This window comes from Gossypium raimondii, chromosome 8 (genome assembly GCF_025698545.1).
Source record: "Gossypium raimondii isolate GPD5lz chromosome 8, ASM2569854v1, whole genome shotgun sequence".
Lineage (NCBI taxonomy): Eukaryota > Viridiplantae > Streptophyta > Magnoliopsida > Malvales > Malvaceae > Gossypium > Gossypium raimondii.
Window position 1 is genome coordinate 62020510 of NC_068572.1, and position 68323 is coordinate 62088832.

The 68323-nt window shown below is 31.4% G+C and overlaps 10 protein-coding genes, 2 long non-coding RNA genes and 1 other non-coding gene across 24 annotated transcripts; 7 read left to right on the forward strand and 6 right to left on the reverse strand.

The window, feature by feature from the left end:
• Positions 1-3673: 3673 nt before the first annotated feature.
• Positions 3674-5866, reverse strand: LOC105792941 (protein ELF4-LIKE 3). Its single transcript, XM_012621810.2, has 2 exons — positions 5727-5866; positions 3674-4217 (listed from the first exon to the last, which is right to left on the reverse strand). Exon 2 carries the CDS (start codon positions 4168-4170, stop codon positions 3787-3789), a length of 384 nt encoding a protein of 127 aa, XP_012477264.1. The 5' UTR covers positions 4171-4217; positions 5727-5866; the 3' UTR covers positions 3674-3786.
• Positions 5867-9524: 3658 nt separating this feature from the next.
• Positions 9525-11658, forward strand: LOC105792942 (RING-box protein 1a). The gene is made up of 5 exons (XM_012621813.2): positions 9525-9744; positions 9842-9892; positions 9997-10056; positions 11245-11316; positions 11406-11658. The coding sequence occupies exons 1-5, from the start codon at positions 9609-9611 to the stop codon at positions 11441-11443; spliced, it is 357 nt and encodes a 118-aa protein (XP_012477267.1). The 5' UTR covers positions 9525-9608; the 3' UTR covers positions 11444-11658.
• Positions 11659-14719: 3061 nt separating this feature from the next.
• On the forward strand, positions 14720-17164 carry LOC105792943 (subtilisin-like protease SBT1.8). Its single transcript, XM_012621814.2, has 2 exons — positions 14720-16369; positions 16440-17164. Exons 1-2 carry the CDS (start codon positions 14749-14751, stop codon positions 17105-17107), a joined length of 2289 nt encoding a protein of 762 aa, XP_012477268.1. The 5' UTR covers positions 14720-14748; the 3' UTR covers positions 17108-17164.
• A 183-nt stretch (positions 17165-17347) lies between these two features.
• On the reverse strand, positions 17348-18014 carry LOC105792945 (uncharacterized). The gene is made up of 2 exons (XR_001133381.2): positions 17867-18014; positions 17348-17586 (listed from the first exon to the last, which is right to left on the reverse strand). It is a non-coding gene; the product is annotated as an uncharacterized LOC105792945 (long non-coding RNA).
• Positions 18015-19104: 1090 nt separating this feature from the next.
• LOC105792944 (uncharacterized) lies at positions 19105-21315 on the reverse strand. Of its 2 annotated transcripts, none has more exons than XM_052634336.1 (3): positions 19939-21315; positions 19784-19821; positions 19105-19696 (listed from the first exon to the last, which is right to left on the reverse strand). In XM_052634336.1, exons 1-3 carry the CDS (start codon positions 20076-20078, stop codon positions 19632-19634), a joined length of 243 nt encoding a protein of 80 aa, XP_052490296.1. In that variant the 5' UTR covers positions 20079-21315; the 3' UTR covers positions 19105-19631. The 2 variants fall into 2 exon arrangements, with proteins under 2 accessions (XP_052490296.1, XP_052490295.1); XM_052634335.1 differs by having other exon boundaries at positions 19105-19712.
• A 1390-nt stretch (positions 21316-22705) lies between these two features.
• LOC105792946 (pollen receptor-like kinase 3) lies at positions 22706-26968 on the reverse strand. The gene is made up of 2 exons (XM_012621822.2): positions 25642-26968; positions 22706-23348 (listed from the first exon to the last, which is right to left on the reverse strand). The coding sequence occupies exons 1-2, from the start codon at positions 26966-26968 to the stop codon at positions 22780-22782; spliced, it is 1896 nt and encodes a 631-aa protein (XP_012477276.1). The 3' UTR covers positions 22706-22779.
• Positions 26969-32316: 5348 nt separating this feature from the next.
• LOC105792947 (protein TIFY 10A) lies at positions 32317-34148 on the forward strand. The gene is made up of 4 exons (XM_012621823.2): positions 32317-32651; positions 33080-33511; positions 33617-33674; positions 33787-34148. Exons 1-4 carry the CDS (start codon positions 32525-32527, stop codon positions 33893-33895), a joined length of 726 nt encoding a protein of 241 aa, XP_012477277.1. The 5' UTR covers positions 32317-32524; the 3' UTR covers positions 33896-34148.
• A 10749-nt stretch (positions 34149-44897) lies between these two features.
• Positions 44898-45703, forward strand: LOC105793490 (ethylene-responsive transcription factor ERF017; the record flags this gene model as incomplete). Its single annotated transcript, XM_012622396.2, has 1 exon — positions 44898-45703. A coding segment is annotated over one exon (642 nt), but the record flags the coding sequence as incomplete, so codon positions are not given.
• Positions 45704-48800: 3097 nt separating this feature from the next.
• On the forward strand, positions 48801-53328 carry LOC105792949 (3-oxoacyl-[acyl-carrier-protein] synthase II, chloroplastic). Its single transcript, XM_012621826.2, has 13 exons — positions 48801-49296; positions 50339-50544; positions 50629-50832; positions 50925-51035; positions 51113-51208; positions 51297-51342; positions 51441-51520; positions 51777-51845; positions 51970-52054; positions 52289-52443; positions 52546-52626; positions 52704-52763; positions 52850-53328. The coding sequence occupies exons 1-13, from the start codon at positions 49029-49031 to the stop codon at positions 52964-52966; spliced, it is 1578 nt and encodes a 525-aa protein (XP_012477280.1). The 5' UTR covers positions 48801-49028; the 3' UTR covers positions 52967-53328.
• Positions 53329-54088: 760 nt separating this feature from the next.
• LOC105792950 (peroxiredoxin Q, chloroplastic) lies at positions 54089-58593 on the reverse strand. 7 transcript variants are annotated; one of them, XM_052634958.1, is made up of 5 exons: positions 58220-58593; positions 58009-58161; positions 57821-57910; positions 56989-57239; positions 54089-54292 (listed from the first exon to the last, which is right to left on the reverse strand). In XM_052634958.1, the coding sequence occupies exons 1-4, from the start codon at positions 58562-58564 to the stop codon at positions 57021-57023; spliced, it is 807 nt and encodes a 268-aa protein (XP_052490918.1). In that variant the 5' UTR covers positions 58565-58593; the 3' UTR covers positions 54089-54292; positions 56989-57020. The 7 variants fall into 7 exon arrangements, with proteins under 7 accessions (XP_052490918.1, XP_052490916.1, XP_052490919.1 ...); XM_052634956.1 differs by lacking the exons at positions 56989-57239; positions 57821-57910; positions 58009-58161 and adding exons at positions 55129-55218; positions 55317-55469 and having other exon boundaries at positions 54089-54541; positions 58220-58587; XM_052634959.1 differs by lacking the exons at positions 56989-57239; positions 57821-57910; positions 58009-58161 and adding exons at positions 55129-55218; positions 55317-55454 and having other exon boundaries at positions 54089-54541; positions 58220-58565.
• A 1147-nt stretch (positions 58594-59740) lies between these two features.
• Positions 59741-60338, forward strand: LOC105792953 (uncharacterized). Its single transcript, XM_012621831.2, has 2 exons — positions 59741-59991; positions 60081-60338. Exons 1-2 carry the CDS (start codon positions 59822-59824, stop codon positions 60214-60216), a joined length of 306 nt encoding a protein of 101 aa, XP_012477285.1. The 5' UTR covers positions 59741-59821; the 3' UTR covers positions 60217-60338.
• A 1307-nt stretch (positions 60339-61645) lies between these two features.
• Positions 61646-61718, reverse strand: TRNAA-UGC (transfer RNA alanine (anticodon UGC)). The gene has a single exon. It is a non-coding gene; the product is annotated as a tRNA-Ala (tRNA).
• A 1650-nt stretch (positions 61719-63368) lies between these two features.
• On the forward strand, positions 63369-65875 carry LOC105792954 (uncharacterized). 5 transcript variants are annotated; one of them, XR_008198861.1, is made up of 5 exons: positions 63369-63471; positions 63641-63671; positions 63787-64266; positions 64706-64890; positions 65631-65875. It is a non-coding gene; the product is annotated as an uncharacterized LOC105792954 (long non-coding RNA). The 5 variants fall into 5 exon arrangements; XR_008198862.1 differs by having other exon boundaries at positions 63457-63471; positions 63771-64266; XR_008198860.1 differs by having other exon boundaries at positions 63376-63671; positions 63771-64266.
• The last annotated feature ends 2448 nt before the right edge of the window (positions 65876-68323 follow it).

The window sequence follows — 68323 nt, forward strand, 5'->3', positions numbered from 1 at the left end:
ACTTTGATTAGAAAAGCCTTTTAGATCACTTTGGCCAATGAAAAAATGCCACGAGCGTTGACCTACCGCATGATGCCGTTAGAATACGTCACATGTTCTTTTTTATTATTTTAATATTATATATATTTTATTTATTAAAAATATAAAAAAAATATACATAATGTACAAAAAGGTTTAAAATAATTTTTTTATAAAATTTTAAAATCTGTAACTATAAAGTTTAAGAATTAAAATAATATATAAAATGACAATTGTTATAAAAATAAAATAAAAGTTTAAATTTCGAGTAATTGCAAAAATACATTGAAATTTAAATACCTTTTCAGAATTTTATATAAAAATATTCTTAATTTTTTAATAATATCATCAATTTAAACAAAATTTATTTTAAATTATTGTAGTTTTTAATTAATTTATTTTTTCTAGATTTTATGTATAATTTTATTATTTTCATTTTATATTTTTAATATGTATATATATTTAATAAAACAAAATATTTATTTTTACATAAAATCACCATGTGGTATTTTGTGATCGATTATCAATTTTTTAACGTCTGTAAAAATAAACTAAAAATATAATAGAAACATACTTTAAAAACCAAAATAGGATAAAAAAATTTAAATATCAATATAAAATGATAGATACACTTCAACGGCCAAATCTTGAATTACATAGAGCAAAGTGGACGGTCCATTTAAAATATTATTTTATTTTAAGATATTTACTATTTTATGTCTCGTAAATATCGATATGTGGAGTGTCTGTTATTGATGCATGTTCACATTGTAGGGACATTTTTCTTTTAATTTATTATTTAATATTGTTTTGGGTTTTATCAAAAAAAAAAAAGAAGGCATTGTCGTAAGTATTTTATATTTGATTATTTAAACCAACAGTTTACAAATATTAATATTAGATCATGATGTAATCACAAAATAGTGTAATAGAATAATGTTGTTTTACAAGTGAAACCAATTGTACCTTTCCTTTTCAAAATTATTGTTTAAGATTGGTGATAAAATAAAATAAAATTCTCATAACAGTATTTGAAAATTCGGTTTAATCGATATGTACTGTTTATGATTCAACCAGTACGATGTCCTTTTATGTATTAATAGGCTATCACATGGTGTCATTGGATTGGTTAACAGTCCCACCAGTGCGAAGATATTAACTTAATTGATGGAATATAATTTAAGGACCAACTAGATACAAATAAACAAGTTTAAGTGCAAAATATAAATTAACCCATTGTATAACATACACACAATTATTTGGTGCAATTATTTATAAATTGGTTAATTGTTGCACTAACATTGGGTGGAAGGTGCATTATTTAATCTATTATTTTATTTTTAGGATCTTGACTGGTTTGCTAATTAAAATAAATTTTCTCTAGAATATTGATGGTAGAGTGTTTTTTGTTAATAAATGCTCACGTGGTGCATGGCGGTGCTAACTTTTTTAAGTTGTTTATCTAATCTTCATGGGGATTTGATTATATTTAAATTAATGCTAGCCGTTAATATTTAGGATGTGACTGTTAACGATGCTAATTTAAATTTATTTTTAACTTAATAAAAATTATGGGATATTTTTCTAATTACCCTTTATTTCTCACACGTTTTGATGTTAATACAAAATAAAACTTTTAATTAACTTATAAATTAAGACAAAAAAAATGGAAAGAGATGCTAGAAACAAAAGTTGGTTCTTTGGTCATTTCCGCCACCTAAAAGAAGAAGAAAAGTCATATATGTTAAAGCATGTGATTTAATTTTTCAATGATTGTTAATTAACGTTACTTAATTATTGTATTAAAAGTGAATAACCTTTTAGAAATCAGAGTCTTGATAAAATCATTATTTTATTGGGTGTCTTTATTTACATAATACAATTTCAACACACATTCATAAATCTTGATGTTCTATTTCGACTAATGACCCTACTATTTGACTTCATCTTTTTTAGTTCTTATACAATGTTTAGAATTATCCATAACCTCTCCTCAACCCATAAATAGGAGAATAATATGTTTCAGTACACTTGAACCCACATCCTCCTGCATTGACAACAATACCCATGTCAATTAAGTTCATGATTTGTACATATAAAGATGGCTCAATTATGAAATGAGCTCACCAGTTAATCAGCACAGAATTAAAAGTCAAAATAAAACAAACAAATAGGGCTACAAGCTAATTAGCCCAAAATCAGTACATATGTATTTAACGATTTATTATCGATGCGTCAATCGTACAAGATGATCAATCGAGATTATTCGTATTAATTATAAATTTTGAAAATAATGAATAACTTCTTCTAGTATTATAGAGTTCTTTGTACTAATAGTCGTATTACATTTTGTTCTCTCTACTAAAAGAGAGAGGATAAATCTGTCTCTATATGTTAGTTCAAAGAGCAAATCAGTTCTTATGTTAAAAATTCCATCCGTTTTTACTATTAAAAGATGATCACTGTATGTCAGCATGAGGTACACGTGGTACATCACATGTAACTGATTTGTTATTTCATTAGTCACACTAGTTTTAACAGTAGAAATAGATGAAATTTTTAACAGAAAATGCTAATTTTCTATTTGATCTAATGTACAAAGGTTAATCTGCTATTTTTTGAGTAAATAAATAAAATACGATCCGACACTTAATACAAAAGTCTCGATACTACGAGAGATGTTTGGCGTATTATCAAAACCAAACAAACTTTAAACTACTCAAAATTAAACTGGCTTTGATAGGAGAAAAAAGTTGTTTGAACAAAAAACAAATTCACATTAAAATACTAATTATACAAATTGTTACAAGAATATATAATTACATGTAATAATCAAATATATAATCAAAAGCTCATAGTCTCTTATCTGAGATTCGATTCCTATGTCGGCTCATGATTGTGTTCCAAATTTGAGAAGATTTGGTAATCATGGGAGAGTCTAGATGAAATAAATATATGCACACATATTTTTGTATATGCGCTGGGTTGAGGTTGGGAAGGGAAATAAAGAGTATTAAATGGAGAGTTAATTTAGTCTAGATGAATTCAAGTTCTGGGGTTTTGTTGTTTTAGATTTGGGTAAAATTTAAGTGCGTTTACGTTATTAAGGTAAGAGAATCAAGTTTTTTAAATAGGGTCATTATAAGTTATGATGAGTGATCGCTTTAAGTTCAGGTCATTTCGAGTTACTTATTCAAATTATCTAATATTTGAATCATTTCGAGTTCATTCATTTCAGGTTTGAGCAAATTTTTAGTTCAAATTGTTTTGAATTTGGGTCATTTTGAGTTTATGTCAATAGGGTTCAAGGATCGAGTTTTCTAACTAGGATCATTACAGGTTCTGATAAGTAATTATTTCAAGTTCAGGTCATTTCGGATTACTTATTTGAATCATTCAAATTTTGAATCATTTCGGAATCATTCGTTTCAAAATTGCTTTCAAGTTGTTTCAAATTTGAATAATTTTAAATTAATATCATTTTGAATTTATAATTTAGATTTTAGGCTTGAATTTATTATGAGTAAGTGAACATAAGTTTGAATTAATGATCGCTTTAAATTAAGGTCATATTAAATTACTAATTTGAATTATTTAAAATCTAAATCATTTCGATTTCATCATTACAATAAATGTCAACAACAAAAAAGGCCCATATGGTAGCTTTAAGAAAAATTAGAAATGAGCATAACATATGTTACAATTGCCACCATTGTCGAAAAAATTACCAACCAAACAAAATTGGGTTTTCTTTTTTTCAACAAAAGATCAAGCAACCCGGTTTCTTTTATGACAACCTTTGCCATTTGATTTCAAAGCTCCACCACATGAAGAAGAACCATGATCATCACCATCATCATCATCCCCATTAGACGATACATCAATGGATGATTTGATGAATGAACTTGAAATATCATTGTAAAGACCAACCACTCTTTTAATGTTGTTGTTGAGCTCCCTAATTAGCCCAACATTCCTGGTCAAGTTATGAGGGACCTTGGACTCATGGTTCATGTTTATCTCATTCATGAGCAGCCTGTTCTGGTCCAATATGGTCTGGACCTGAACCAAACCCTTTTGTAATGTTTGCACCACTTTGGGGTCCATTTGGTCACTACCATCGCCAAGCCTTGAGAATGCCTCACCCTCCATTGCGTGTGAATTTGATGAACTAGGAGCTCTCTATCTCAAAACTAGACCTGAATGAACAAGAAGAATCATATGAGTGAAAAGCTTAGGAACCAAAATTAAATTATATAAAAAAAAGTCTAAAGTACAATTTTATCTTTATATATATAATTATCGTTTTAGAATTTTAAAAATAAAATAAAATAATTTTTTTTTATCTTTAAGGTCAAAATGTATTTTTACCATTAAACTAATTTATAAATTTAAAAACTTCAAAAAACTAAAATAATAATTTGTCATTTTAAGAGCCCAAGGCCCTTCCTTGCTCCATTAGTGCCGTCTTCGGCCATCCATTAGGGGTGAGAAAAAGTATTTAGTTAATCGATTACGATGATTAATGGTCAGTTTAGCATTACTTTTAAAAAATATTTTTATTGCTAAACAAGATGCTTTTGAGCCTTTCAAAATTATTTTTGGGACAAAAAATATTTTACAAAATTACTTTTTTTAACCCATAAGAGTTTTGCTTAAAATTACTTTTTAATCCAGTTTTGAGGAGTAATACTAAATTAAGTCTAACTCAATTCTATAAGAGGTAAAGTAAGATAAGTTGATTGGTTTAATAACCAAAACTCAAATAAACTTCTAGATCATCACGATACGGGTAAAAAATTATGTAAGTCAATTTGGCTAGTTAGGATGTATAATTTGAGTTTGTAAGCAGTAAAATAGGGTAAGTTAGTCTATTTAATACATATTATATATTATAGGAGAGATCCACTTAACTTTATACTCGTATAAAATTACACATTATTTTATATATTTTATACGATTATTAATTTAACGATTCAATTGAATCATATTTATTGATATATAAAAATAAATAATTATAAATATTTAACTTACATCAAATTTATCGTGCATATCACCATTAAATTTTAATTGACACAAAAGACTAAATAAGCAAATATATATAATATATTTATATGAAATTGATATAAAATTTAAATAAGGGTTTACTTAAAACGATAAATTTTATCATGTTTTTTTAAAATTTCATATAAAAACACACGAAGTTATTTAATGTCATTGTTGCTATAATTATAAATTATTTATGAAGGGATATGAAAAAGCAGATCCCATTTCCATAAAAAGGAACCTTTTCTTTAATGTACTCATAAAATACCCACCTAATAGCACTGAGTTTCAAACAAGAATCTAAAAATTAAAATTTAGAAATTTAAATAGAAAATATACAAACAATAAAAATGTGCAAGGCTTTTTATGAAATTAAACATGTAAAAGCTTCAAATTCATGGGAAAATGAACATCAATGGAAAAAAAAAAGAATAAAAAAGAGGACCCTGAATTGGGAATTAAAATAAAATCCAAAAGGGGGGGGGGATTAGGTCAAATTAGAAAAAAAAAAAAGATGAACAAAGACTGTGTTAAAACAAGAACAAGAAGCTGAAAACATTGATTTTAACAAAGAAAAGAAAGCGAGATTCTTAATCTTTGCAAAATATATATAAACGAAAATAATTATATATATTATATAATAAATCTATTTATATACGAACCTTGAAAAATCTGGATTGAAAGACGGAAGACGAGGGATTGATTCCCGAGGAACAGGACCGCCGATTAAATCGTATCTCAAAAAAAAAAAATCTAAATTATGAGAGAGAGTTCTTAGAGCGAGAGAATATTGTAGATTTGATTGTCACGGTGTGTGTATACTGTGGATATCCCTGATTTTGTTTTTAAATTATTTAAATTTTTCTTTATTTAGTGCGGGAAATGTGATTGCTTTTTGGTTAAATTCTTTTATTAGTCCCTTTAACTTGCAGAAGCTCTAGATTTTGTCTATATTTTTATTTGATCAATTTCAATCCATCTACTTTCCAAATTAGTCCATTTTAGTCCCTATACTTTTTGAATTTTTGAATTTTTTCTTTGACTCAAATAATAGCAGTTAAATTTGTTCCATTAGTCTTATACATTATAGATTTAATTCATATCCTCCAATCATATCATTCCAAAGATCTGTTCTTCGTTGCGGTGGAAAAGTACTTTTAAGCTAAAAAAGTATTTTTTCAACACAAAAGCAATGAAGAACACTTGGTTTTCGGAGTTAAAAGTGCAGTAAAAAATTACTTTTTCACCCAAACGCAAAAATTGAGATTTAGGTACTTTTAATTTTTGCGTTTGAAAGTGAAAATAATCAAAATACCCTTATTCATATTAACTATTTAAAATAAATATTTTGAAACCAATTATTATATAAAGGGTAAACTACAGCTATAGTCACTTTAAAATAGAGTCTATCCTATTTTGGTCACTTTAAAATCGTGATAATAAATCTTCACCTTTAAAACGAATAATACCTCATTATAAATATAGCCGAACTAAAAAGAAGGAGAAATGTATAATTAAAATTTAAATTAAGATTTTAAATTTTTGGATTGACTTATTCAATTACGTCCTTAATAACGTACCCAAAATCCAAGCCAGAAGACTTGAGTATACCCAGACCAGACCAAAGACAAGACCGAGTAATAAAAAGAAAGAAGAAGACATTTATTAGAATGAAGACATATTCAAGTCCAACAACAACACTTTAAAAACGTTAAATTAAGTCAATTAAACCAATTTCCTATTTATTAAAATGGTTTAATTCAACGTTGAACCATTCAAAAATAGCAATTAAAAAAAAGACAATATAGCACATAATTAAATTAAAAATAGCAATTAAAATGTGAAATTCAACAAATATGGGTTTTTTTTTGTGGGGGGGGTGTTTTAAGGTTATATGAAATAGCTTTGGTACTTGCTATGAAACTACAAAAGTTTGGTCCAACTCTAAGCCCCCCAAAAAATGGAAAATAATAATAACAATAAAGAAAAGGTCTAATTATGAATTGTACCTCTACTTTACAAAAAATTAAAATTTAGTCCATTTATTTTAATTTGTTATATTTTATTCTTCATTGAAAATTGAAAAATTAGTCTGATTGAGTAACAATTTTTCATTTTTTGAAAATGAGCAGCGCTGTTAAACCTTGATATTATATCTATGATTTAAAAATCAACAGTTCAGCAATTATATGCAGAAAAATAGGAAAAGAAAATAGCAGTTTTGCAATTTATATATGACAAATTAGCAAAAGCTAGCAATTTAAATTCATGTGTTTAGCAATAAAATAGATTAATTTCTCTAAAGTATGAGATAAAAAACAAAGTAAAGTGAAAGGACTTGTAACAAAAAAAAAAAGACCGAAAAGATTACCTTCTTGATTTTCGTAAAGTACAAGGACTAAATTCATAATTAGACCTAAAATTTTTATCGTAAAAGTTGTCTAGACCGTCTTCAATGTGCCGAAGCTTACAAGACTCATTCCAATGTATATATATATATAGAGAGAGAGAGAGAGAGAGAGAGAGTAGACAAGAAAGGAAGGAAACATGCCTAGGGATAAAGAGATTGATAAGCCAATGAAACCGCTTCGAAGAAGACGAAAGAAAGGTGAGGGTGGTGGTGCCAGTGGCGGCGGCGACCGCGGTGGCAATAAGGAAGTTGCATTTTGTTTATTTATTTTAATTGTGATTTTGTTTGCTATAATTTTGTTCTTCTTTATTCATCTTTTGATGAGTTTTGAAATAATTTAGAGACACTTAAACGATGGATCTACCACCAGTTTTGAAATAGGATTGGAAGTATAATTATTTATGGGTTGTTTGTACCATACCATCCTAGTATTTTTCTTCATCATATTTGTAACACATAAATAGAAGGATTAGTTGTGTTTGATGTTTTCAAATTATTATCGAAACTTTATTATTAATGAGTTTATGTTTTGATTATTTAATTTTAAAAAGTTACAATATGACTATTGAATTATTCGAAAGTTTCTATTTAAGTCATTGGGCCGTTGAAATTGTTGTTGTATGGCCTTCTTTGTTCTTACTGCCTGTACAATCGAAATCTCTCATTCCTTTTCTATTTTACGATTAAATATTTTCATTAAATCGATTTTAATGTCACGAATTCGTGAACAAAAAATCCAAACAACTTTCTTCTTCGACATCTAACACTGACCGTCAGATCGACTTGGATCTAAAGTATGTTATTCTACTCATCGATGGGTACTGATCCACCATACTGATCGCCAAATAGTTGCTTAGAGCTCACTAGTCGAACTTTCAAAAAGAAAATAGGCTAGTGACTTAAATAAAAAATTCAAATAGTTCAATGACTTAAATGTTTTTGAATAGTTCAGTGACCATTTTGTAACTTTTTGAAGTTGAGTGATCAAACTGTAAACTTACTAATAAATTAATGACTTCAAGTGTAATTTAATATTTCAATACTTTCATGTTGGTCTCCCTAATTGATAACAACTTTTATTTCTTTTTTCATGCTTTATCGATTAATCTCTATAAAATTAGGATTGTGACTTTTCTTATGATAGAATAAGATTTTTATGCAATATTTAGTTTTTTTTCTTTATGGAATCGATTTTGGAATTATTGATTTGATATAAGATTCCCAACATAAGAAAAATATATCATATATTAGTTTATACGACTTTTATAAATGTTTTAATTAAAAAAATTGACCGTATAATCCAAATATCCTAACTACACCATTGCACGCGTATGCATGCGAAAACCATAAAATATAGCATACAAATGTGTGTTTAAAAATAACCTACAACAAACAATGAAACATATGGAGATAAACAATACTAAATGCATTACACTTATTTATCACAGTTTTACCATCAATTGTGAGTTAGTTTCGAGTTGACTTACGACACCAACTCCATTAACTATATTATTAATATATACAATTGATGGAAATAATGAATTGTGCATATTACAATAAAATGTATAAAATATATCAAGATAAAATTTTAGTTGAGTAATAAATTTAAGGTTTTATGAATAAAATTGACATGGTTCATATATCATGATATGCATATTTTTTATCAGTTGTTATTAAAATAAAAAGGTTAAAATACCGTTGAATAATATAATTTATTTTAATTACAAAATGGTATTTCCATAATTTTCTTGACCGAGTTGATACTCAATTGACTCGTAACACAATCTAGTCAGGAATTTAAATAATAATATAAATAATAATTGTGTTAATGACCCCTTCTTTACCAAGTTTCAACAGCAAAGGAATCGTCCAACCATGGATACGCTTGCTCAATCTTTAATAAAAAATTTAGTGATTTTAATAATTTAATTTCTTAAAATAAAAATAGAATCAACCCGAAGCCTATTTTACAGCACAAATAGTGAGTAATGTGACCCGGACCCGGACCCGGACCCGATACCTACTTTATAGCAAATAGCATTTCCATATCTCTCGTTTCTTCTGTGCATATACCTCACTGCCCCTAAAATTTAATCGAGGAGATCTCGTTGTTCTTTAGCTCCGTTTTGCAGCCATGGCTACTCTAGATTCCGATGTGCCGATGGTGCCCGCCGGTGAAGCTTCCGGTAGCTCCGCCGCGTCTTCCTCTACTAAGAAGCCCAAGCGCTTCGAGATCAAGAAGTGGAGTGCCGTTGCCCTCTGGGCCTGGGGTACTAATCCCTAACCCTAACCTAACTTACTTTCTCCATTCAGTTTTATGTCGAAATCAGTGTTTTTATTGACGTTGATTTGGTTGATGGGATGCAGATATTGTCGTGGATAATTGTGCAATTTGCAGGAATCACATTATGGATCTCTGTGTGTATTTCTACCTCGATTTTATTCAAGTTTTTGTTAATTTGATTTAGGGGGGTTTTTTAGGGTTACTGTTTCTGATTGTTTTCTTCAATTTCGTTGTTTAGGTATCGAGTGCCAAGCTAACCAAGCCAGCGCCACCAGTGAGGAATGCACTGTTGCTTGGGGTATGTTCGATTTTGGAATTGTTGAAAAGCATGTTTGGGTTACTAAAGAAGTACTATTAAAGGATATTGTAGATGTTGTTTTGGATTGTGTAAGCATTGGTTACTTTGGGGAATAGTGTTAGGTTGTTAGGTTTCGATGTTCTTTATACCAAACACAAGGAAATCAATCAAGCTAAGACATACAATAGACGTCTTTCCGTTTGTGTAACCCTTGTTGACTTTGGGAGGTAGTGCTAGGTTGTTTGGTTTCACTTTACTGTACCAAACACAAGGTTTGGGATTCGTTGTCTATTTGGTAAAGTGGAGGCTATTCGGGTGTAAAAGAGAATAAGTTAGAACCTTTTGTACAAATTATGGTGAACCTATAATTATAGCCGTAAATATGCTAATGTTGAATCAATTAAGCACTCTTAAAACATGTAGTAGACAAGTTTTCAATTGTGTAAGCCATGTTTACTTTCGGAAGTAGTGGTAAGTTGTTTGATTTCGCTGTACATTATACCAAACAGAAGGTTTGAGATTTGTTGCCAATTTCATTCAATGGGAGTGTTGTCGGGTTGTAAAAGATAACAAATTAGAAACTTTTGAAGAAATGATGATGACACTTTTTGTATTTTATTAAGAACATACCCTGTTATCATAGCTTTTAGTATGATAATCGTGATGATTTTTCTCTCTTGTGATATCGATAATGGTGATGAATCAATTATGTAAATGAGGGCTATTAAATCTTTATGACTAATGCTTTGCTTTTGTTATAATTAACGCCTAGTATCATTCAGATACGTTATTTTGTAGATATACTTGAGCAAGTTGACTCGTTAGGTGGTTTGCTTAATTGCATTTGCTGATTGTGCACGTTTAGTGCAATTTTAGTTTTTTTTTCACGTAAAAGCTTTTTGATTTGGCCGAAATTGAATTTGTTGCCCTTCCTTTGGTGGGTTTATATAGTTAGCCAAAATGGTTAATCTCAATGTAAATAAAATTCCCCGATTAGAGTAAGTAAAGTGTTGAAGAAATTAGTAGGCTCATCTTTACCTACAAACATGTATATATCGGAAGAAAAATGCCTTGAGCTCATCTATTATATGTTTTTACTATAATCTATGAGTTGTATGTATCATCTCACTTTAGCTCCAACATGCTTGATCATTGTGTAATTGATTTTTCTCTTCTTTGTGTATGTAGGGGTCTGCAACCATGCATTTCACTTCCATTGTATCAGCCGATGGCTCAAGACTCGTCAAGTTTGCCCATTGGGTATGCTTTTTTCCTCCCGATGTATACATCGCTCGGATATTTTTCTCCGCAATCAGCATTAACACCTAAGTTGGTCTTCGCTTTTGCAGATAACAGTGAGTGGGAGTTCCAAAAGTATGGGCACTAGAGAGCTTTCAGGCCGATACTGGTTGAACCCTCTTACCTTTCTGGTATGGTGAGAGAAGAATGCATATATTTCATTAGCTTTTATGCTGATTCAAACAGTAGTTGCTTTAATATTTCAGAGTAGAATTTGGTCATAATTTTATTTGCACCGAGTGTAATATGCTATATTTTATGAGAATTATCCTTTATTATTGTGCTGAAACCTTCCTTGTTCTATCTCTGGATTTTGGTACTGATGAATGTCTTCTTCTTCTTTTTTTCATGTGAATCAAATGGCTCCTTTTAAAGCTTTGTTAAATTCAAAATCAGAATTAGATTAATGTCTCTAAAGAAAGGATAATATTATTTAACAAAATTAAGGAAAATTTTGACTTTATAATAGAAAGTTAATATTTCAAAAAATAAAAAGATTGATACTAATCAAATTATAAAAAAGGATTAGATCAGTAAAAAATGCGTAGTATAAAACTTTCTACAATGTCTATGGGAATATTAGAATTAAAGGTGTTTATGAATTGAATTAGACCTATACCATTAATGGTATAATATTATGTATGTATAGTTGCTTAACATGAGTCTTGAAATTTAGTCATGTAGGTTAAAATATATTCTTATTTTTAGGAATTTAGTTTTTATTTTTATTTTTCAGATATTAAATTTTAGATCTAACTTTTAGTAGTGCTAAATTTATTTTGTTAAATTTAAGTTGATTGCGTCATTTTTAGTTACATGGCTATCAAGTGTTGCAAATTTTAATCAATTTTTTTGTAATTTTGGGAATAAAAGTATAATGATTAAATTTGAAATTTGGGAAGAATACAGGGACTTATGACATATTTTAACTTATTTTGTAAATAGTCAATGCAGTCTCGTTTGGACTCAGGTTTTAAATATAAAAGTTTGAGTTCGAACCTATATTTAAATCGGAACTATTTTTCTCCAAAATTTGATTTTTTGAAAAACTAATGAAAGCTTGCGAAGCACATGTCGCCCTTTGCAATGCTTCTCTTCTTAGTTTGTGGTGTCTAATGGTGACGAATTGGTGGAGATTTTAGACCTCCTTGAATGCTGGTTTGAAGTTTCTACCCCGCTTTGGCACATCCAAGATGTTGATCAAATTTTTTGTCACTGTCCAACAGCCTCTAAGAAAAAATATTGTGAGACTTAAGGAACAAACAAATGACCTAGAGGATAAGAATTCTAACTAGTAGCAAACATAAAATTTGGAAACGAGCCGGTTGAGTTTTAGTTCGACTGGCATGAGTGTTGTTATCAATGCAGGAGGACGTAAGTTTTCGAATGCGCTGAAACGCATTATTCTCCTACTTATGAGTTGAGAAAGAGTTATGATTAGCTGTTATAATTGGAGTTAAAAGTGAATAGAAACAAAAATAAAAGAAAGCAGGAAATAGAGGTGGGAATAAAGGGGGCAAAAAACGTGAAATTGAAAGGAAGACCATCTTTTTCAACTACCAATGCTTTTTGCCGGGCTTTAGGCATTAAAAAGGGCATCTCTCCATCCATGTGCATCTTCTCAGACCTCTAAATTCTTCTACCCCAAAATGCCAAAGTGTTATTTTAATTTCAAGAAATTTCAAATCCATTAAAATATTTGAATTTTGTTATACATGATTTTCTCTTTGCTCTTCCTATATCTAGAATTTAATTTTATATTTTTATTTTTAATTTTTTTACTTTTTAGATTTTAAAATTTAGAATCAATTATTAACACCATTAAATTTATTAGTGTTACATTTTGAAATAACGTTATAATGAACCCATTTTTAACCATTGAACTTGAATTTTAAATCTGAAAACAGAGAGATTAAATTTTTAAAAATAAATATATAAAAATTAAATTCTAGAAAACGAAGTGCAAAGTTGACAACATATATTTTAATCATATATGTATAAACCCCCTCCATCTTCTAGAATACCCAAAACTACCGCTACACCATCGAAAGTCGGCCAAAATCGTTACAAACAATCCTCAAAACTCTGATATCTGTAAAAGTAGATTGGAATTAAAAATTATATCCAAATATCTCACTCAAATTGTGTCCCAACCCACACTCATGGCTGGATACCATTATGTTTTTACTTAGTATCATTATAATCACACTTTTAAGCCTAGTGCTCACTTTTCCCCCATAAATTATGAACTGCACTTCTTTTAAAACTCATTTCTCCTTCAAAAGCCATCTTCACTCTTGTCTCTCTCATCATTCATCTCTTGCTTCGTACAAGTTTAATTTTATGTTGTAGTTGATGTAAGGGTAATCAGAGGTGATCCCCTATCAAATGAAGAATTTTCATATAAGTCCTGATAAAATTGTATTTTTTTTATTCATTTCTAGTCCCTAAAATAATTTTTTCATTATGCGTAATGGTAAAATTATATTTTTAATGATTGAGAGTGATGATAGAAGGTTTTTTGGCACATGGTGCGCTAAGAAAATGGCAGTGGTCCTCTCATGCTCATTCCCCATTTAAATGCTTTTCATTTCTTTAATTCATCTTAATAATTATGAAAACCTTCAATCATTAAATTTAATTATAAATTTACTATTAAATTAACTTAAAGATTTCATAATTTTGAAAGAGCCAAATCGTGTCATCATCTATTGCATTTAACTTCTAATCGAGTTGATATCACGAATTAATGGAACACCATCTCAATTGTGATATTATTAAAATATCATTTTTATACAGTGCGACAAATATTAATACAAGTACGTCTGGGGTTTATGTGCCTCAATCGCTATATTTTCTTTTGGAATCTTGAAATTTCAATCCTGACCCAGATGATAACAGTTGAAGTTGTTAAGCTGAATTTTGCTATTAGTCTCGACTCTCGTATTATGTGTAAATTGTGACTTTAGTCTCCATAATCTAAATTTGATAGTTTTTAGTCTATAATTTTCAAAATTTGAAATTTAAGTCATTTAAATAGATTAACAATAATGTGACTTTTTATATGTGAAAATAACAAGTTAAAATGATATTATACATGTACTAATATATTTATTGCATAAGATTTTAAAAAGAACAAATTTAACCTCTCCCATTTAAGGTTAGCTAGAATTGAAATTTCAAAATTTGAACGAATTTAGTATAGAAAATTAAAATCCAAGGACTAATACAAGAATTTGACATATTTTACTCTAAAAAATTACAAATAACGGAAGCTTAACATGATGGCATTATGGTAAATAAGGGAAAAGATTAAGGCCAAACAGAAATATGAGTGCGTTATATATCCGGCACACAAGAGTCAAACGTACACTTTCACTGTAATCAACAGCCATGGCCGCCATGGCTTCTTCTTCTTCTAATTTCTTCTTCATCTTCTTCCTCGTGTTATGTCTGAAAATCACTGCCAAAAAAACATACATTGTCCAAATGAAACATCAAGATAAGCCACTTTCTTTCGAAACCCACCATGATTGGCACAGTTCGAGTTTACAATCACTCACCGATTCCCCACCCGAGTCACTTCTTTATTCATATACTGAAGCTTTTAATGGCTTCGCTGCTTCTCTTAATGAAGAACAAGCTGAGTCTCTTAGCAAATCGGAATCGATTCTGGGTGTTTATGAAGATACAGTTTACACTCTCCATACTACTCGTTCACCTCAATTCCTCGGCCTTGACGCCGATTTGGGGCTTTGGGCCACCGGCGGTAGTACCCAGGCTTCTGAGGATGTTATTATCGGGGTTCTTGATACCGGAGTTTGGCCGGAATCTAAGAGTTTTGACGATTCGGGCATGCCGGAGATTCCTTCTAAGTGGCGGGGTGAATGTGAGCCGGGTCCTGATTTTGGTCCTAAGTTTTGTAACAAGAAACTCATCGGTGCTCGGAGCTTTTCGAAAGGTTACCGTATGGCCATCGGCGGTGGGATTAATAAAAAACCCAAAGAGATCGATTCCCCACGTGATCAAGATGGTCATGGGACTCACACGGCCAGCACCGCCGCAGGTTCTCACGTGGCTAACGCTAGCCTTTTAGGGTACGCCAGTGGGATTGCTCGTGGGATGGCGACTCGAGCCCGGGTCGCCGCTTATAAGGTTTGTTGGGAAACGGGTTGTTTTGGGTCCGATATCCTCGCTGGGATGGATCGGGCTATCCGAGATGGCGTTGATGTGCTTTCGGTGTCCCTCGGTGGTAGACTGGCGCCATATTACCGCGATACGATCGCCCTCGGAGCCTTCGCGGCGGTGGAGAAGGGTATTTTCGTCTCTTGCTCCGCGGGCAATAGTGGGCCGACAAGAGCCACCCTTGCTAACGTGGCACCTTGGATTATGACCGTCGGCGCTGGGACTTTGGATCGAGATTTTCCGGCTTATGCCGTTTTAGGAAACAAAATCCGTTATAATGGCGTCTCGCTTTACAGCGGTCGAGGAATAGGGAAAAAACCGGTCGGTTTGGTTTACAACAAAGATAACAACACTTTTGGTAATTTATGTCTGCCCGGTTCGCTTAAACCGGCTTCAGTTCGTGGAAAAGTAGTCGTTTGTGATAGAGGAACAAATGCTCGTGTGGAAAAAGGAGGAGTTGTACGCGATGCTGGAGGGGTCGGAATGATATTAGCGAACACGGCGGATAGTGGCGAGGAATTGGTGGCTGATAGTCACTTGCTACCGGCCGTAGCAGTAGGGAGGAAAACCGGTGACTTGATTAGGAAATACGCACAATCTAATCCTAACCCGACCGCCAAGCTCGTTTTCGGTGGGACCGTCTTGAATGTCCGACCTTCACCGGTGGTCGCAGCATTTAGCTCCCGAGGGCCCAATATGGTGACACCGCAGATCTTGAAGCCGGACGTGATTGGGCCAGGAGTCAACATATTAGCCGCTTGGTCTGAGGCTATCGGTCCGACCGGGTTGGTTAAGGACACGAGGAAGACTAAGTTCAACATTGTGTCAGGTATGTTGAGACTCTTATTTGCCTAAATTGTATAATCATATTCCTATTAATCATGTTTCGAAAACTACAGGTACATCGATGTCGTGCCCACACATTAGCGGGCTAGCAGCATGGCTAAAGGCAGCTCATCCAGATTGGAGCCCAAGCGCAATCAAATCGGCTCTAATGACCACTGCCTACACTCGAGACAACACCAACTCATCTCTCCGGGATGCAGCGGACGGTTCATTATCGAATCCATGGGTTCACGGGGCAGGTCACGTCGACCCTCAAAAAGCCCTTTCTCCGGGACTAATATACGATATAACTACGAAACAATACATATCCTTCTTATGCTCACTAGGCTACACCATTGATCAAGTTAAAACCATTGTCAAGCGTCCTAACATTACATGTTCCAAGAGATTCAAAGACCCTGGTGAACTCAATTACCCATCATTTTCGGTCCTGTTTGGGGACAAAAGGGTTGTTCGGTACACTCGGGAATTAACAAACGTCGGCCCCGCACGGTCGATATACAAAGTGGCGGTGGATGGTCCGTCATCTGTCGGGATCTCAGTTAGGCCCCGGACGCTCGTCTTTAGGCATATTGGGGAAAAGAAGAGATATACAGTGAGTTTTGTAGCTAAAAGGAAGAGAAGAGGATCAACGGTTAGGTCTGAATATGGTTCAATAGTGTGGGGCAATGCTCAACATCAAGTGAAGAGCCCAGTTTCTTTCTCATGGACATTTTTGTAAACACTTGGAGAATGTCAAATCATTAATGAAAAATCTAAGGTCAAATTCTGATTTTAAGCCCTCTATTATATTCTGTTTGCTGATTTAATCCCTATACTTTTAAATTGACAAAGTTTGATCACTAATCACGCTCAAACATGATAGTAGTAAGGTTTTTGCAACAGTTGTGTAAAAGTTCAAGTATATGAGCATTGTAATGCCCAATTATTGCTCGGCCCATTTGAAAAAATAAAACCAAAATAAAAACCAAATACTAAAGCCCAAATATAAAATAAAACAATAAATAGTCCATTTTTACATGTATGTTGCCCAATTTCACCAGCCCAATTACCCTAAAACCCAAATCTGCCCAAAACTGCAAAAATCAGAAAACCCTAGAATCTTCAGTTGCTGCCTCCAGCTTCCCACGAGCGTCGCCCCCTCCGCACGAACGTTGCAGCACGTTGCCCTCGCACAACCCACGTTCTCCTCCAGTGCACCTGTAACAAATCACGAACAGCATTAGAGTAAATAAAGAAAATAGCAAAAATATAAAGGAAAAACAAAATAAATTCTGTAATATTCGGCTATATAAAGCCGATTGTAGCATTTTGCAAGGGAGGATTGTAACGAAAAATATTAAAAAATAAGAAAAACAGAAAATCAAAAAGGTATATTGAAGGTGATTTTCTTCTACGATTGCGCTTTCCGCTCTTGAATCTTTTTTTTTTTATTAATCGTGCATATAAAAAAGAAAAAGAACCGTGGAGAGGCGAGTACCTGGTGGTCGGAGGCCTTCGAATGGCCTGGCTGCTGGCGGCGGCTTAAGAAATTTTTTTGAGAACCCTAGCAGAGAAGGCTAGGGTTAATTTGTGTTTTTTTTTTTGGAAGATAACAGAAACTAATTCTGTTTTAATTTTTTTTTCCTGGTTTTATAACAAGCGAAACGACGTCGTTTAGGGCCTGTTTCAATGGTTCTAAACGGCGCCATATAGGCCTATACCCGCGTGTGTGACCCGACCCGCCTAAGGACCCGCGTGTTTTCGCTGGTGGGGATATATCCGAAATTGATCCCTCGCAGGTTTAAGTTTCTTTCAATGTAGTTTTTATATATTTTCAATTTTGGCCACATTTTTCCCTCTATTTTAATTTAGTCCCTAGACCAGGCTCATAGGTCTCACTAGAACGACGCCGTTGGATTAGCGTGGGGATATTTCCCTTTGGGCCCTCCTTCTATTGCGCGCGTTATGATTTGGTCTCTTTTTGTGTTTTTTCCATTTTTGAATTCAGCTACTAAACTCCGTTTCTTTTTAATTTAATCCTTAATCTGTTATTTTAGGTTTTTTTTTAGTATTTTAATGTTACTAATACTGTTATATTGCATCATTATTATTGTATTATTATTTATTTATTATTATTATAACCATGTATTTGTGCATACTTCTTATAATATAGGCATATACATTTTTATATATATATATACATACATGTATAAATACATATTTCAATTCGTTTATATATATGTATACATAATTACCTAGATTTTTGTATTTTCTAATTTTAAACATATACGTATATATATTCTTCTTATTTTTATGATTACACGTGGACATACATACGTATATTTTTTATATTGTTTTTATTCATTTCCATTACGGTTTCGTTGTTTCATGAGGTGTTTACTTTCTTATTTTATGCCCATTGAATTCGAATAGTTTATTTGCTTATTTTGCATGATTGGTTCATTTTACTTGATTTATTAAAATTTTGTTTTAAATAAATAGCATTTTGTATTTTGAGATTCGAAAAAGTCGTACCCTAACTTACGGGGTTTCGATTTTCTCGATAAATCCAAATACACGAATCTTTTAAACATTTAAAAAACAAATAATCTTGAGAATTAATAAAAGATTGTGTTCTAACTTACGGAACATGGTCTTTTCTAAAACTCGAGATAATTGAATTTTTTTTTTAAATAAATTTTTCGGCATTCATTCTCGTAACGGGAATTTCGGGCATTGCATCCTAAATTACAGGATGTAATTCTCTTTCTCGATTAATGAGAAAATATGTCTTTGTCTCAAAAATTCTCAATGTTTTGACAAATTGTCATTTTTTAAACTCTTCAAAATTTTCAATCTTCGACACTAAGACACTAATCCTCCCTCATACGTAACCGACTCCCTAACCCGTTTTCTGATTTTCATAGACCAAAACTGCAAACATTTTTCAAGGTGGCTCAATCACACATCATCAAAAAAGATTGGTGGCGACTCCCATACTCATTTTATTTTTCAAAATCCAAGTCAATCCCGTTAAAAAATGGTTTCGACAAGCATAATATGAAAACTAAACTCTGGGAGATCAACGGCTTTGTGCTAAATGATATTTGACCATAGAAACATCGAGAGCCACCGAAGGACTATCCTAATCCTACGACTTTAATTGTGAAATCACCTGTTTTTTTATGGTTGATGAAAATGTAATGTCGATTCGGATGCTAGTCGTCCAGATATGAAGCGAACATATTCACATCAGCTTTTTTTCATCTCTCTAACACTTTGCCTACAAATCCTTGCAATGAACTCCCCATTCCGGCACGAACAGCTTCTACCAAATACGATGCCTAAAACAATGTCATTTTCATCAAGATTTCAAAAATTGATTTGTAAAGGAAAAGGGATAGTGGGAGACCACCTCCTGATTGTCTTCTTGAAACCAAAAGCGTCTTTAACCTGATCATCCAAGAATAACCATGTATCACAAAATTCTACCAGAAAAAAACGATAAGTGCATGAAAATGCTCCCTAGAAGCTTGCATCTCCACTGGAAAAAAAGTTCTAAGTGCATACAGGTTAAGGAAATAAACCCGGGGAGTCAGCATGTAAATCTCTGTTGTTGAGTATATCCCTCCAAGGACAGTGCGCTTAACATACCAATCGATATCAGAGTCCTCATCTTTAGTGGTGCGCCAGATTTCATCAACCAGCATTGCTTTCTGCTTGAAACTCGCCGGAACATTCAATGGATGCGCCTACAAAGAATGCTGTGAAAAAAATAGTTGTTTTAAAGGGTTCGAATTTTACTGAGTAAACTAGTCCATTGACAAGAGAAATAGGTATAAGGTCTCGTATTCGAATACTGAGGACTTAAGGCCATTTCAGTATGTAGGGCGCTTGCATTTGTAGGCGAATCCTTACGAGCTTTGAGATGCGTTGGCTAGGAATAAAATGATGTGATTCCTCTTTGGAATCAATTCTATCAATTAGCCTTTGTAAGCAGTCATCCATGAAAAATGGCAAATCAAGAAAAAGAAAAATATTGTCGTTGTCAGAAATTGGAGGAAAACGGAACATACTAACTGAAAGTAAAGCACGCATCCAACAGTGAGATACATAGGAAACCAACAGTTCGATTCTCGTGGAAGCAGCACGATATAGAAACTTCAAATACGAGAGCAAATCTACCAAATCAAGGATCTAGGAACTGGTAGGAGGAAACTATGTTATCTGATGCATAATCCAGCACGAGTACGGACTATAATCCTCCAAATATACAAAAAAATTTGAAAAAATATTGAGCATGCTTATACCAAACGCATATTCATATCCGATACTCACTTTCGAACTAGGAGAAAAATGACAGCACACAAAGGTATAAGAATCTCTACATCATAAGAACTATCAAATTCTTTGTAAATTGTAATGCCCAACCTAATTTGAACAGATAATAATCGAAATCGAAGTAAATTACGCAGACAAGGGCAGCTGCTTTACGAGGGAAATATCCCACAATTGAAGGCGAAACCCCAATTTCCTTTGCACCAGCTATCATCGCTTATTCACTCAATCCGAACTTCATCTAAGTTAACAATCAATCCAATTTTAATTTGTAAACTCAAAACAATCATAAAATACCAAAAAAAAAATCGGTTTTTGGATTGCAGCATACGAGCTTGCTCCTCCTCGTAATCGGTTTTTGGATTCCTTCTTCGGTGACGCGGATCGTCCCTGTCCGTCGAAGATGACGACGTGGAAGAATCAGATGCATGGAGGATTTTATTAGGGAATGTTTGAGGGTCGGCGGTAGTGGAAAACCATAATGACCGATTTGAGAATACGGAAGCGGAGGAGGCAATTCGCCGCCGTTCGATACATTTGTTTGTCGATCTTCTTCACCTTGAGTTCCGAATTACGATTCGCAGATGACTTTTTTAAATGTAATATAGTTAAAATTATGCTATTAGTTTTGTGCGAAAGTTATTAATTAAAGTCTTAATATTCTATTTTTGTCGATACCAAAATAGTAACAGTTGAAACCATTAGGCCAAATTATACTATTAGTCAAATACTATGCTTAGGCTTCTAATTTAGTCCTTATTTTCCAATTTCATCAATTTTACTCTATATAATAGCATTTGAACCCTTTAACTAAAATCTCATAGCTTTTTTTTTTGTGTGTGACTATTACATGAAATAAATAAACCCATAAAGCATTACAAGCATTACACGTACGGTAATATGTTTGTTGAATAAAATTTTAAAAACTATGTACCATTACATTATGTAATGTAATGAGTTTAACAATTTTCGCATATCGTAACTGGATTTTCTCATTTTGTTTCATTTATTGAATCCCGATAAAGCTTTATTTTTTTTACCCTTATTTCTTTATCTTAATTGATAGTAATGGAAGTGTTTGCTTGTGAACTTTTAAAATTTCCAAGATGTGACACAATCTTAGCATGCCACGTCATCACAACTTCACATAATCTAAGTTTAGAGACCAAATTAAAAAGATTTGTCAAGTTTTTGGGACTAATGTGAACCAAAAAAGAACCCAAAACACCAAATTGAAAAAAATGTCAAATTAAGTGATTAAAATGAAATTTAAGGGTTTTCATGTAAAAAAATAGTAAAATTGATGAAATTTTTAGTACAAGTGGTGCTATATCATTTGTCGATACGTCCTCTTCAGCACAAACATATTTAAACCCAACTTGAGAAAAAAATAAATGATATCAAATCAGAAAAAAATGTCAAGTCAAGGGCCAAATGCGTAATTAAACCCAAAAGGTTTTACATTCAACCATATTAACCATATTACAAAGAATCTACTTTGGTTCAATTTGTCCTAATAATTTCTTTTAATAAAATCTTTTCGCATTTTCGAGATTAGTTTGCCCTAATTAACCTTAAAAAATTTAATAAAAAATAAGTAAGATTTTTTAAATAAAAAGAATTAATAAAAAAGGTAAATTCTATGCACAAAAGGATCTTCGTTGCTTTTTTCCCCCCGACAACTTCAATCTATTTCCTTTAATCCAGTCTAATTCCGCGTCCAGTCCTTATACTTTTCTAGCTTTTGAAATTTAATATTTTTATTTTTAGTTTCACACATTTAGTCCCTCTACTTATTTGAATTAAAAAAAAATAAGATCCAATCGATAACACTTTTAAAATCGAATACATATTATCAATTGAATTTATATGTTCACATCAGAATGTCTCATATAAATCAATTAACAATGGTATCAATTTTAAGTTTAGAACAACCAAATGGGTTTTTTTTTTAATTCCTAGAATTCAAAAAAAAAAAAGAAAAGCAGAGGGACTAAAATTCAAAAGTCTAAAGAGTTACAAGGACTAGGAGAAGAATTGAACCCTCTTTTTACCACCAACAACAAACAAATTTTAAACATTTACCTCATTTATCTTGTCAATCACTTCTTTCATCCCTAACCGTTTATCTGGATTACTTTCAGTGCAACCAGCACCAATACGTAAAAGTTTAACCATTTGATCAATTGAATTTGAACCGTGCGATATCTCTGGATCAATTAAATCTTCAACTTGATTATCAGCTATTGATGTTTGAACCCATTGAACAATGTCGATCCCACCTTTTGCGTTATTCAGGTATTGTGCTGGGAATTTTCCGGTAATGATTTCAAGGATTACGATACCCAGACAATAAATATCGGATTTGGCGGAGATTTGTTGGGATCGGACATATTCGGGTGATCTGTAAGCGAATAAACCTTGGTTGATAAGGTTAGGGTTTGCCATTGGTTGAAAAGCGAAATCACTGAGTAATGGGTCGTAATTTTCAGTTAAAAGGATGTTGCTGGATTTAAGGTTGCCGTGTGGAACCTCGTATGTTGCGAATTCTGTGTGGATGAAATCTAGTCCTTGTGCGATACCTTTGATGATCTTTAATCTTGTTGGCCAGTTTAGGTTTGCGTGTATTATCCCTCGATCACCTGAATCAATTCATATTTTTTTTCGAGTTAGAAAAATAAAAACACATGTAATGATCTAAACGAGATATAATCAAATAAAAGTACCATCGATATGGTAAATTTATCGTAGAGATCTTTATACTAAGAGTCGAGTTGTATTTTGATCATTTATTACAAAAATTAGTCAAATTAGTTCCTAGATAATAAAACTGATCATTTTTGTTAAAATTTTTATCTACTTCTACCGTTAAAATTTGGTGAAACTAACAAAATAATAGACAGTTACACGTGGCGTACCATGTATGCCTTATGTTAACGTACATAGACTAATTTTTAACGGTAAAAATAGATGAAAATTTTAACAAATGAGCTAATTTTCTCTTTAATCTAGCATACAATGACTAATTTACCCATTTTTTAGTAGAGGCAATCCAACTCTCAGTACAAGGGCCTCTATGATACTTTTACCCCATAGAGACCTCCAAAGTCAGATTGCATTTTACTCCCTTCTACTAAAAGAAATTGACAAATTAGTTATTGTATGTTAGATCAAAGAGCAAATTGGTCATTTTGTTAAAAAATTCATCAATTTCTACTATTAAAAACTAGTCATTGTATGCCAACATGAGGTGCACGTGGTACACCACGTGGAATTGTTTGGTTATTTTGTCAACCACGTCGATTTTTAACAGTAGCAATGGATGGAATTTTAAACAGAAATGATCAATTTGCTTTTTGATCTATTGTACAATGACTAATTTGTTTTTTTTTTTAAATAAAGGGGGTAGATGTAATCTAACCATTGATATAGGGGCCTCTATGATACTTTTACTGATATAATCATTTTTGAGTAAAGATAATTGAGTTTAAGATTAAGTGCAAAAATCAAGCTTATTTTTACTTGATAAACAAGCTTGATCAGACTTAATTCAACGAGTTTGAATGAATCATTTTCTATGTCGAACTCAAACTTTAAGAATGAAACTTGATCAAAGCTAAAACTAAGGTTTAAACCTAGAATGTCGAGTCAAGATTGAGGGTGGGTTTGGATGGGCAATGCGGTGCGTTTAGCTTACTTTTTGTCTCACGCTACAGTATCTAATCTCGTTGCCAACGTTGTTTTTGTACTAACTGCATGTAAACGCACTATCCATCCAAACTCACCAATTTTTTTAAAAAAAACTTAAGGTCAACTTAGCACAACTTAATTGTAGGAGGCAAAACTTTGTAATTTGGAATTCAAATTCCAATATTTCCCTAGATTATAAATTGGTCTTTCAAAGTATCAATTATGTTTCAGTTAGGTTCTTTAGGCAAAACCCAATCATCAATTTAAATGTTATATATTCGTCCAAATATGACATTGAGTATATTTAAAACACGTGTATGCAAAATATATGGATAGCTTGGATATTTTTATTAAAGAAAGCATACAACACCAATAAAGTTAAAAAAGTCGTTTTTAATGTTGATCCAAGCAGTCCATGCAAAAGTACAAACATTTTAAAAAATGTTTCATGTCAAATTTTAATTAACATTTAAGGTTTAAATTAATGAATAGGTTGATAGAAAAACTTAATTGATATAATATTTTGGACATTTTAAAGTTTGAGACCAAATTTGAATCTAGGTCATAGTTGAAGGATGTCTCATGTAATTTACCTTGATGATAAATAAAGGGTAAACTACACTAGTAGGTATCTAATTATTGGAAAATTTCTTTTCTGGACCCAACTATGAAAAGTTATAAAATTATCACCTAACTACCCAACGTTTTCTTTTAGGTCACCAATCGTTAAATTGCTAATGACAAAATAACTTGGCAGCTCTTAAATTTGGCATGAGAGCAAGTTTAACCCTTAACAGTTATACATTGTGTCAATTTAATCTTGATTCTAAAAAAATAACCCTCGACATTTACACATTGCCTAATTTGGTTTTTTTTTGTAGTTTTATTTTTCTTTGTGATACTAAGGGTTAATTTTAAAAGAATGAGAAAATATCGAAATTATTATCTTTAATTATTGGGTGTTCCCATTTTTTGTATATTTTCAATTAAGTTTAGTCGATAAATTTGTTGTTTTAGCTTTTTAGGTAAAGGGTCACAAAGAAAAAATTACAAAATGACAAAATTCCACAATGTGTTAATGTTGAGGGTTAACTTTTTAGAATCAAGAATAAATTAATACAATGTATAAATGTTGAGGGTTAAAGTTGTTAATATGCCATCAAAAAAGACAATTTTAAATAGTTGGAAGACTAATTTGTAATTTTTCATAATTAAGGGACCTTATTCAGAAATAAATAAACTTACCATGCAATACGTATAACAAGCTTCCTTTGGGCATATATTCAGAAACAATAAGCTTTTCTTCTCTTCTAAAATGGTACGCCAATGGTGTTAATATATTAGGCTGCCTTAATTTCCCCAACCGCCGCATCTCAACGTCGAACGCCTCTTTCCCTAGCCGATTCATTTCTTTCATCCTTTTAACCACCACAGCCAATCCATTCGACATCACCGCCTTATACGCCGACCCTAACCCACCGTTACCGAGCACTTCCGCCGCCGCTTTCATCAAATCCTGCATCCCAAACTCACCCTTCTCTTCGTTCACCATAACCAAATCCGTCACACCGGAGCTCCCTCCATGCGACGACCCTTTCTTTGAAGACCTACTCCGGCGGCTCGATTCCGATGGTTTCCGCCGTGTAGTCGATTCAGCTTCCGGTACTTTCACTGGTAAAACCTCTTCTTTGAATGGTTCTTTACTTAAGATACTAAATTCATCTTCCCTTCTTCGTTTCCTTGCTAAAACGACGATTATTACCAGAAACACAACGGCGACAACACTTCCGATTGAAATAGCGAGTACCTTTGAGTTAGAACCCGAACCCGACCGGTCTATTCCTTCCGATGGACTCGAGGCGGATTCTTGTTTTTGACCCGATTTGTTATCACCATTTTCACATTCTTTCCCCAGTATACTACCACAAAGCCCGGGGTTCCCTTCAAATGAAGTAGCATTGAATTGCATGTAACTTTCTGGGATTTCACCTTCGAGATTATTTTTCGATAAATTAAGATCACGAACCATAGCGGGATATATCAACGGTGGGATCTGACCCGAAAATTGATTCAATTCTAAATGTAACTCCATTAAATTAGGGAGTTGACATAAAGAATCAGGGATTCGCCCACTAAATTGATTATCATCCAACCAAACTTTCTTCAATAAACCCATTTTGTCAAAATAATTATCGGGGATGGAGCCGGAAAATTTGTTCTTAGACAAATAAATAGCTCTTAAATTAGTGAGTTTATGCAAATCTGGTATATCTCCGGTGAAGGAATTGTTTATCAAACTAATAGCTTTTAACCCACGAATTTGAAGCAAAGCTTGAATATCGACTTCACCCGTAAGTTGCATATCGGCTAAATGAAGACCGGTAACATTATCACCAGAACACATAACACCAACCCATTTCTTCTCACAAGCACCCGAACCCAATACCCAATTATCCAAATTACCACCTATGAATGATTTCTTGAGTTTTATTAAAGCTTCTTCATCGGATTGAGAGAAACAAAGGGTTGAAAAAAGGATGAAAAACAAAGGGATGAATCGAACAGCGGCCATTACTGACCGGAAAAACAATGAGAAGCTCCGGGAAGGAACGAGCCGCTGTTGTTCCGAGAGAGATTAAGTGCGGTTCTTGTTTCTCTCTAATTTGATTTTTGTTGTTGTTGTTGTTGTTTTTGTTTGGTTCTTTGGGGGGGGTTGTTTTTTTTTTTCTTTGGGTTAATTTTGGATTGAGGAGAGGCTGGTGTAGCCATAGTTGGGGGTAAGAGAGAGTATGTGAATTCTTTTGAGAGGTTGAATTGAATGATGGAGCTGGCGAGGTTACATTTAGATTCTAAGAATAGGGAAATTTGGAAATTAGTGTGTTTATAATGGACAAATGGAGAATTTTCAAAAAAATATTTTGACTTTGCCAAAATGGGTCTTCCTTTTTTGGGGTTTTCAATTTTGATACCTATATTTGGGGTGATTTTTTATAATCTAACAACAACAAAACAAATATCAAATACGAAAATATTCTTATTTGAAACTCACTTGAAATAGATAGATATAGTTGCGTGCTGGTCTTGGTCTTGAACTTGTATATGAACATTATGGCATGGGTAAAGATAATAGCATGTAAAACATCATGCGATACGATTATTACCAACTTTGAGTGTTGATATGATTATAAAATAAAATTGTGAAATTATTGTAATTGAGATGAGATTATAGATGAATCTGAATGTTGATATGCGATATTAGAGCATGCATGAGACAAGAAATGTAAACATGATTTAGTAAACTTCAGCTCAAGCATCCAATTTCTCTACACTCAGCTCAAAAGACATCACGATCATTTTGTATGTATATACGTGTTTTGAGTCTTGGGGCATTATGACCTATAAAGTTAATATTTGGTACTTTTGGCATTATGACCTATAAAGGTTTTAAGGTTAAGTTTCATAACTTCAATTGTGATTATCTATGCTTGTTTATGCAAGTTTGAATGTGTTAATTAGTAGATTAAGTCTTAATGTTTTGGATACTATGATTTAATGATGTTTGATTGTGTTTACATATGTTAAATTGGCGTTTTTGCATTGGTGTAGATTTGGGTATGTTCAGGTACAATTAGGTGAGGTTTAAATGTTTGAAAATGTGTAGTCTTGGCCATTTGACTATAAAGTCTTTGTTAGAAAAAATCCAGTCTAAAAACGATTTTGTCACAAAGAAAAATTAAAATTTAAAAATCGAGTCGGTTTGTGATTTTTATAGCAATAAACATTTTCCTAAAAAGCTCCTATGCTTTGTGCGAGACAAATCCTAGATATTCTTGGCTTTCAATTGGACGACCTTCTCTGCTATTCTCATATCACAAATCGCTTTAAGTGTGGGCTTGAACAATCACGAATCAAACATAGAATCGAAAGTAATTTCTTACTTTAAGTAGGAGAAACCGATAGAATTGTTATTCAAATAAAATAGAATTTTTAATTAAAAATAAATTCTCACTATTTTCGGGTAGAATAACAATATCTAAAAGTTGTGTATTTTTAGCTATATCAGTGTCATCTATTTATAGGGAGAGATAGAAGAATCCTAGTTGAATTAATATAACACAAATCATATTAGGAGAGGGGACTGACACACCTAGTTAAATATACTATAGGGTTGTCGCCCCTCATATGTATTACGAGGAGTTTTTCAATCAGTTTGCTCATTTCTGATTAGACTAATGACATGTTTAGGTTCATCTACTAATATAAGTTATCTTTCCGTATTACGATTTGACCATTTAATACCACTTAATATTTCTTAAACATTAGACGACTAGCGAGCTAATATTTACTTCCATTTTACTTTGCGTGCAAAAATCATTAAGGACAATATATAGATGGTATTAATATAATTTACGGATAATTTTATTAAACCAATCTATTCGAAAAATATAAATATACAAAATGAATACACTATACTTAGGACATCAAATCTTATAGTCTCAATACAGAAAGAATATGTCTCGAAACCGTCGAAACAAATTTTATTTAAATTTTACATTCAAAAACTTGAAATCTTATCTGAAATAATTAATAGTACATCTAACTATTAACTTATCTAAACTTATAATGACGAACCACTTGACCACTTACTCTAACCCATCGATAAAAACCCAAGACATGACCCATCAATCCAACAAAAAGCAGGACTCTCTCTATTTGATCTGATTTCTACCATTCAAAAATATTATAATTTATACAATAATCGAACAATTTTATTATCATTTGAGTCAAAATAATATTTATTTAAAATTTTAAAAATATTCCTACATGCACGTTATCCATACTTTAATAAATTAGTATAAAAATTATGGATTATTTTTAATAATATTTCTGCAATTACAAGGTGGTTTCCAAGTCTTAGTACAGTTCAGTGTTTTGCTGTATTGGTTGGTGTTTTGCACTACGAAACATTCAATCATTGTTGGGGTTTTTTTTTTTTTTTGTAGAATTAAAATAATTGATTGTAAACGTGGGATAAACGTTTTTAAGTTTGACAAAGGAATTTGCTTGGAAGGAGACTTTTTTTTTAAAATTCCTATTTTTTATTTAATTAATTGCGAGTAAGCCAATCTTGAACAATTATTTATTTATTTCTTCTATTATATATTTACATTTTATTCATTTTAATAATTAATTGCTAACTAAGTTTGAATCTTATTATATAGAAAATTTTAGTATATTACAAATATGTTAATTAGACTTTAAGTAGTATTTATTCATTATTCATAATTTTATATATTAATATATCAATAATTCACTAATTAATATTATATAATTTATAATTATAACATATTATTATTTTGAAGGAGTTTATAAATATAATAATAAGTACAATCACGCATAATACATGTCGCGTCCAAGAAAATAAACTCAATACAAGAATAACCATGGGTGATGTTAGGATTTTTCTTTTGCAAGGATCGAAATTAGATTATAAATTTTTATGATAGCTAAAATATAAATTCCCCAATTTTAGCTTATAATGTTATAATTTCTAAAAAGATTAAATCACAATTTTACTACATTTTATTATGTATGAACATAAAATTTCAAATTCTATAGGGGCTAAAACAGAAATTTTCCATTTATAAATAATCGCGAGTGTCGCCCGTGACATTTCTTTCCGGTTTTCCCGCCCCTGGTATTTCTTCTTTATATATTATTTTTTATCGTATAAATTATATTTTATACAATTTTTAATTTTTGGAAATGAGTATATCATAATCATGGGGACCACACATGTTGGATAAAATTTAAAAAAGGCGGCAACTCTAGACTCACCACCACGAGAAAAATAGTTTCTCTCACTGTCATCTTATTATAGCCACGTGTAACTTCATAGCTTGTGATATGATGTGCGGTGCGTTCACCTACTACCAGCCTTATCTTTTTCTCTCGCACAATGTTTTCCAAACGAGTTTGACTTTATGCTTTTTATTATTTTTAGGTATAAAGTAATATTTAGTCCTTAAACTTAACGATGTTTCTCATTTTGGTCCTAAAATTTTGTTGTTTGTTCACATTAGTAGGGGTGAAGCCTGAAAGTTTTTTTAGGGGGCCAAGATTAAGTTATGTGTTTTTGTGAGTGATAAAATGTCATTTCACTATTTTTGGCTTATATCTCCATGGTTTTCAACAGTACTATGGGTGAGTTTGGATGGGCGGTGCGTTTACCTGCGGTTAGTGTAAAAATAGCGGTGGCGGTGAGATTAGATACTGTAGCGATACTGTAGCGTACGATAAAAAGTAAGCTAAATGCACCGCACCTAATCGCCCATCCAAACCCACCCTAAATCAAAATCCTAACTTTTTAAGGAGTAAGCTATTATTTTGCTATATTAACTTAAGGTTTTATAATTTTTAAACAAACTAAAGAAGTAATTTTCTATTAAGGGGCAGGCAGGCGCCTGCATATTAGGTCTGAAACTTGACAGCTTTCCCCATTGATAACATGTATTCAAATTTAACAAAATTCAATTAACATGGTCATCAATTATCATTTAGATTTTAATTTTCAATTCAGACAATTTTAGGGACTAAATCCTTAGAACTAAAAATAAAAAAACTAAATTTCAAAAGTTTTAAGAGTATAGGGATTACAACATGTCAATGTCCTCTACTCAAAGTTGCACCAATCAAATGGGGAAGTAAAAGGAGAGAAAAATCTCCATGAAATTACAAAATCGTCCTATGATTTACACGTGTCTCAGCATTATTGGATAATATTTGCCGCTGGTTGGTGGAGAAGGAACCCGTGTTTTGTTTTTTGTGGCGCCCACTTTAGCCGTGTCTTACCGCGAATCCACAAAACGGCACGTAATTGAAAACAATTTAAAATCTTATATTATTTTTATAAATAATATAATTTAAAAGTAGAGTTAATTTCATGAGACGTCCTCAAATTATCAACTAAAATTTATATTAATCCTAAACTTCAAAAATAATTCAATCAAGTCCTCAATTTATAAATATTATATCAATTAGATTCTTATGTCAATCCAGTTGCTAATTTAGTCTTTTAATACTAGTTTGAATCCAACAGGAGCAATTTTTTTAAAACACATGTACATTTATTGTATGAACAATTTCGATTTGACGAGTTAAGGAAAGAAAAAGCAGTGTCAAGAAATTTTAGGAGGCCTATTTCAATTTTTTTAAAGGAAAATTATATTAGTATCCACCCAACTATGAAAAGTTACAAAATGATCACTCAACTATTCAATTTTATTTTTTCTCATCCAACTATATTGGATTTTTAATGTTTCTACTTTTACGTTGGTCAACTGGTAATAAAAATGTAATTTTAAATAGTTGGATGATCGAAAAATAAAAATAGTTGAGTGACTTCTGATGTAATTTACTCTTTTTAACATGACAAATCTAAGTGGCCAAGGTTGTATGTATATACTTTTTTAATAATTCAATCTACGCGTTTTAAATATGTTCCATTCTAAATTTGATTAGGCATATTAACATAAAGCTTATTATAAGACTAACAAAAGAACCTAATTGATATAAATTAGAATACCGTCAAGTTTGAGGACCAATTTAAAATAATTTAAAAGCCTAAGGTGCAATTAACCCAATAACTAAAATACAATTTAAAAATCATAGGGACCAAAAAGGAAAATTCACTATAAAGATTAAATTTATCTTAAAATATCGAACAACGTGTTTTAAAGCGGGGGACCATAAATTGAAAAAACCATCGACGTTGACAAGCAAACCAAACCAAACCAATTGAAAAATAAAATTAACCACGTGTTTGAAATCCCAATAAAACGAGACAATAAAATAATAAAAAGAAACTCTCGGAAGTAACAATTTTTCGAGCATTAGAAAAAAAAAAAGCCTCTCCATTTATTCCTCGTGCTTTTAAAAATCACATCTTTAAAAAAGAAATTCTCAGCATTTTCCCGAAGAATTCAACCCCCCCCCCCTCCATTTTTTCTCAAGCTTTTTAAGAATCACACAATTTCGAAACAGATTATTGTATTCATTTTTGAATCATTCTCTGAAAACCCAAAAGAAAAACCTTGGATTTTTGTTCATATTTTTTGTTGCCGGAAATATGTTTGGTTCACCGGAGAAACCAATGTTTAAGCGAACTTGTAGCTTGTTAAGTCAGTACTTGAAGGAAAAAGGTAGCTTTGGTGATCTTACTTTGGGAATCACATGCAGTAACAACGTTGAAAAAGGTAAAGTTCTTTAATTTCTTTTTTTTTTTAAATTTGTTTATTTTCCCTCTTTTTTTCTATTCAATTTTAGCTTCAAAATTATGTGGGTTTTTATTTTTCGTAATTTGTTTATTTTCCCTTCTAAAAACACTCAATTATTTTGAAAAAATTAAATTTATTTATTTTTGCTGAAATAAACCATGTGCGTGATTCTAATTCTCGAGTAATAATGTTAGGGATTTATCATGTTTTTTTTAGAACAAAATTCTGTTGAGATTTTATGTTTTGTTGGCAAAATTCCCGTTTTTAGATCCCAAGAGAATCATAGGATGTTTTGATTATAAATAGCATGTTACAGTTCAGTTCTTGAAAACATGTTTTGCTATTGATTGGGGTTTAAAAAAACAGTATTCTGTATCGAGTTATTTACTGATTTTGATACGTTGCAGGGATGCCGGAGATAGTCCGTCCGGCGACGGAGACGAGGACGACCACCATGGATTTATTTCCGAGGGATCATGTTTCTGGTGTTATGAGGAACTCAAGATCCATGGATTTGTTCCCTCAAGGAGCCGGTTTTTCTGCCGATAACGGTTCGAGACGGGTCGGGGTCGATGTGGAGCCTCAAAACGCGGCAGCGCCGATGACGATCTTTTACTGCGGACAAGTGATTGTGTTCAATGATTTCCCAGCTGATAAAGCTAAGGAAATCATGGCTTTAGCAAGCAAGTGCAGCTCCGAAAACCCGAAAACGAACACGTTTGTACCCGGTAGTCCGAACGAATCCGGCCTAGGAGTTCATTCGAATTCCAACGATCAGGTTCCTACTATCCGAACCAATTTATCAACAAGTCGCGAATGCGTTCGTCCCATTCCCGGCGGTAATCCTCGTTCCCAGCTTCGAGTTTTCGATAATCTACGAAACATGGACTTAATGCTTAGTTTTTACATAGTTTCTTATCAGTCCTGTTTTATGTGTATTGCAGATCTACCCATTGCTCGAAGAGCTTCGCTTCACCGATTCCTCGAGAAGAGAAAGGATAGGTAATACGTCATCCTTACCGATCCATAAACGAAATTTTAAACCTCCTAATTTGTTCCACTCTTCCAGTTGATTTCATCCATGCTAATATGCATATTGGTTTGATTTTTGCAGGATCACTTCAAAAGCACCATACCCAATAAACGGCTCCGCCGGGGCATCACCTCCGAAACCCGGAAATAGCAAGCCGTGGCTCGGTTTAGCTGTTGAATCACTACAGTAGTAGTTCTCGAATCGATTCAATATCTCTTTGATTTCAAGGTTTTCTTTTATGGCTGCTGTTTTCTTTTTTATTTTTAACAGCAGGTATTAACATTTACACCTTGCTGTTTGTTTTTTTGTTTTTGGTTTTAAAGTTATATTAGCTCTAAAGAAATCTCTTTTTAGATCCTAACCCTCCATCAAATCTCACTATTAGTTTTTTGTAATTTGAACTATGGGCTTGCATTATTCAATTTGATCCTATCTTCATGTTATCAATTTGCATCTATTAGTAACATTTCAAATTCAGTCAACTTAAAACGGAAGGATTAAATCTAAAATTTTAACATTTTAGAGGGATTAAAACTTAAATTAGACTTAAAAATTTGATGAAAATGAAAGTCCAACAAAAATAGTATTGCTTCCACCATTGTTGCAGAAACTGTTCCATGTTGACTTCATGTCCTGTTTTTGTTTTTACGAAATTACTTTTGGTGCTTATATTTGATCATAGGAGACTTATAAAATTATGTAACACAATATTATATAAGAACATGTCTGAAAAAATTGTTAAACTCTCCGAAGAACTAATGAGAATAAAAAAAATTAGATATTAAAATGAATTTAATTATTAAATTTAAGGGTTGAAATTTATATAACTCAAAACTTGGAAGAAGCTTTTACCATGTCAAACTCCATTATAATCGAATCAGATTGAATCGAACGATTGAACTGAGTAAAAATTCAATTGAATCAAATTTTAATATTTTATAATTTTTAATCAAATCGATCAAACCGATAATTAATGGTAGTTTTGAATGGGCGATTGGGTTCAGTTTAATTTTTTTTCACGTTACAGTATTGTTACGGTATCTCACCGCCATTGATATTTTTACACTAATAACAGGCAAACGCACGTCTATCTAAACTTATCCTAATTCGGTTCACGTGCTTGTAATATGCAATTTATTTTTTTTCCTAAAAAAAAAGTGCTTTTTCCAATAAAGAAAAACATCTCAACAAACAGGCGGATTCAAGAGACTTTTGAACACTAAAATAATCATTAAAAAAACCAAAAAATGTTTTATTTGTTGATGTGAACCCTAATTTAGGGTTTTAAAAAATAAATAAATATGAATATTCAAAAGTAGACTGCAAAATTCTTCACGTTGTTCACATTAAGTCACCACTAGTCATTTTCATCCTATACATATATATAAAATACTTTCTATTTTCTATTTTCTATTTTCTATTTTCTATTTTCTATTTTCATATATATATTAATCATCACGCGTTTTGCCTTGCTTGATTGTTTCTATGCTTTTTCTTCAATCACAATCACATATATAAAAATAAGTGAAGCATTTCTTCTTGGTAGGTTGGCATGATAATGTATAATATTTGTGCGACTCTGAATGATTATCGGCTTTATCGAAAGGTTTTGTTTCTTAATTCTGTCAAAAATTTGAGTGTTTGAAAAAGTGATTTGCGAGTTCATGAATTTTAAGTATCTCATAAAATGTCCAAGAAGGTAAACCATGCGTAACATGCATGGTTGGACTCGAGTCCATTCCTTAAAGTTTATAAGGTATTTATGGGTGAGAATGCTACTAATGCAAACCCTATTGCCTCTTTAGGCATATTAGAGTCGAGACAAAATCTTCATTGGAGATAATACTAGATATGTTGATAGGTCAAATGATTTTGAGTTGGTGATATCATGGGATGAAGCAAGAAATTTTGTTTAGGGATCTAAGATAAAATTTTAAAATTTTGAGAGTGGAGTTAAAATTTTTATTCCAAAATGACTTAAATTAGTTAATTGTTTTTAAGAGGGGTCTAAATTACAAATTGTCCACTTATTTAAATGATTGAAGGATTTAAAATGAATGAAACATACATACATACATACATACATACATACATACATACATACATACATATGATTGAAGGATTTAAAATGAATGAAACATACATACATACATACATATATGAAACATAGAAAACTATAAATTATTTGAAGGCATTCCTTCGAACAAAATCAAAGTTTTAAATGTCAAAGTTGACGTCTTGGAATTTTGATAACTTAGATTTGTATCCATTATGGTGAGGCTTAAAGCATGTTTGACTGAGTTGGTGCCACAGTCAACTCGATCAATAAAATTATTTAAAAGTTATTTTTTTTATTAAAGTAATGAATATTAATATAAACATTTTATCATTTTATCTTATAATTTAATTATTGATAATTTTTTTGACAAATATAATATTTTTGAAGAAATCAAAATAATTTTAATATTACATTTTTCTTTTTCTTTTTTAATTTTTTAAGGTATTTACCGGAGCAAGTCTAGTAACTAATCATTCGCATTCTGTAGACCCATTAAGGGGTAGAATATTACAATTATCTTTTACTCACATGACAAAATTGAATGATTATTATGGTTTGAGGGCATCCTTCATGCTTCCTAAGGCAAGTATTGGCTAATATTGTCTTTTCAACTTTTTAGACATTAGAAAAGCAAGTTTAGGCCCAAAAGAGATTTATGCATTTCTAATGTTATGGGCTTTGGTGGATTGCCTTTTACTATAGGGCCCAAATTATTTACTTTTTAAAGAAATAACCATGCATTAAAGTGAATTTTTTTTATTACAATAATATCCCTTGAGAAAAGACAAAAACAAAAAACAATCAATTGATGTTGTACTCATTTCTAATTTATGAATATATTAAAATAATATAAACTTAAAAATTAGAATACTTATAAATAAAAATTCTAATGAAATATATATAAAAAAAAAAGTTGTGTACACCCCCGAAATCACAATGAACACGCGACATCAAACAAGTCGTTGGATAATGAAAATAGTCGTAAGACGTTGGAGTCATTTTTATATTGAATAAAATATTCTTGATCTTCCACAAATAAAACGATAATTGCAGGTCTCTCTCTTTTTATTGATCAATCATTATTATTTTTAAAATTTTTATCCTTAGTTTTTAAGTATAGTACAGTAGTTCAGGACTTGAAAACTTGAAAATTGTTTGTTAAATATTGTATGATATAAAATATTTTTGGTACGATTAGATACTACAAAACCAAAATATCATTATCCGATAGTGCAAATATTAGTATATATTAGCATAAAATATATTGACAACAATTCTATTGTCCAACAGTTGGTCTAATGTTATAAGTTCATTTTGATTTTAGGGTTTAATTTTTAAAACGAGGAATAAATATATATTTTTATAATTTATTAGAAGTTGCTTTGAATTTTCATAAGTTTTATAATGTATTATTGTTGTTATAAATTCATAAAGGTTGAAGGGCTGAAATAATAAATTTATTAATTTTAGGTGTGTCAATGCCACTAGCTGTCCCCTGTCTACATTCTTTCTTTATATGTGACTTGTGGATCAATAAAAGAATAAAAGAATTTATTTCTTTAAATTTTATTCAATAGGTTCATGCATATAACTAAGGACGCAGTGGGTTTGGCCCCTTAACTAAATGAGATAATATTAAATTTGGTCTTTTTTATTATTGATAATTTAATTTAATCTTTTGAAAATAAAAAAATTAGATTTAGCTCTCAAAATCTTGCCATTTATTTTTGATTCAAATGCCAAATTATTGGATTTGCTCCTTGGACTAATTCAGCCACATAGATAAATTTAAAAATATTAAGTAAGAATATTTTATATAATAGGAAATTTGGAATATAAATTTAGAGAAAAAACTAAAACTAAAACTCAATTCTTTAGAAGGTGAAAATTTTGATTTAACTAGTTTTAAATTATTGTTTAGTTCTCAATTTTCCTTTTTTTTATTGGTTATCTCTAGTTGTTTAATTGTGGAACCAACTAATTATCGATTTAGTGATAAAAGTGTCATAAATATTATTATGTTAGGAGTCAGATTACATTTTGCTCCTTCTACTAAAAAAATGGACAAATTAGTCCCTATACGTTAGCTCAAACAACAAACTGATCCTTTTGTTAAAAATCCGTCCATATTTTTCAGTTAAAAGATGGTCTCTATATGTCAATATAAGGTACACGTGGGTCTAGTTACTTCATCAACTTGGCTAATTTTTAACATTTGAAACGGATGAAGTTTTTAACAGAAATGACTAATTTTCTCTTTGATCTAATGTACAATGACTACTTTACCAATTTTTTTTATGAAAAGGGCAAAATGGAATAAATATATTTCAACAGCAAAATCATAAAAATCTTTCAAAATATAATTTTCTTAAATTGTAAATGTTACCTCTCTTAAGATTTGAATTTTCTTATGTTTTTTAAATAGTTTAGGGACTAAATTGATCTATAAAATAGTGGAGGAACTAATTTGATTTGATCTTTATATAGAGGGACCTATTGAGGAAATTAACCTTAAACCCCTGAAAATAGGGTACTTTATTAACAAAGTTAATTGCACTAAACATCCAAAAACTATGACCCTTTATAATTTATTAGAACTTGCTTTGAATTTTTCATAAGTTTTATAATTTATTACATCTTTATAAGTTTTTATGAATTTTTTTGTAATCTTTATAAGTTTATATAAATATTATTTTTCGAATATTTTTATAATATTTAATAGTTTTTTGTGATTTTTATGAGAAAAATATAAGATAGAGTTGGCACGTGTCGTCTTCTGATTGGTCTATCAACTGATTTGAACACTGAGCATGATTAATAACGAAAACCGTTAATGGAGGGGCTTGATTGATTTTTTGGGTTAACGACAGGGGGTTCAATTGGGTGTGAATTTAGTGCAGGGGATCAATTGATTTATTTTTTGTTTTTTCTTGACAGCCTTTTGTACCTTTAAGCCTTACTAATGCAATATTAGGATGAAAAATGATCAGGTTTGAACTTGTATCACCTAAATACTTTACGAGAACTCTAACCACTACTTCAAACAAATGTTAGCCATTAAAATGAAATTATTATTCAAACATTAAAGAATACATTTTTAGAGGTGACAGTCGCAAACCCTGAAAAAATTAATCTTTATTACTCAGGTTCGAGTCCCACCATATGTAATTGTGATGCGTGGTTTTCGGTCCTACCATGTGCGTATGCCATGTGTGAGTTTCATTAGATTCTTTGTCCATTGTACTTTATACTAGTTGAATTACATATTGTAATTGGTTGAACATAAATTTATATTTGTATTATAACTCGGAGCAAGGTTAGGGCTATAATCAAGCTAAGTCAAAACTTGTTGTTTGAATTTTTTTTAAATTTTGAGTAATTTAGATATAACGTGGAGTATATTTGAAACAGCTTAGATCTAATATGTTAAAAAGAAATAGATAATGCCCATAAAATGAGGACTAGCTTCGTTCAAGTATTAGTTACAAAATGTTCGCAATTAATCCACATGCTTTAAATATTCTCGACGTTAGATATAAGCTAGTTTTTAACACCATTGACACGACATTGACACTTCATTTAAAATTAGAGACTAATTTTTAGAATATGGTCCGTAGTTTGAGGATATCTTGTTGAAACAACACTTTAATTATTTGTTAAAAAATAGAGGTTTAAATGTCCACAAAGCCTTCTTAAAATAATTTAAAAAAAAATCAAATAAGCCCTAAAATACAGTTTTCCATAGAAGCCTTTAATGGTGTGGTAAATGACATGACGTTTAATGTGAAAAATACTAACATGGGTGACTCAATTACCACATCATCACTTAATGAGTCATTAAGGGCTACAACAAGAAACATATTTTTAGGGATCAATTGAATTGAGTTCAGCTTTCAAATAGAGACTTATTTGAAAATTTAAATATTTTACAAGGGCTTTTCCACATTTAAGCCAAAACTTAATTGTAGGAATTAAAAAGGTTAGACACGTGAATTTTGAATGAACAGTTAGAGGATATTAATGGTGTGATGAAAATAGGCACGTGGGGAATCAGAATTAGGCAACACTGATTTATCATCAATCTCGAGATCCATAAGATGCACTTGAAACAACGAATTAATTTTATTTTTATTTTTTCCATTAGGTCAATTTAAGTTGATTTTCCTCCCCAAGAAATTTAATATTGAAGATTTTGTAAACTTTTAAGATTTTTGTTATTTTGGTTATTATTAATTTTTAAAAGTGTTAAACTTTTTTTAATGAAAATATTGCCTTTTAACGATACTAGTGTGATAATTTGGGTTGACAGTTCACATGCACGTTAACAAATAAAATATTTTTTAAGAAAAAATAATGCATAAAAATTTTAAAATCAACATGAAGTACACGTGAATCATAATACATGAAAATTTAATATTTTCGTTTTAAAAAAATGTAAACGTTCAAAGTTAAATTTATTTTAAGCTTTAAATTGAAATGTATGAATTTAAAAAAATGATTTTAATCCATATTTATTATTATTATTAGTTGGATAATGATTATAATTATAAAAGGGGGATTGATTTGATGAAAAAAATAAAATAATTTTCTCGTGTGGAAATGCAAGGAGCAGCACTAGGAACAGTGAATCAAGTAATTGATGGTGATTTCTTATCAGTCTTTTGCAAGTAAGGTCAGTGTTTATATCAATTGATAGAGACTCAATGTAATTGTTCTCCTTTAACACCAATAAACAATATTGGTCTAATTTTGTTTTAGTCTATGTATTTGCATATTTAAAATTTAGTCATTTTTACATGAGTTAATTCCACGAAACATCCCCAAACTACAACCCTTATTCTAATTTGGTCCTCAAACATGAAAGCATTCTAATTTCATCCTCAAATTATCAGTGTTATATCAATAAAGTTCTTCCGTTGCTTTAAATGAGACGTTGGATCTTATGTGACATAATTTAAAATGAAAATTTTAAAGAAATTTGAATATTGTTCACTCTCTTGTTTATTTAATTTTACTATATATAATGTTTGAGAAACAATCTTTACATTTTAAATTATCATAATTTGATCTCTTTAGTTTTATAATCTCATTTATCGGTCCAGATTCATAACATCTAGAAACCATGCTAGTATGTCAATAAAACCTTGACTGACGAAGGTCCCTAGAGTTTCGAGATCATAGATTTTGACTCTCACATTGTGTAAATCATATACAAGTTCAATCAATATTTGACTCTGGTTTAAGTCTCGTCATACTAATTAAGTTAAAATATATTTTGATTATCAATCCAATCATGTCTTTTAGGAATTGATTTTGTTGATAGGTTATTATCAACCCATAATTTTATTACACTTGTTAGAGTTTGTGTGACCCGAATTCCGTCACTTGTTGAAGAAATAAATACCGCACAAGTTGAGTTCGTACAGAACTATATTTCTACTATTTTACTTTGATCAGAACAGTGCTTTTTAACCCTTAAATAGATGTAGTCGAAACTCCTTTTGTATCATTAATTTTTCAATATTAGTGAATTTATTCTCCTTTGTCCGTGATTTTTTCCAAAAGGATTTACACGTAAAATCAGTGTGTTCTTATTTTTCAAATGTTTAACAACTAGAAAATATGTTACCAAACCATTGAGGCCTTAACCTCGAAAAATCCAAGATCACACATTCGAATCTCACCTCGTGTAAATCATGTACAAATTCTCTCTAGATTTACTCTAGTTTAAGCCTACAAGTCATGTCCAAATCTATTTTGGGAACGTTTGACTATATCCAATTATGAATCCATTCATACTCGTCATTATTCAATTCTATTGATAAGTTGTTATCAACTCGGATTTTTTAAAGAAAAAAATCCACGTTAAGTAGCTAGCAACATCATAAATCTAAAAGGACGAAATTATATCAAATTAAATCATATAAAAACCCAAATTTATAATACAATCAAAACAAAATTTTACCCTAAAAGAATCATTCTAAATCTATGTTTAGCTTTCCGAAGAGATATGGATGATTTAGGTTATTTTCATACCCTTTCAACATCTTACTTTCCTAACAATAAGGATTTCCTAAGATTTAGGATCCAATTTTCTACATCCCACAATTTATTTATTTTTATAAATTATATTTTTTCTATAAACGTAAAAAATTATTATTTTTACAAATTACAAACCAACAATGATGATAATTTTCGAGGTAATTTAAATATAAATATTATATATATGATGCATAGTTATATTATTGTAATTTGTGTTATGGTTTTTATTATTATTTAAATTGTCGCTATGGATATCGTTATTACAAAAGGTTGGAGAAAATCATGACTGAAATTAGGACCATATGATTTTACAGCGCCGCAATTTTTATCTGTTTTGTTTTTACGTCTTATCAGTTGTCATAAAATCTATGAAGGATAATGATTGAAAATCACTAGATACTAGGAAGTAGGAATGAAGAAAAAGAAATATAATTTTTTATTAATAAAATCTTTTAAACAATGTGTGGATTATGGGGGGCAAATGACCAAAAAAAGCTTTTTTTTTTTTAATTTATCAAAATGGGCCAATTATTTAATTATTTACCGGAATAGTCCATTTTCCGCGAAATCGCGTCCACGTCGGCGCGATGTCAGGGTACGCGCCAGGAAATCGCATCCACGTCAGCGCGATTTACTTACGCGGACACAAATCGCGCCCTCTAGGACGCGATTTGCTGACGTGGACAGTTTCTCATTTTTAACTTGGAAAACTTTGAAAGGCCATAACAATTTTGAAGCTAAAAATGAGAAACTGTCCACGTAAGCAAATCGCACTGACATGGACGCGATTTCACGGAAAATGGACCATTCCGGTAAATAATTAAATAATTAGCCCATTTCGGTAATTTTTGAAAAAAATGAGCTTTTTTTGGTCATTTGCCCTATTATGGGTCCAAACATATTTAAAATAAATTAAAATTATTTGAATTAACGAGTTTTATTTTATTAATTAAATTGTTCTACGATGTTAGAGATGAATTGTAATTTTTTAATTAAAGTGTGATTTTATCGTTGTATTAAATTGAAATTTCATAAAGCTCGAAGGGCTGAAATAATAAATTTATTAATTTTAGGTGTGTCAATGCCACTAGCTGTCCCCTATCTACATTCTTTGTTTACATGTGACTTGTGGATCAATAAAAAGAATAAAAGAATTCATTTTCTTTGTATTAATTATTTATGTCGTGTTTGAAAGTCAAATTGGTTAAATCTTTATTTTTCATTCAATAGGTTCATGGGTATAACTAACCACGTAGTGGGTTTGGCCCCCCTTAACTAAATGAGATAATACTAAATTTGGTCTTTTTTTATTATTGATAATTTAATTTAATCTTTTGAAAATAAAAATTTTAAATTTAACTCTCAAAATCTTACCATTTATTTTTGATTCAAATGCCAAATTATTGGATTTGCTCCTTGGACTAATTCAGACACATAGATAAATTTAAAAATATTAAGTAAGAATATTTTATAAAATAGGAAATTTGGAATATAAATTTAGAGAAAATAAAAACTCAATTTTTAGAAGGTGGAAATTTTGATTTAACTAGTTTTTAATTATTGTTTAGTACTCAATTTTCCTTTTTTTTTTATTGGTTATCTCTAGTTGTTTAATTTCTCAATTGTTTAATTGTGGAACCAACTAATTATCGATTTAGTGATAAAAGTGTCATAAATATTATTATGTTAGGAGTCAGATTGCATTTTGCCCCCTCTACTAAAAAATAGACAAATTAGTCCCTATACGTTAGTTCAAACAACAAACCGATCCTTTTGTTAAAAATTCGTCCATATTTTTTTGTTAAAAGATGGTCCCTATATGTCAATATAAGGTACACGTGGCACGCCACGTGTAGCTGTCTGGTTACTTCATCAGCTAGGCCAATTTTTAACATTTGAAACGGATGAAGTTTTTAACAGAAATGACAAATTTCCTCTTTGATCTAATGTACAATGGCTACTTTACCATTTTTTTATGAAGAGGGCAAAATGCAAAAAATACATTTCAACAGCAAAATCATAAAAATCTTTCAAAATATAATTTTCTTAAATTGTAAATGTTACCTCTATTAAGATTTGAATTTTCTTATGTTTTTTTAATAGTTTAAGACTAAATTGATCTATTAAATAGTGGAGGAACTAACTTGATTTGATCTTTATATAGAGGGACCTAATGAGGAAATTAACCTTAAACCCCGAAAAATAGGATACTTTACTAACAAAGTTAATTGCATTAAACATCCCAAAACTATGACCCTCATTCTAAATTAATCTCAAACTATAACATATTCTAATTACATCCTCCAACTATTTACGTTATATCAACAAAGTCTTTCATTACTAAAATTGTTAATTTAATCGTTAAATGAAGTGTCGTGAAAAATTTATAGAAAAATGAATATATAAAATGGATGCTGTAAAAATATTGGTTTTGAAGTTTTTGAAGCTTTTACGAAACTATCATTCACTCTCTCTCTCTTCTTCTTGGTTTACTTTATCTTTAGTTTTAATTTTAAAACTTTTATACAAAAATATTTTACTTTTCTTTAAAATTATGTCACATAAGATTTTATGTGTCATTTAATGGTTAAATTAACGGTTTCAATAATGAAAGGACCTGATTAACATAACATCGATAGTTTTAGGATGTAATTAGAACATGTTAAAATTTAGAGACCAATTTAAAATGAAAGTCATAATTTGGGGATGTTTAGAGCAATTAACTTTATTGTCATGAAAAAGACAGTAATAAAGAGTTTTTAAAATATAAAATAAATAAATTTGGGCACGAGTAATACAAGGCCCACGTGGTGGAAAACATATCTCACACCTCCCCCTCGTAGCAACGTGGAAGTCCTTTAATGGGATGCCACGTGGCGTTCCCTATTACCGCTTTACGGCTACGAAAATCCAAATCATACGCGCCTCACTTATGTTTGACTGAACACTCTCCGGTCAGATTATCATCCATCAACTTCACTTCATCCCTAACCTTCCGCCACTCCATATATATATGTATAAAGAAGCCGCAAATTCCCATATTTGTTTCAAGGCAAAAAAAAAACAAGAAAACAAAAAAGAAACCAGTTAATCTCACTTTACTATAAAACTGGAGGACACAACAAAGGTGAAACAAAACACGGGCCGGAAACCCGAATCGGAGCGACCCGATTCGAGGTTCAAGGGTGCTCGGAAGCGGAAATGGGGGAAATGGGTATCGGAAATCAGGTTGCCGAACAGTCGTGAAAGGATTTGGTTGGGATCGTACGACACAGCCGAACAAGCGGCGCGTGCATTCGACGCGGCTCTTTTTTGCTTGCGTGGCCGTTCAGCGAAGTTCAATTTCCCCGATAATCCACCGGATATAGCGGGTGGTGGGTCATTAACGCATGCTGAAATCCAAGCCGTAGCTGCCCGTTTCGCCAATTCGGCTCCTCCGAGGACACATGCGGAGGAGCAATCCACGTCTGGGTTTCAAACGGAATCCCCTTCGCCATCGGTTTCGGTCGAGACCGTACGGGTCGACGGCGAGTTGCCGGTCGATGATGGGTCGTTTCTCGATGATTTGATAATGGGTTCGGGTCATTATGATTCGGGTTACGGGTTATTCCCTGAATTTGATGATTTTTCGAGTGATTTTACGGGATTATTGTCGGTGCCTAACATCGATTGTGAAGAAGATGATAATTTGGCTTGGAATTTAAATTCAGAACCTTTTCTTTGGAATTTTTAAAAAATTAAACTTAATTAATGGAGTTTTTATCCAAATATTTGGAGGGACCAATTTTTTTATGACCCATCCTTTCATCTATGTATGCATATACATATATGTACGATATTCTTGTTTTGAAAGTATTAGTTTAATGGAAGAATAAGGTAAAGCTAAGCATTCTAGTATGTTATTTCTTTTGGTAAAATTGTACAAAAGGTTCTCTTGATATTTATTTTAGTGGATTTAGTCCCTTTACTATAGACCAGTTTAAGGTTTGGGTTACATGACTAAAGCTTGAAGTGTAGCCCGTATTTGGGAGGGTTTGGAGAAAAAAATAAATAAACCTTAAAAACTAGCTTATGCAAGAAATTAAACTTGTTTAAAATACTAGTTGGGCATAAGCTTCAACTAGGGTGTGCACTTTTTGGATTTAATCTAATTAGATTTGGTGGTCATCTAAATTAGTTCGGTTAATCAGTTGGCCATCAAATCTAATTCTATCGGGATTGGTTAAAGATTTTTTGAAAATTTAATTATCAATTATTTTGGTTCAAAATCGAGTATTTGATTAAATTAATTGAAATTATATATTATGGATCCAACATATTAGATAGGCCCAATACATTATATAAGCCCAAAAATAAAAATTAAAGCTTTATATATATTATAACGGGCTTTAAAAATATTATGAAAAATAAAATAAAACTTAAAACAAACAAAAAAAGTTTAAAAAATAAGAGAAAGAAATGCATAAAATATCAGTTAATTTGGTTAACTGCTCAAATTAACTAAATTTATTTTGGTCGGTTAATATGCTTCTAAAAAACCAGTTCAGATAACAGTTAGATATTTTAAATTTTGATTAATTTGATTAATGATAGTTCAAATCGAATATTAACCAAACCGACGTTTTGAATACCCGAACTCCAACATCTAGGAGTCAATCTTGGCTCAAGCTTGTTTTAAATATTGTAGTATAATGTTTTGTTTTATGGAATGTAGTAGTTTTCTTTACTCGAACTATATAAGTTATTTTGAATATAATATATTTGTAATATATTACATGCATAAATTTTATAAAATAGTTTAAAATTAAATAGAATTGAAAATTAAAATGCTAATTATCCGATGATTGGATTATAGTTTTTCAATCTAAAAAGTAAGGACTAAATCTTAAACATTCTGAAAAGTATAGGAATCGAAAGCATGTTTTTAACCAATATATTTTATATTGGTTCATATACATTACGAAAGTTGTGGATTTAGTCTCCGTCCTTTAATTTGATTAATTTTAGTACCTATACTTTCAATTTTGAAATTTTAATCTCGACCCAAATAATAGCAGTTAAATTCATTTGCTTAAATTCAATTACCATACAATTTGTAGATTTAATCTATATTCACCAATTAGGTCATTCTAAATCCTGTACTTTTCAAAATTTGAATTTTCATTATTAAGATAAATGATAGTCATTAATCCATTAACTAGTTTTTAGTGAGTTATATGTGGAAATAACAAGTGATATAATATTACGATATGGCAATATATTTGCCGCATCAAATTTTGAAAATAGCAGAGATTAATGAATCTAATAATTGTCGTTCAAAAAAACTAAAATTTTAAATTTTGAAAAATATAAATGCTAAAAACAATCAAAATTTAAAATTCATAACTTTCGTAATGTACAAGGACTAATAGTAGAATTTAACTTAACTTAAAAGATTTATATGGCAAAAAAGTGTAATCTTGGTCACCAATTTGTTGACTTTTCAGCTGAATGGTCTTCACTGTAGTTTCTTCAATAAGTTTGGTCGGCGGCCTAACGATTTTTACAGGTGAGTCCAATTATTTAATTTGGAAAATTTTTATTTTGGACACATTAATTGATTTCTGGTCAGATAAATTTAAATTATTTGTTTAATTTAGTATCGGATCTAAGTCAATTTAAGTTTAAATCAATTTAGATCGGATGAGATTATGTTCTTGATTTTTATTAAATAAATTGGATTAAATTTAAATTGATAAATGATTAAAAGTCTAAATTACAAATACAACACTTATTTTAATAATAAATATAAATAATATTTAAATAGCAGGTAATATAACTATATTGTTATAAAATTTGTGTTTATTTAGAATAAAATTTTATTTTTAATAAAATATAATGAGAGGCGAGTTCAAGTATAAGGAATATTCTCTTTCAGTTTTTGCTTTTCATATATTATTTATAAAAGAAATCATTAATAAATTTAATAGTTCTCATTTATATTAAGGTCAAAATTTTACGCATGGTACCAAATTAATAATAGACTTTAACCAAACATATGTAACTGTTACCATTTGGATTAGAATCAAAATATCAAAATTTGAAAAGTACACAAATTAAAATTGATAAAATTAAAATATAAGGATTAAATTGATAATTTGCATAAAATGGAGGGACTTAATAGCAAAAATTTGGCAAAAGAAACGGTCTTTTTCACTCACCTAACGGAGCATATGCTGAGTGATTCTAACATTATAAGGAATCGATTCATATCTTTGAGAAAATATTATTTAATTTCAGGTTTAACTTATTATTATTATTTTCTTGGTTAAAATGTAATATGGGTCCTTGTACGCTTTACAAATTTTAAATTTAGTCCTCTACTTTTAAGATTTCAAAATTTAGATCCAATTGTTAAAACTATTAACTTTTTCTCTTAATTTTGTTGGTGTGATATTTAAAAAAAATACTCACTTGGTATCAATGTAATTAAAAAAATGACGTTGTAATGAACCTAAATTTAACCAAATAATTTTAACGGTGTTAATAATTAGATCTAAATTTTGAAACATGAAAACTAGAGGACTAAATTCCTAGAAATAAAAACACAAGGAGTAAATTTCAAATTTACGAATAGTACAGGGACTTATAACAAATTATAACATTTTTCTTTGCAATCGTTGGTTCGATATTTACGATGTTTCAACCAATTACAGTCAAAATCCAAATTGTTTTTAAATTCATTATTTTCATCAAATATAAATAAATTATTTTTGTATCGATTCCACTCTAACTTAAATACTTTCCTCGTGACATATGATATAAATTTATACACTGATAATGTATAATTAAATACTTTTTGAAATAAAATTATATAATTAATCTTTTTTAACAATTAATTAAAATTATATTAATGTAAATCCTATAAATTTACATATTTAACACAAATATCAAATTACAATAAAAATTACTTTAATTTTATGATTTTTGTTGCTCTATGGTTCTTTATATTTTTCAGTCGAGCTCTCTCAGTTGAAAAAATAAACAACCCAAAAAAAGAAGTCTGAGATTTGCCCAGATTCAAAAGCTATTTAATTGATCTTTTTTTTTTCATCATTTTCTTAAAAAAGTTTCAGTTTTTGTTTCATTGATGAGTTGCTAGATTTTGTTTTCATTATAATCCAAACCCAAATCCTCAAAACTCTTAAAGTTTCAATTTTTGTTTTGTTTTTTCTTTATTGGGATGGCATCTTCATCATCACTGGTAAGTCCACTATGTAATCAGTCACAGTCTCCACTGCTCCACTGGATTGGGGATAGAAGGAAAGCTTTTATTTCTCCTCCATGCAACGGCGGCTCAGCCACCAGCAAAGATGGTGGTGCTTTTGAGCCATGTAATGAGTATTATTCCTCCAAAAATGGCAGCTTTTCTTCTTTCTTTGGGTCCAAAAATGTTTCCTTCAATATTAATCACAAGCACCCAAGGCTCAATCGAGGTGTTGCCCGATCTGGTACAAATTTTTTTGCGGCTTTTCCAATCTGGGTTTTTGTTTTTTTGGGTTCTTTTTAGCTGTTTTTATTTGTTTAATATCTGACAAATGTTTAATTTTCTTTATACATACATACATAGCTGATTAGTTTTACGATGATATGAATATGTTATGTAGCCATCATGTTATTTGGAAGGTGATGTTCTAAGCTGTTGCTTCAAGTCGACTCTATATACATACATACATGCACACACACACACACATACATATGTATATATATAGCTGATTGGTTTTATGATGATATGAATATGTATCCACCCATGTTCAATATGTTGGTAAATATATCATGGAGGTACTTGTATCGGGAGTCAATTCCATTTTGCCTCCCTTTACTCCAAAAATGTGTAATAAATTAAATCTATAGGTTAGATTAAAGAACAAATTAATCCTTTCGGTTATTGTACTTCATATTGACTTACAAAGGACCAGTTTTTAACAGTGGAAATGGGTGGATTTTTAATACAAAGACCAGTTTGCTCTTTGATCTAACTTAAAGGGATTAATTTGCTCATTTTTTTAGTGTAAGGGGCAAAATGCAATCTAACTGTTAGTACAAGGAGCTCCATACTTTTACCTCAATATGTTCTAAGCATATTCATGTATTAGAGGGTAATATTTTCGTAAATATATGTATATGTATTATAGCTGATTAGTTTTATGATGATATGAATATGTATCAACCATGTTCGATATGTTCTAAGCTTATTCATGTATTAGGAGGATCATATTCTCATATCCATATTTGAAAACGCATTGAGCACACCTTGTAGCATAGGTTCACGTTTACTATATTATAAGCATTAAATTGTAGGCATCATAGATTTATCTTTAGTCTTTGGTTTTATTTCAGACATGTTGCCATAAACTGGTTGTATTTATTGTCTTTTTCATGGATTTGCCGCCACCTTTATATCTTAATTGAACTTTTATGGATTTTTTCTAAAAAAATTTACCAGTTAAATTATGTGTAATCCGCCGTTTAATTCATTTAAAAATAACATAGGACAAGCCATGGCTGTAGCCGTGGAACCGGCGAGAGAGATCAGGACAAAACAGAAACCTCCTACGAAGCAAAGACGTGTTGTTGTGACTGGGATGGGAGTAGTAACTCCGCTTGGCCATGACCCCGATGTTTTTTATAACAATTTGCTTGAGGGTGCTAGTGGTATAAGTGAAATTGAGGCTTTTGACTGTGCCCAGTTTCCAACCGTAAGTGTGTTTTTGCCTTCGGGTCTTTTGTTTGTTGTTATTTCTACAAGTGCTTGTTCTTAGTGCTCTCGTTTTTGTCTCTAGAGAATTGCCGGAGAAATCAAATCTTTATCGGCCGATGGATGGATAGCACCAAAACTATCCAAAAGGATGGACAAATTCATGCTTTATATGCTTATTGCTGGAAAAAAAGCATTAGAAGACGGTGGTGTAACCGAAGATGTAATGGAGGAATTAGATAAAGAGAAATGTGGAGTTTTGATCGGTTCGGCAATGGGTGGTATGAAGGTAATGCTTCTTAAAAACGGGATTCTTTGCAATCTAGTGTTTCTTTCTTTGTCCGTATATTTATTCATTTAGTTGGTTTATGGAATGGACAGGTTTTCAATGATGCAATTGAAGCACTGAGGATTTCGTATAGGAAAATGAATCCGTTTTGTGTACCATTTGCTACTACAAATATGGGTTCCGCAATGCTTGCAATGGATTTGGTTAGCCTAAATTTAGACTATGCAGTGTTAAGAGTTTACCTTGATCATCGAGCTTTAAACTTGCGGTTTTTTTTCAGGGATGGATGGGTCCTAACTATTCGATCTCCACCGCATGTGCTACGAGCAACTTTTGTATCTTAAATGCAGCAAATCACATGATTAGAGGCGAAGCTGTAAGTCAAGCCAAAAAAAGAAAATTCCAATTTTTACAATATAATTCCGAATTTACTATATATCTGAGGTATTTGAAACAAATTGTAGGATATGATGCTCTGTGGTGGCTCTGATGCAGCAATTATACCCATCGGTATCTCTTTCTTGTCTCAGTTTCTTATTTAACACCATTTTATTATTTTTTAACTTGGTAAAACCGGACATACTCCGTTTTATGATGTTTTAATTCAGGGTTGGGAGGATTTGTCGCATGCAAAGCACTGTCCAAGAGGAACGGTGATCCTACAAAAGCTTCACGTCCATGGGATGTTGTAATGTTTTGATAACTCTTGAGCTTACGGACCTTCAATTTTCCTTTTGTTGTCAGTTCTATCTCCATGTTAACGAATAAAAGCAGTAAAACCAGAGAATGAGTTAACAGAGTAAACCGCATTTAACCTAATGATTATTATCAAATTTACTGTATATTTATCGAGTGTTTTCTAAAAGCCAATTATTCATCTCACGTAAATTTTTTGTCCGGTTTATGCGTTATTTACCTTGATAGTGGTTCTAATTTATGCTCAGAATCGTGACGGGTTTGTCATGGGGGAAGGTGCTGGGGTTCTGCTTTTAGAAGAGTTGGAGCATGCTAAGGTACATCCATGTTAACCTGAGTTATAAGTTTGAAACTCCGGTTTGTTTTGAGTTTACCGAAAATATAAGATGAGTTCCAATCTTTGAAGGAAAATTTACCAAGTTTAGGTTTCTAATTTTGCAGAGGCGAGGAGCGACTATCTATGCCGAATTCCTCGGTGGTAGCTTCACTTGTGATGCTTATCACATGACCGAACCACACCCGGATGGTAATAAGCTAGATCTCTATTACTACAAGTCGTTACGTTTTTGCATTAGCTATTTCCGATGGCAGTGCCATGAAAACCAGGCCAGAACTTGTAACCTACATGCTTAAGCAGTACTCGACTTAGCCTTTTTTAGGCACTTAGGTGAACTTGATTTTTGTTTTTTGCTTCTGTAGCAGCAAATTATACTGTTTTAAAACATTAAAGTGACGTTCATCTCGTGAAATCTGAAAACAGGAGTCGGTGTTGTTCGCTGCATAGAAAAGGCTTTGGCTCAGTCTGGAGTACCTCGAGAAGATATAAATTACATTAATGCTCATGCTACGTCTACACCATCCGGAGACATTAAAGAGTACCAAGCTCTCCTACATTGTTTCGGCAAAAATCCCGAGGTTAATTTTTCGTAGTTTTCTCTAATGATTCGATCTTTGTCCGTAACCTATTTCTGATATTTCTGCATTGTGATTTTTGATAAAATATCTGGTTATTTGCAGTTAAGAGTGAACTCCACTAAGTCGATGATTGGTCACCTACTTGGAGCTGCCGGCGCTGTGGAAGCCGTTGCAGCGGTACAGGTATGCAATTCAGAGATTTCATTATGCTTTTTTCCGAACCTAAACATCGGCTCGGTAATGTCTTATTTCTTGTGTAGGCGATAAGAACTGGTTGGGTTCATCCAAATATCAACCTTGAAAACCCGGACCAAGAAGTGGTACATTACCCCTTCCCCTCTTTCTTTTCTTGGATGTTAGAAGTTTTTGCTTCATGACATGTTAAATCAAGCTTGTATCTTTTCAGGACACAAATGTGCTCGTTGGACCAAAGAAAGAAAGGTTGAATGTCAAGGCAGCCTTGTCCAATTCTTTCGGGTTTGGTGGCCACAACTCCTCGATCATATTTGCTCCGTACAAGTAAAAAAAAAGAACATAGTCCAAGCATCGCTCGTCCCGGGTTACCGTAGCTGCTGTTGTACGTAAATTCTATCGGCTATTTGGTCAGGAAAAGTGTTAATATAGGTCAGCTACATCGTGCAGAAGACTCGAGAAACCTCGTCTATCGACAAACACCGGTCCGGAAAAAGGGTTATCATAGGGAGAAAGATGATGTTTAAGAGTTCATTGTTGTGTTTTAAAGATCTCATATTTTCTACTAAATTTTAAAGCTACGATGGAAATTTTGGATTTTTAGTTGATAGGGGCCATGGAAGCGCAAGTATTTTCATGCATTAAAGTAAATATGGGTAAATTTATGGTTTTGGTCCTTTTGTTATGGTTAAATTCGAGATTTAATATCTTTACTTCAATTAATGCGATTATAATGTGTTAATTCAAATGAACCCATAAAGGAAAATAATGTGTTGGTTAAAATAATTAATACTAATGATGAGTTGGATAATCTACGTTTAAAATAGCTTTAATAATATACGTTTGATTGCCTTGCTATATATTTGTCTTAATCTTTTGCATTCAATTAGATTTGTGCTCAAATAAAAATAAAAATTTATTTTTCTACATATGTATCTAATTTCCTTTATGTAAATAAATTCTTGTTGGAAGGTTTTTAAAATTGAATGCGTGGTCGAATTAATCCAATCACCAATTTTCAATTTAACCGGTTCTAGGGATAAAGTTAGAATTTTATTTTTGAGGTAGAATTAAGTTACATACTTTTATGAGAGTTATGATACAATTTCACCATTTTAGTAGCTCATATATTTATAATTTTAGAAATGTTAAATTAAAATTCTATCAATTTTTGGGGTCAAAATATAATTTTACTATGTACTAACTTGTAATTTTATAAAATTTAAAAGGCCAAAATTGTAATTCCTATTTTAAGAGGCCAGGGTCACTACTCACTACTAGCCTCTTTATTGTAATCCCCATTTTTAATATAAATTTACCAATGGATTAAATTTGGATACAATTAGATTTGATGATAAAATTAATTATTAAAACTTGAAAATAAATTTATTAATTTTGATCTAAATTCAAAATTCAATTAGAAATTAAACTTAATTACATAAAAGAATTTGAATATTTGAAGCATTTATGGATTCCCATTAGATTTAAAACAACATCAAACTATGTTCTCAATTGAACATAATACAATTTACACATAATTCTCCTACATTGTAAGAATCCATGAGACCAAGATTTGCACCTTAATTTCCAACAACACAAATGATCAGCTGGTCCAAAAAACACAGCTACAGAATCATACCAAAAAAAAAAAACACAACTTGTCTAACCCCAAGAGCACATATGTTTTTTACAAACTTTGAAGTATTTTCAAGGTTTCGTCGATATGTTTCTCCGGCTGAAACTGGTTGTTGTAAATGAGTTGAACAACCCCTTTTTTGTCGAGAACATATGTTTGTCTTCCAGGCAATGTTCCGAATAGATCCGATGGAACTCCCCACTCTTTCCTCACCTTGTTGCCCTCGTCGCTTAGCAACGTAAATGGTAGCCTGTATTTCTTGGCAAAGTTCTTATCCAATCGGAAACAAAAACCGTCAGTTTTTCCGAGTGATTTGGATGCCATTTCAATAATTGTAAATGCAGACATCATACAAAAACAATTAACTCGTTTTGCATATAATGTTCGAACCGCGAAAAAGCAGATCAAAATGTTTCTAGACAACCAAACCATCCTACATGCAGAAACTAGAATCCCTTTAGCGTGATGCTGAAGATATGGCTCCGTAGGCTCGGATTGTATTTTACCTCTTTATCCGATAATAGATAAATTAATCTTTATACTTTAAATCAAACAATAAATTAGTCATTTCTATTAAAAAATCTTTTTGTACTGTTAAAAACTGATATGACAGACTAAGAACTAAATTTTTCATTTTTTGAAGGAAGGAGGATAAAATACAATCTTAAAGACATCCGTGCCACTATAGAAATAGATAAAATTTTTAAAAGAATGATGAGTTTACAATCTAACTCTTACTTAGTTACTCCATGGACATCGTCCATGGTTGTTTTGCCAACTAATCACCAATTTATTTTCCCGCGAAAATTTGAAACACAACCATATACATTTTCAACTCAAAATCATACAAATTTTACCTTGTGAGATTCTGCACTATCAACACTTATCCCAATAACTTCAGCTCCAGCTTTCTTAAACTTCTCATAAGAATCTCTAAAAGCACACGCCTGTCCAATTTACACAACCAAAAGTCAAGCATCAACAATGGCTTCCACACGCACACACACAAAAAACCAATTCTTTTTTTTTAAATAAAAACAATCACCTGTTTGGTGCAACCAGGGGTTTCATCAGCAGGGTAAAAATAAACCACAACAGGCTTCCCTTTAAACTTTGAAAGGCTTACAGTTTTCCCATCTTGATCTTTCAAAGTAAATGCTGGAGGAACTGCACCTTTATTCACCTGCCCCAAAAAACCCTAAATTCATAAACGGTCAAACAAAACAACAAAAACCCAAAATCAATCAACAATGTACCTTAGCAGAAATCGAGGTTTTAAAAGTGGAAAAACGAGGGATTGAAAGAGAAGAAGAGTGAGAGAATTTAAGGCCGTGAAATTGAGACTGTGATGACTTGGTGAGAATTGGGATGGATTTAGAAAGTGACAATTGGGGCTTTGAAGTGTGAGAAGGGAATAATGAAGCCACTGTGTGGCTTGAAAGACTGAGAGAAGAAGCCATTAATGGGTTTAGTGAAGAAAAGGGAAGCTTTTTTGTGTTCGGTTGGATTTTGAAGAAGAAAAAGATAAGAGATTGGTGATGGGTGAATGGTTATTGGATCATAGGGGATATGGGAGAAGAATGGTGAATGATGATAGATCATCGGCGTGGACAATTGGTGTCCCCTAAAATCTTTGCCGATTCCATGCGTTAAGTGTAATGAAGAATTGGGTAAATTTGGAGTTTAGTCATTTATATACCTTTTAAATTATTAAAATTATTATCTATGATCGGTAATGTTATTGGTTTGTTTCCGTACGTGGATGCTAAAAGAGATTTTTTAGGGTTAAATTACTATTTGGGGCCTGAATTTGATAATACTTCTTTCATTGAGCTTGAACTTTTTTATTCAAGTTAGTCCTTGAATTTAGCCATTGTTCTCACATGGGGCCTAAACCTCTTTTATCCAAGTTATTTCCTTGTAAAGTGAAAATCCTAAAATTCAAACATCAATGTGGGAATAATTATCAAGTTCATGCCTCAATGCGTAAACAATTACTTAATTCACACCCAAGTATGAGAACTTGTTGGAAGGTTTTAAAATTGAATGCGTGGTCGAATTAATCCAATCACCAATTTTCAATTTAACCGGTTCTAGGGATAAAGTTAGAATTTTATTTTTGAGGTAGAATTAAGTTACATACTTTTATGAGAGTTATGATACAATTTCACCATTTTAGTAGCTCATATATTTATAATTTTAGAAATGTTAAATTAAAATTCTATCAATTTTTGGGGTCAAAATATAATTTTACTATGTACTAACTTGTAATTTTATAAAATTTAAAAGGCCAAAATTGTAATTCCCTATTTTAAGAGGCCAGGGTCACTACTCACTACTAGCCTCTTTATTGTAATCCCCATTTTTAATATAAATTTACCAATGGATTAAATTTGGATACAATTAGATTTGATGATAAAATTAATTATTAAAACTTGAAAATAAATTTATTAATTTTGATCTAAATTCAAAAATTCAATTAGAAATTAAACTTAATTACATAAAAGAATTTGAATATTTGAAGCATTTATGGATTCCCATTAGATTTAAAACAACATCAAACTATGTTCTCAATTGAACATAATACAATTTACACATAATTCTCCTACATTGTAAGAATCCATGAGACCAAGATTTGCACCTTAATTTCCAACAACACAAATGATCAGCTGGTCCAAAAAACACAGCTACAGAATCATACCAAAAAAAAAAAACACAACTTGTCTAACCCCAAGAGCACATATGTTTTTTACAAACTTTGAAGTATTTTCAAGGTTTCGTCGATATGTTTCTCCGGCTGAAACTGGTTGTTGTAAATGAGTTGAACAACCCCTTTTTTGTCGAGAACATATGTTTGTCTTCCAGGCAATGTTCCGAATAGATCCGATGGAACTCCCCACTCTTTCCTCACCTTGTTGCCCTCGTCGCTTAGCAACGTAAATGGTAGCCTGTATTTCTTGGCAAAGTTCTTATCCAATCGGAAACAAAAACCGTCAGTTTTTCCGAGTGATTTGGATGCCATTTCAATAATTGTAAATGCAGACATCATACAAAAACAATTAACTCGTTTTGCATATAATGTTCGAACCGCGAAAAGCAGATCAAAATGTTTCTAGACAACCAAACCATCCTACATGCAGAAACTAGAATCCCTTTAGCGTGATGCTGAAGATATGGCTCCGTAGGCTCGGATTGTATTTTACCTCTTTATCCGATAATAGATAAATTAATCTTTATACTTTAAATCAAACAATAAATTAGTCATTTCTATTAAAAATCTTTTGTACTGTTAAAACCGATATGACAGACTAAGAACTAAATTTTCATTTTTGAAGGAAGGAGGATAAAATACAATCTTAAAGACATCCGTGCCACTATAGAAATAGATAAAATTTTAAAAAGAATGATGAGTTTACAATCTAACTCTTACTTAGTTACTCCATGGACATCGTCCATGGTTGTTTTGCCAACTAATCACCAATTTATTTTCCCGCGAAAATTTGAAACACAACCATATACATTTTCAACTCAAAATCATACAAATTTTACCTTGTGAGATTCTGCACTATCAACACTTATCCCAATAACTTCAGCTCCAGCTTTCTTAAACTTCTCATAAGAATCTCTAAAAGCACACGCCTGTCCAATTTACACAACCAAAAGTCAAGCATCAACAATGGCTTCCACACGCACACACACAAAAAACCAATTCTTTTTTTTTAAATAAAAACAATCACCTGTTTGGTGCAACCAGGGGTTTCATCAGCAGGGTAAAAATAAACCACAACAGGCTTCCCTTTAAACTTTGAAAGGCTTACAGTTTTCCCATCTTGATCTTTCAAAGTAAATGCTGGAGGAACTGCACCTTTATTCACCTGCCCCAAAAAACCCTAAATTCATAAACGGTCAAACAAAACAACAAAAACCCAAAATCAATCAACAATGTACCTTAGCAGAAATCGAGGTTTTAAAAGTGGAAAAACGAGGGATTGAAAGAGAAGAAGAGTGAGAGAATTTAAGGCCGTGAAATTGAGACTGTGATGACTTGGTGAGAATTGGGATGGATTTAGAAAGTGACAATTGGGGCTTTGAAGTGTGAGAAGGGAATAATGAAGCCACTGTGTGGCTTGAAAGACTGAGAGAAGAAGCCATTAATGGGTTTAGTGAAGAAAAGGAAGCTTTTTTGTGTTCGGTTGGATTTTGAAGAAGAAAAAGATAAGAGATTGGTGATGGGTGAATGGTTATTGGATCATAGGGGATATGGGAGAAGAATGGTGAATGATGATAGATCATCGGCGTGGACAATTGGTGTCCCCTAAAATCTTTGCCGATTCCATGCGTTAAGTGTAATGAAGAATTGGGTAAATTTGGAGTTTAGTCATTTATATACCTTTTAAATTATTAAAAATTATTATCTATGATCGGTAATGTTATTGGTTTGTTTCCGTACGTGGATGCTAAAAGAGATTTTTTTAGGGTTAAATTACTATTTGGGGCCTGAATTTGATAATACTTCTTTCATTGGAGCTTGAACTTTTTTTATTCAAGTTAGTCCTTGAATTTAGCCATTGTTCTCACACTGGGGCCTAAACCTCTTTTATCCAAGTTATTTCCTTGTAAAGTGAAAATCCTAAAATTCAAACATCAATGTGGGAATAATTATCAAGTTCATGCCTCAATGCAGAAACAATTACTTAATTCACACCCAAGTATGAGAACAATTACCAAATACAATTACCTCTTTATTATTATTTTTCTCCTTTTCTTTTTCTTTCTTTACCTTATTTATTCGAGACCAATGTTGGTGTGACTCACTACCACTATAGGGTCAAATGTGCTGTACGACTTAGGCCTAAACACTACCAAGCGCAAATGTCTATATTTTCTTAGGGTAGGTTTGGATGGGCGATTGGGTGCGGTGCGGTGCGTTTAGCTTATTTTTTGTCTCATGCTACAGTATCTAATCTCACCGCCACTGCTGTTTTTACTCTAATCGCAGGTAAACGCACCGCCCATCCAAACTCACCCTTAATAGGTAGTTATACGTTATGCATGGCTGGTTTCAACTAGGTGCTTTTACTCTTTCAAAATTGTCATCTCAAGCTTATTAAAGTCAAGATACAAATCCTAACTAAAGAGAATATTGACCGGATGAAGAATTTGTGTTGGTACGAGCAATATTTCGAAAAATTTTCCAAAAGAATTGACCTCCCTTCAACAATGCTAATACCCTCTTCAGTAAACTTGTCTAATTTGCCTAATTTAGTATTTTTATTTTAAAGTTTTTTTTTAAAAATTTTTAATATTCAACTAATAATTAATTCCAACTGAAGTAAACCCAAAATAAATTTATTTCAAAAATAAAATCCCAATCCAACCTTTTATGAAATGTACCATTGAGCCACATAGCCATCACTAGACTTTGGCCCAATCCTTTAATTATAGAGCAAGGCTCAATGCGTTTATTTTGAGTTCGAAAATTTGAAATATTAACAACTAAAGGAAAAAAAAAAAGAGGGATTTAGGGTTTTCGGCAATTGAACATCAACAATGGAAGGATTACAGAATCTGGTCCGTTCCTTCCCAAAGGACACAAAATCAGGTTCCCCTTCTTTCTTTCCCGAACTCCCCTACAATCTTCGCGGCGGAGGAGGTAGTGGAGGAGCAGCCGGCGCTTCTTCCGTTGATACAGCTCGTGTTTTAGTCAGCAGGCCTCCGAGGTATATTATCCATCGTCCATTTCAATCAACTTAACCTCTAATTACTTAACAATAATCCTTGCAATCTATCTCGCTTTCGAATTTTGCAGGCAAGTTGTTTCGCTGTGGACGTGTTCAAAACTCTGTGGATTTTGCTTCGTCGCCGGAATCATCGTCGGTTACTCCCTCAAACGCCGTGTACGGCTCTGGGCTTCCAAGCTTCTCAAGCGATTAAAAGATGATTAGTGTAATGTTATTAACCCTTTCAAATCCTCTTAGATTTTTCGAATATGTTTTTTCTTTCTTTTTTAAAATTTCTGCCATGGAATTTCAAGAAATGCAAGAAATAGTTTAAATTTTCAGTGCTATATATGGTACATTTACATCTCCGATCATGATTATGCAAATGCGCCTCGAATTTCTTGGGTTATATTTGTATCAAATTAATTTGAATTTAATCGATTTAAAGTTCATATTTTCGAGTCATCTCTATTTAGTTCAATTTAGGATTGAGATTTTGAGTTCAGGTAAATTGTATTGTTTTAATAATTTTGGCTTGAATTTGTGTTCTAATCTCACATTTACCAAAAATATCATCTCGGATAAATCTCAAAATTATAAATTAAAATTTATTCACCGTGTAATTTATTATATAAATTTTAGTGCAATTATACACATATAACTTTAGTTTTATGAAACTTTAAGAAATAAATTTTTAATTTTTAATATAATTATTTTTAATACAATATATAAAATAAAATGATCTTACATCAATAACTATTTTAATAATTTGTGAGAATTGAATCAAATGATAAATTTATATATAAATTTACGCAAAATCAAAATGTATTTCAATATGTTTATTGCAAGTTCTTATTGTGCTTTTTGGTTTATGAAGAGATGTTGATATGTATCAAGAAAGTTGAATGCTCAAAATTATACATTTCTTTTGGTATAATATTAAATTTAACCCTTAACAGTTACATTTTTTATCAATTTCACCTTTATTTTTTAAGCTATATTTGAACCTCAACCTTTAAAAAGTCATATTTAATTGTAAACCTTTCAAAAATAATTAGAATTGTTGTTTTTTTTTTAATTTTTAGACATTATAGTTCACATATCAATCCACATGCATGCTCTCTTTTCTTTTCTTTTTTTTAAGAACTTGTTATAAGTTTTTGAATTTTAATTTCTTTGAATATTTTTATAAATTTTAAATTATTTATTAGCGTGATATATAAGATAAACAGTATCATGTCAATATGAAATACATATAGACCGCCATGCCAACATCAATAAAAAATTTAAAATTTTGGTCAATATTTTCATTAAAAAAGATTAAGGATTATAGATTATTATATTACATAATATTTATAAAGTCACGTTTTTTAATTAATAGATTTAAACAATTATTATTTTGAGTTAAGACTAAAATTTTAAAATTTGAAAATTTGAAAAGAATAGGGATTAAAATGATTAAATTGGTGGACATGAATTAAGTTTACAATTTACCTGAATTTAACTTCTACTGTTTAAAATTTAAAATTTAAAAAGTATAAGAATTAAAATCGACCAAATCAAAATAAAAAGGGGTAGTAAATTCATGATTTACAGATATTGCAGGGGCTAAAAATAATTTGACCAAAACTAAAGTTGAGACAAAAGATGTACGTGGAGATGCGGGGGATCGAACCCCGTGCCTCTCGCATGCAAAGCGAGCGCTCTACCATTTGAGCTACATCCCCTAACAAGAGTTCATAGTTAATTTATATCTCATGTCCTTGTAATAATATAAAATGGCCTAAACAAACTAAACAACTTGAACTTGGATAAGGACATGAGATATAAATTACGAGATTAGCATGAACATAAAAAAAAATTTAATGAAATCTAAACTTATGAATCAATTTGAAAAAGTTACCAAATTACGAGATTAACATGAACATAAAAAAAATTAAGTGATAATGTGGCACAATTTTAGATTATTTTATGTTTTCTGTTTCCTTTGAAACATGAAATCTAATGTCTTCTAAACTCATGTTTGTCTTATGAAAATCGGAAAGCATCCAAGTTCATCTCATTTTTACGAGGTAGATCTTTAAACTCAACTTATGATAAAATATTATAGGTATGCATTTGATTATTCTTATTCTACATATAAAAGCGATAATGTGGGGGAAAAAGAAGAAGAAAATAAAACAAAATGACTAACAGGAATTTAATGAGTTATGGCTTCGAAAAATCCCTAAACTCATAGATTTAACAAATTTATTTCTATTAAAAAATCAATCTCTAATGATCCAAATCCTTTAAAGGTTGAGTTAGGAAAAAAGTAACTTACAAAAGCACAAAAACTTGGCATGAAACAGATAGATCCTTGCCACAAGGCTAAGGTTCGAATAATACTGTTTTTTTTTTACTTCTAATTGTTAATTAGGGTAAACTACATTCAAGTCATTAAACCATTAGTAAATTTACGTTTTGGTCACTAATCTTCAAAAAGTTACAAAATGTTTATTGAACTTCTCAACAGCTTTCATCTAAGTCACTAAGATGTTAAAACCGCTGCTATGTGCCCTTTTTTGTTCTCCCTACTTGCACCAGTCCGAAGTTCTTCTTCCACTTATCTTCTACAGTTTAGGCTTTTTTTTTTTTCATGAAGCAACTTTGGACGTCACAAAGTTGAGAAATAAAATCCAAACATCTTTCTTATCCAATCTCTAACACTGATTGTCAGATCTACTTAGATCTAAGGTATACTATTCTACTCGTCAATGGGTATTGATACACCATACCAATCATACCAATCATACAAATCATTGAATCATTGCTTGGAGCACCCTAGCCATACTTTTTTTTAAAAAAATTGATAGCATAGTGACTTAAATAAAAACTTTCGAATAGTTTAATGACTTAAATGAAAATTTTTGAATCATTCAAGGACCAATTTGTAAGTTTTTGAAGTTGAATGACCAAAACATAAATTAACAAATAATTTAGTGATATTGGGTGAATAATAAAAAATTACTAAAATTCAACTATAATTTTGTAACCTCATATGTAAAATTAAAAGGAATATAATTTTTATCTTTAAATTTGACCATCAGGTCTATTTTGGTATCTATATATTTTTAGTATCTGGATTTTGCAATTATGTCCATTTTGGTTTTTAAAACTAGAAAATGTAAAAGTTTGATTACATGATATTCTCAAATTGTGTCACATAGTACAATCTTTGAGTGACACATCATCAAATATCCAAGTTTAAGGAACAAAAAAGGTACATGGACCAACATGGACCTAGTTAACAAGTTTAGGGACCAAAAATATATTAACCCATTTCAATTAATTATAGATATTATATAGATTTTAGCAGCCAAAGGGCAAATAAAACGGAAAAAACGGAAAAACTCCAACCACCAAGTCCTACACACTGGCTTTATCCAAAGAAATTTTTTTGTGACAGGCAAAATATTCAATCAAACAACAAATTTACTTGTAATAATTAAAAAAAATCTGATTTTTTTATTTTTTAAAAGTTCTCTAATGAATATTTAGTCTTTTTGTAATCCTCTATTTTTTTTCCCAATTTTTGTTCTAATTTTTGCTTTAATTTCCTCCAAAAATCTTTTTTTTTTCCTGTTTGGTAATGGCTTTTCTTCTTCAGGTTATCTGCTAATTCTTCCTATAAATTTCAGGTAATAAGCTATTCTTTAATTATTAATTCTTAGATTTTTTTTTGGGTTTTATTTTTTTGTTAATTTAAATTATGGTTAATTTGCTTTAATCATGGAAAGCTTTTATGTATGAAAGTTTTAATGATGGATGACCGAGGCGGCGGTGGTAGCAAGGTGGCCGGGATTCGGCAGATTGTTCGACTAAAGGAAATCCTTAAAAAATGGCAAAATGTCGCATAAGGTTTGAGGTCGAGTGCTCCCCACTCCGGTGACGATCCCAGGGGTGCATCAAGACCATTCAACAGAAGGGTAACGAATAGCTATGTATTTTGATTCCGATTAGGAAAGTTGCACGAGTCCCAAACCGTCAACCGATGTTCCAAAAGGATATTTGGCGGTTTCCGTCGGTTCGGAGCTTCGAAGGTTTATCATCCCTACGAGTTACCTTACCCATCCCGTTTTCAAGATTTTGTTGGAAAAAGCCGAGGAGGAATTCAGATACAATCACAATGGTGGACCCACGCACCCGTGTGAGATCGAGACATTCAAGTATCTCCTCTAGTGCATAGAGAATCATTATAAGGGTTACCTTGTTGAGAACTCGGTTCCCAAACAGGTCGGTTCGTGCTTCATTTTATGTATTTTGCAGTTGGAGATTCATTAAGTAATTGTTGTCTCATTTCTGTTATGTTTTTTTCGGGTGACTTGTTAAACATTATGAAGCTTTTTAGTTAGAGAATTTGTTGAGATATTCTAGATAAATCTCGAATTTAAAAAGATTGAAAGATTATTTTATTGTCTCATCGTATGTAAATCTTACTTTACAAATAGTTAGTTTAGAAGATAATTAAGTTCTTGATCATATTTATTTTTTTAATACAATGTCTAGAATTACACATAGCTCTTTTTAAACTTATAAAATAGAAAGATAATTCATTTAAGAGCATTTGAACTCACGTCTTCTTGACAATAATGTATATATAATGGAATTAGGCTTATGCAATATAAAAAAAAAATTAAATATTTTAAAACAATAAAACGTGCGTGCGATTTAGGTGAGCCAAGCGAAGTGGAGCCCGAGTCCAAAACATGGAATTTATTATAACTCGGTCATGACTCATGAACATCTGGTGATTGAAATACGACGCCGTGTAGTGAATAGACTCGGCTTTAAAAGCTCCCCAGATCTGGCTGGAGAGCCGTTTCCAAAGGCCACAATTTCGCTTCTGCTTGTGAGCAGGTATATTTCTCCTCTCTTTTTTCTTTTTCTTTTTAACTTCTAGATTTGAACCTCTCTCAGCTATGATCTGCTATCATTAGATACATTTTGTTTCTGTATGATTGAAATTGTTGAAAAGCTGAATCACTAACTGTATCGATTAGCTTCCACTCTTTTATGCACACCACCTTGCTCAACACTGAGCATGCTACTTGCTAGTTCATTAATCAATGATCCGATCTGTTCACTGGAATCGTGATTGTAAACCGATGTGTGAATGATGTTATTCATTATGATTTGAAGCGTCGGAAACTCTTTAGTTTGATGCTTAGTCTGTTTCGGTATGAGAGGAATTGTTGAAAAACTGAATCAGTGACTGCATCGACCAACACTGAGCATGCTACTTGTTAGTTCAATAATCAATGATCCGATCTGTTCACTAGAGTCGTGATTGTAAATCGATGCGTGAATGATGTTACTTTTTATGATTTGAAGAGTCCGAAGCTTTTTACTTTGATGCATATTTTGTTTCGGTACGGGAAGAATTGTTGAAAAATTGAATCAGTAACTGCATCGATCAACACAGAGCATGCAAATGCGTAATCAATGACTCGATCCCTTCACTGTAATCGTGATTGTAATCGATGCGTGAATAATGTTATTAATTTTAATTGGAAGAGTCGCAGCCTTTATAGTTTGAGGACTGGATCTGTGGAATGGAATTGAAGCGCTAATTTAGTGTTTTTTTTTTTTGTGCGTAGAATGCGCCAATGATGGAGCAGCAGCATGCTCTTTCACGCGGTTGCGGAATGGCCATTTCCAGCTAATGTGGTGAGGAATTGTTTGCTTTTTGGTAGCTTTTTTTCCTCAATAATGAAAGTTTTAGTGAAAGATGTCTGGATTAAGCTGATGTAAGCCATCACTACGAACTGGATCCTATGCTTTCATTTGTTACCAACGTCCATATTTTCTGTTTTTTTATTAATTTTTACACAGTATAATAGAATCTTACTAGTGAAATAACACCATATCCTGTAAAAGTATAATAGAGACTCTTGTACTAAAAGCCGGATTGTATTTTGCCCCTCTACTCAAAAAATGAGCAAAGTAGTCTTTATTGTTACATCAAAAAGCAAATTGATCATTCTTTTAAAAATTCCATCCATTTATACTATTATAAACCGATCGCTTTACATTAGCATGAGGTTTACGTGACATGCTACGTGCCACTACCTAGTTATTCAGCCAGCCACGTGACATGCTACGTGGCACTACCTAGTTATTCAGCCAGCCACGTTAGTATTTAATAGTACAAATAGATGAAACTTTTAACAAAAATGACCAATTTGCTTTTTTTATTTAAAATATAAAAACTAATTTGCTCATTTATTTAGTAAAAGAGACAAAATACAATCTGACTTCTAACAAAAGGCCTCTATGATACTTTTATCCCACCATATATCCCTTCGAATGGTTTGAAATTTCAGCTTTGATATCAGTATTCACTTGAACTTGCTATGCGATATTTAACCAAATTCCCTGTATTTTGCCTCTGTTCTGACCCAAAGCATAAATCTGATTGTAATAGAACCTTTTCAGCTTTGAAATACGACCAAATTGTCTAGGGATTTCATATTCGTTCCCACAGGTAACATCAGTAAGAGCTGCGTTAACTTCTGGTACTCGAAATCGAAAACTAGACTCAATTATGGCCAAGCCACTCTAGGAACAAGCCTTTGCTGCACCGGTGTGTCACTTGTTTAATTTTTATCTTGCCAGCCTTTTCAGTGGTTACGGTTTATTCGGTTTTGAAGAATTTTCTCAACCTTTCCGGGTTTCTGTATCGCATAGTGAAATGCCATTGATTTTATGCATATGTTATTGAGGAGGCCAGGATGTTTGAACTACAGTTTCGGGAGTCGAGAGTGGTAAGTGCCGATAGTTCGAGAGAAATGGATGTCCATGTTTCGATACGAGATTAGCATATAACCGAAGTAGGGTTGGCGGAGTTGTAAGTGGCCGGAGTGGTTTGCACCGATAGTTTAGGAGAAGTAGATTGACCTATGTTGGATTCGAGAATAACTGAGATAGCAGTTGTGGTCGTCAATTATATGTGTAAAATTTCATCCATTGTTAGCAGAGGCAGAAGTAGAAGCATTTCTCAAACGGTTGAAGGATTCTTTTTGATATTATTCTATTTTTTCATTTAATGAATATTTGTATCAGAATATCGAGAATGACTATAGGTGATTGATGATAACATATTGAGATGTGAAGGCAGGGACCGGAGTCTTGACATCTCACTACATTACCTATCTGTCGTCTATAATCAATTTCGATATTCTATTACAAGTATCCATCAAAAGAAGAAAAGGGAATAACATTGAAAAGAATCCTTCAAACGTTTGACGAAATTCAAGTGAACTTTATTATTATCACAATCTCCTGATTTATTTATCTTAGTTTTAACAATAAATCTCTCGACTGTTTCTGCTGTAATCAACAATGTATGGAATCTGTTAATAAATTCAATGGTCGAATTGTTAATGGTATAAAAAAGTTATGAAATAATGACATAAAATCTAGAAGTTTTACATTAATGTAAGTGAATCTTTTTATTTTATAATATATAATAATATAGACTTAACTTATTAATTCTAGTTTAATTGATCGAAAAACTGATCAATTAAGTAATTTTTCTTGATTAAAATTAATTTTATGTTAAAACTAATAAAATCAAATCGAAAAAATTCTATTAAATCAATTACTCTTAACAATTTCAATTGAATTAATGCAAAGGTAAAAACTATGCTCATATCCAAATTCCAATAGGTTGACTATGAAGATTCTTAATTACTAATTCCTCTATTTTGAAAAAAAATATTTTTAGAAACTGTAGGAATTGGTCTCTTCAAAAAGGAAATATAGCAATCAAATATATGGTGTCATCTCATGGTAGCCAAAATTTTTCCAAAGATTCCAATGCGGTACCATCTTGGTCATCTACATTTAATTATTAGCTCATTTCATGATTGAACTTTATCGAAAGTCATATAAAAAGTAGGTTCTAATTCTATCTCTAGAAAAAGAAAGCATTTGATATAAAGTTGAATGCTTATGTGCGGTCTAAAAAAATGGTAATACTTACCAATAAGTATAAAAAAGGCTAAAAATTCAGATTTCAATTTTATTAAATATAACCAATCAAATTTCAACCTTGATATAAAATTAAATTATTTATATTGAAAGTATTTTCATATATTAATCTATTAATTCAGTTGTGCTCTCACCTCACACCCACTGAATGCACTTAGCACTATACATGAATAGGATTTGGCCCTGGTAAATCGGGCTGGTTTATTAAATAAATCCAACAAAAATAATATAGATTTAGTTTATTTATATTTATTTATAAATTTGTTTTTATTTATTTGTTTGATAATTTATATAAAAT

Excerpts from the sequence above, each read along its gene's own strand:
- LOC105792944 (XM_052634335.1), bottom strand. The coding sequence starts at position 20,078 with ATGCTGGTTGATGAAATCTGGCGCACCACTAAAGATGAGGACTCTGAT. Across the intron at positions 19,822-19,938 it reads CGGGTTTATTTCCTTAACCT|GTTAAAGACGCTTTTGGTTT; the intron begins GTATGCACTTAG and ends TTGGATGATCAG. Across the intron at positions 19,713-19,783 it reads TTCAAGAAGACAATCAGGAG|GCATCGTATTTGGTAGAAGC; the intron begins GTGGTCTCCCAC and ends ACATTGTTTTAG.
- LOC105792947 (XM_012621823.2), top strand. The coding sequence starts at position 32,525 with ATGTTTGGTTCACCGGAGAAACCAATGTTTAAGCGAACTTGTAGCTTG. Across the intron at positions 32,652-33,079 it reads CAGTAACAACGTTGAAAAAG|GGATGCCGGAGATAGTCCGT; the intron begins GTAAAGTTCTTT and ends GATACGTTGCAG. Across the intron at positions 33,675-33,786 it reads CTCGAGAAGAGAAAGGATAG|GATCACTTCAAAAGCACCAT; the intron begins GTAATACGTCAT and ends TGATTTTTGCAG.
- LOC105792941 (XM_012621810.2), bottom strand. The coding sequence starts at position 4,170 with ATGGAGGGTGAGGCATTCTCAAGGCTTGGCGATGGTAGTGACCAAATG.
- LOC105792949 (XM_012621826.2), top strand. The coding sequence starts at position 49,029 with ATGGCATCTTCATCATCACTGGTAAGTCCACTATGTAATCAGTCACAG. Across the intron at positions 50,545-50,628 it reads ACTGTGCCCAGTTTCCAACC|AGAATTGCCGGAGAAATCAA; the intron begins GTAAGTGTGTTT and ends TTTTGTCTCTAG. Across the intron at positions 52,627-52,703 it reads AAGCCGTTGCAGCGGTACAG|GCGATAAGAACTGGTTGGGT; the intron begins GTATGCAATTCA and ends TTTCTTGTGTAG.
- LOC105792946 (XM_012621822.2), bottom strand. The coding sequence starts at position 26,968 with ATGGCCGCTGTTCGATTCATCCCTTTGTTTTTCATCCTTTTTTCAACC. Across the intron at positions 23,349-25,641 it reads CTTGTTATACGTATTGCATG|GTGATCGAGGGATAATACAC; the intron begins GTAAGTTTATTT and ends GAATTGATTCAG.
- LOC105792953 (XM_012621831.2), top strand. The coding sequence starts at position 59,822 with ATGGAAGGATTACAGAATCTGGTCCGTTCCTTCCCAAAGGACACAAAA. Across the intron at positions 59,992-60,080 it reads TTAGTCAGCAGGCCTCCGAG|GCAAGTTGTTTCGCTGTGGA; the intron begins GTATATTATCCA and ends CGAATTTTGCAG.
- LOC105792943 (XM_012621814.2), top strand. The coding sequence starts at position 14,749 with ATGGCCGCCATGGCTTCTTCTTCTTCTAATTTCTTCTTCATCTTCTTC. Across the intron at positions 16,370-16,439 it reads TAAGTTCAACATTGTGTCAG|GTACATCGATGTCGTGCCCA; the intron begins GTATGTTGAGAC and ends CGAAAACTACAG.
- LOC105792942 (XM_012621813.2), top strand. The coding sequence starts at position 9,609 with ATGGCTACTCTAGATTCCGATGTGCCGATGGTGCCCGCCGGTGAAGCT. Across the intron at positions 9,893-9,996 it reads GAATCACATTATGGATCTCT|GTATCGAGTGCCAAGCTAAC; the intron begins GTGTGTATTTCT and ends TTCGTTGTTTAG. Across the intron at positions 11,317-11,405 it reads TCGTCAAGTTTGCCCATTGG|ATAACAGTGAGTGGGAGTTC; the intron begins GTATGCTTTTTT and ends TCGCTTTTGCAG.
- LOC105792950 (XM_052634958.1), bottom strand. The coding sequence starts at position 58,564 with ATGATCTATCATCATTCACCATTCTTCTCCCATATCCCCTATGATCCA. Across the intron at positions 57,911-58,008 it reads CCCCTGGTTGCACCAAACAG|GCGTGTGCTTTTAGAGATTC; the intron begins GTGATTGTTTTT and ends TAAATTGGACAG. Across the intron at positions 57,240-57,820 it reads ATAGTGCAGAATCTCACAAG|AACTTTGCCAAGAAATACAG; the intron begins GTAAAATTTGTA and ends CGATTGGATAAG.